Source organism: Battus philenor, unplaced genomic scaffold (genome assembly GCF_028537555.1).
Source record: "Battus philenor isolate CCGP_79_NKW_IND1 unplaced genomic scaffold, ilBatPhil1.0.hap1 SCAF_7, whole genome shotgun sequence".
NCBI classification, from domain to species: domain Eukaryota; kingdom Metazoa; phylum Arthropoda; class Insecta; order Lepidoptera; family Papilionidae; genus Battus; species Battus philenor.
Genome location: NW_027181737.1, coordinates 4,336,786 through 4,408,874, shown reverse-complemented (window position 1 = coordinate 4,408,874; position 72,089 = coordinate 4,336,786). Strand labels below are relative to the sequence as shown.

At 33.7% G+C, this 72,089-nt stretch overlaps 4 protein-coding genes across 4 annotated transcripts in view; 2 read left to right on the top strand and 2 right to left on the bottom strand.

Moving 5' to 3' along the window:
- The window catches only part of LOC137931111 (dual specificity protein phosphatase 14-like), a 4,858-nt gene extending 286 nt beyond the window's left edge, over positions 1–4,572 (top strand). Inside the window, exons 2-4 of the mRNA XM_068774510.1 lie at positions 1,826–2,054; positions 3,286–3,422; positions 3,981–4,572. Coding sequence (XP_068630611.1) covers positions 1,826–2,054; positions 3,286–3,422; positions 3,981–4,170 — 556 coding nt within the window. The 3' untranslated portion in view covers positions 4,171–4,572. The remainder of the gene's footprint in view (positions 1–1,825; positions 2,055–3,285; positions 3,423–3,980) is intronic.
- A 20,925-nt stretch (positions 4,573–25,497) lies between these two features.
- Positions 25,498–30,695, top strand: LOC137931332 (UPF0728 protein C10orf53 homolog). Its single transcript, XM_068774802.1, has 3 exons — positions 25,498–25,588; positions 25,944–26,029; positions 30,420–30,695. The coding sequence occupies exons 1-3, from the start codon at positions 25,498–25,500 to the stop codon at positions 30,693–30,695; spliced, it is 453 nt and encodes a 150-aa protein (XP_068630903.1).
- Positions 30,696–32,550: 1,855 nt separating this feature from the next.
- Positions 32,551–53,364, bottom strand: Sec24AB (Protein transport protein Sec24AB). Its single transcript, XM_068774164.1, has 16 exons — positions 53,177–53,364; positions 51,576–53,007; positions 49,927–50,029; positions 48,884–49,010; positions 47,604–47,791; positions 46,212–46,365; positions 45,393–45,550; positions 43,860–43,933; positions 42,937–43,088; positions 42,552–42,705; positions 41,975–42,150; positions 41,613–41,723; positions 40,144–40,328; positions 37,940–38,148; positions 36,771–37,007; positions 32,551–35,794 (listed from the first exon to the last, which is right to left on the bottom strand). The coding sequence occupies exons 2-16, from the start codon at positions 52,994–52,996 to the stop codon at positions 35,683–35,685; spliced, it is 3,561 nt and encodes a 1,186-aa protein (XP_068630265.1). The 5' UTR covers positions 52,997–53,007; positions 53,177–53,364; the 3' UTR covers positions 32,551–35,682.
- A 5,581-nt stretch (positions 53,365–58,945) lies between these two features.
- The window catches only part of Lk6 (Lk6 kinase), a 20,395-nt gene continuing 7,251 nt past the window's right edge, over positions 58,946–72,089 (bottom strand). The window contains exons 2-7 of the mRNA XM_068774342.1: positions 68,831–69,019; positions 66,214–66,455; positions 63,571–63,840; positions 62,749–62,970; positions 61,793–61,992; positions 58,946–61,418 (exon numbers count right to left, since the gene is read on the bottom strand). Of these exons, the coding sequence (XP_068630443.1) occupies positions 61,112–61,418; positions 61,793–61,992; positions 62,749–62,970; positions 63,571–63,840; positions 66,214–66,455; positions 68,831–69,019 (1,430 nt within the window). The 3' untranslated portion in view covers positions 58,946–61,111. The remainder of the gene's footprint in view (positions 61,419–61,792; positions 61,993–62,748; positions 62,971–63,570; positions 63,841–66,213; positions 66,456–68,830; positions 69,020–72,089) is intronic.

Below are 72,089 nucleotides of genomic sequence, written 5' to 3'. Positions count from 1 at the left end.
CGATAAATATATTTTTACATTTTATTTTTAAGTTATATATATTAACTTTATGTTGTATTTTCACGTTAAAATGGTTAATGGCAAAAATGGAATACAATGTTATTTTTAACTTGAACTTTAAACTCTTTTTAACAAAGGGTGTTACAGTAAAATAATATTTTGTCGTAAAGGTACAGGAACTCAAAATGTAATTAAATAAAATTGCTTAAGAGCAAATCAATCATCATTTCAGCCATAGGACGTCCACAGCTGGACATAGATCTCCCCCGTAGTCTTCAATAGGACCAGTAATAATAAATTAATATAATATATTATTAAATTAATAAATCAAATAATTATTTTTAAAGAATTATTCTTATTTTTAGTTTAATACTGTAATAACCTGAAAAGAAAACATTCGTAAAATGTCCATTTAAAACGGTTCGAAACAATCAGCCTTTGTCCTTCTGCAAAATTAAACCGTCTATAATTATTTCGCTTGTTTATTTTGGTAACAAAGAATCCTTACAAAGCCAGAAAGCATTGCCAAATTTGTTGATATTGGGAAAACGGTATATATGCAAGTTCGCTAGGTCAGACGCCGCTGGAAGTCAGCCAGAGTGACACAACCGCGTGGAATGTCTTGTTTACGCGCCGACGTGTCGCTTGTTGTCAACAATATAGGCGGGAAAATGATGAAATACTTTTGCTGACGCCATATTTATCTTCACCTTATACATTAGTATACATTGTATTTTTAATAATTAAACCTAAATTTGTAATAGAAATAATATATTAGATAATTTTAACCTCGGATTTGTGATAGCAACATATTTCATATTAGTACAGAGTTAAATGGTCCAACCTTGCGTCCTAGACTTTGACATTGATGTGATTTTATGAATCGTTACATTAGATTCGTAAAATATATTTTAAGTTTTACATTGCTATTATATTTCTTTATGCTTGCTATATTTTTTTTTCATGTTATTATTTATACTACACTTCTGCTTTATTATTTTAGTTTTAAATTATGAATTGAATTAAAAATTTATTACCAGTAAAAAAATTATATATTTTCTTAAAAATTGTCCGACTTCCAATTCGAATAATTTAAAATAGTTATCAACATAATAATTAACAAACTGTCAATTTTAAACACTTCTTATGCTATTTATGATGGCGAACTTTAAGGCCAAAATCATTTTCTAACTCATTGACACCTATTAATATCGTTTAAAGCTCTCTGACAGTATTTATTATGACCTGAATCAAAAGGATTTATTATGAATTATGTCATAAATATTTACCTAAGGAAAATTACGTCTTAACAAAATCACAGTTGTTTAAGAAAATTATATAATTTGCATAAAAATTAAGTAATATACAATACTATAAAGTATTGATGTAGATCTATAATTACTATAAATAACCGCCAAAAATAAATATAAAAATCTTTTTACGTACATACATACTCATACGTGAAGCAAAATTTTGTTTTTTTTTTAATTTTTCACTTTAATTTTATTCTTTAAAAATTACCAACATATTTAATATTATTCAATAAAAACATAAAGCAATTTCAAAATCACAGGGCTATTTAATTTTATTGTAAGTTTAATGACAAGTGAATACAACATGCGTTAGGTTAACAAAAAAAATAGTTTATAAAATATTAATCAGATCAACAATAAATCTATTTACTTACAAACCTTTAACTAATTTAAAAGGTTAGTAGGTAATTGCTTTTATTTATTTATTAATATAACCAGATTGTTAAGCATCATCAATAGGTTCTAAGAATTTTTTTAAACCAGTTTTAATGAAAGATTTTTTTTCTAACCAGAGGATGTCCTCTCGGAGTGTCTCGAGTCACTGGCTCCTTATACGTATGTGGGGCGCACGCTCTCCCAGGCGCAGTGAAGGCGCTGCGGCCCGGACTCGTCGTCAACGCAGCCCCAGAACTGCCCCCGCCGCCTGAAGACTGCGCCCCCAGACAATTCGTACCAATTCTCGACACACCCAATTCCGATATGCACCCTTTCATGGAGAGGATTGCCGACCTTATTAACGAAGTAAGTTTAGAACAAGAAACAGACATTTCTTTAATAACTATTACATAATGCTACAGCATCAAAATCCTTCAGTGTCTTAAAACGAAAATTTAGGATGTATCATACCAGTATTTACAGTAAAAAAACGAGGTCTCTCACTCTCAATCTCATTCGAAAGCTAATAGTCGCTCAACGGACCATTAAAAAGAGCAATGCCCGGGATTTCTCTACGAAATCAATTAACGAAAGAAAGTAACCGGCATAGCCCAGCGGATTAGCAAGTTTGAGTAGCACTAGACAGGCAACGTAGCGCGAAGTACAAATGGCCACTGAGGCCTTATGGTTCTTGAGTAGAGACAACGGAATGGAAAGTGTTGCGCGGGAAGTCCGCACACAAGGTGGACCTTGTCACGATAGTTGGAAGAGGCCAGATATAGATCGCTTCCTACCGATACTATTGGAAAGGATCCTTATAACCAGTAGAAGCAGAGGTGAAATGATGATGATAGTAATAATTTGTACAGCCTATTCGTATTAGGAATGCAATGATCATCGTCCATCGGCCCAGCCATGATGCCATTCGAATCGTTTCTAAACCAAACCGTTCTCTACGCGAATGGGACATAGGTTGTCAGTGCCATAAATATACGTTGAGCTTTTAACAAAATATATTTTTTATTAAATAAATAAAAATATTATTTATTTTTTTAAAATTATAACATTAAGACGAAACACCACCTGCAAGTTTAAAGTATTGCTTTAATTTAGCGAATGTTTTCGAAAAGTTACGGAAGGCCCCGCTCGTGAGATAAAATGGAATTACAAAATAAAAAAGAACTTCGTAGTAGCCACTCAATGTCACCCCTCTTCGATATGAATTTTCATGGGAACATTTCTCGTACGACCTCCGTGCTGGCTTCAGATGTGCGGCAAGCGCCACGTCCTGTTGACACCAAGTGTTAAAAACTATAGTGTTGTATTCATTGAGCTCCTTAAGCTTTGCTTGCAAGAACTTATTTAAAAAACAAAAGAGAACTTTGTCAAACCAACATTTATTAGTTCATATTTTACTACAATATCAACATTTATTTGAAATAAATAGATATTTTAAATTACCCGTTTTAATACTAAGATTTAGCTGATTTTCAAGTAATTATACTGTAATTTAGTCTATGTTTACTTTTCATCGTGATCTCGACATGTTGTCGATCCATGATACTCTGTAGCAACTTATTACTTTTTTATCCCCCAGGTGGTCAATAAAGGGGAAGTTGTATTGGTTCACTGCGTGGCTGGGGTGTCCAGGTCTGTAACCCTCTGCCTGGCATACCTGGTCAAATGGGAGAGGATGAGTCTCAGAGACGCCTACCACCATCTCAAACTGAGAAGGTAAAATTTTATTGATTAATAGTAGTGTATTAATTAATAATTATTTTTATTTATCTACAAATAAAACAATAGACTGCAGTCAAACTACTCCAGTTCATTGTTCTTTAAAGTTAAACATTTAAAATGAAGTTCTATAACCATTGATGATTTTTAAATTTATTTTAAATATTTTTTTAACTTGATGACTTACGGCACTGAAATACAGTCTCTGACACTGGATCTTATTGGCAAGCTATGTTCGCGATATCTCTTCGACATCAAAATCAGCAAATCAGCAAAGAATGGAACCTTACTGATTGCCAACTAGAAGTAGCAGTGGGCAGACTACTTAGCGCGCAGAACTAACACCAAGTTAGTTCAGTCAATTAAGGTTCTGGATTGGAAACTTAATTGAATTACATCTGTATCTATTGCCATAACTGTCACATAGATCATGATCTACATAGGTTTTGAGGTCTATGCATTTCTATGGGTAAAATGAATTATATATAATAACATACATATACATTGACCACAAAAAAATTCAACGCAACAGATCACAGAAAGCATTCTTTACAGACCACAAATACGACCGAACACTGGTTTCTTCAAGCAGCTGATAAAATTCGAGGAGCGTCTGTTCGGCGAGGCGTCAGTGAAAATGGTTTACTGTGAAGCCATCGATAAGGAAATCCCAGATGTATACGAACCGGACTATAGAGGCATGATGTGGTTCCGGCAGCGATTCGGACCTATTGAAAATAGTTGAGTCTTGCGCATTTAGCTCTTACGATATTTCGCTTAACGGTATTTATATCAATTAATTAGTTATAACGAATGAATATGCTATTATGCTATAAATAGCTTTTTAAACGCCGAAATTAGTGTGATGTTTAGATTTGAGCGATCATATTTTTTAGAAGGTAAATTCGTTAATTTAGTAAGTAAACAAATATTTTTAAAATTCATTCTAAACCCTTCACTAAATTTTTATTAAACTGATTTCGGCTATTTAAAAAATAATCTCATTCATTACTATATACCTTGATAATATTGTACTACGTACATGGGATGCGAGATTTTGTTGTACTAAATTATTGTTATGCCAAAACTTGGTTGAATTAAAATGGCGCACATGTAAAAAGTGAATTAATAAAAAAAACAGTAAATACTTCACAGTTAAATAATAATAAATAATGCATAAAACAATATATTATGAAAACACATTATTTTACTTTTTTAAGCAAATGTTAATAATTATTTATATTTTTTTTGTTTTTTTTTTACTGCTACCACATAACTATGCGCCTATTCAGTTCAACCAGATATTAAATATTTTAAAAGACTGATGTATGGATGTTTTAGATAAGAAAATTTAATAGACTTTACACACGAATTCCGATTTTCTAAACCGCAAATTACATTTTCATATTATACTTCACCGTATTCGTTTCAACTTAAAATTTGCTAAATATATTAGTATCCAAGTACAAAAGTAATTTATCGATATTTAAATCAAAAATAAAGTAATTAAAAACTTTTTATTCAATAAGTACAATTTTTAAAACATTATTAAAAAAGTGCAATTTATTTTACGAATGTATGCTATGTAAACAATTTGTTTAGATATAATTATACTTTTTTATGTTTAGATATAAACATTGTGATAATCTATTAAGATGTAATCGATTTTGTATCTAGTTATAAGTGTATACGATTTTATATGTATGTATAATAAAGGGACCAAAATAAATATATAATAAATGAATATTTATTTTTTATTTTTACAGAAATATAAACATTTGAATACGTCCGCGCATTTATATGAACACGTATGAATACTATTGCAAATTTACGAATACCTAATTAAAATACACAAAAACATTCAACGTTAAAGATATTTCAAATTAAATAAATATAACTTATCTTAATTCTTCTTAATCTTTTCTGGCTTTTTTCGTTTTTTTTTATTTTTACAAAAAAAAACTAAAAAATACTGTTATTAAAAAAATAATAAATGCCTTCTATATAAGTAAGAAAAGGACCAATATTTAGCCACTTCCGCACCTGTATAAGTGGCTAAATATTGGTCCTTTTCTTACTTAGGATGGACTTCCGCAAGGTAACTGCTGATTCCATTAAATGCCTTCTATTTAACAACATAAATATTTATAATACAGTTTAATTATCTAAACGTAATTGATTTAATTGAGATAGGATTTCCTCTCGGTGTGTCTCTATTACATACGAATATATACGCTAGTACGAATGATCGCATAGACTCAAACAGTCGCGTGTACGTGGAAGCTTCGATGAAGTTATAAAAATGTACAGGATACGTGTTACCTAATTGCGTTAAAACTATGTAATGACTAATGCTGCCGAAGTTGTTGGCCCCGTGGCATTGAGCGCGTCGTACCGAAATAGTCGTACCTCTGTTTAGACTGCCACGTAGTACCGGGCGGAGCGGGGGCGAAAAAATAGTTTGCAGCTCATTTTGTTTTATAATAGGGGCACGGATTACGTGACATAAGTCAGGTATACAATTCAAACTCGTTTCATTCGTAATAAGATTCTTGTAATGTTATTATGCAAACTTCCTTTTCAAGAGATTACGCTGCCGAATTCTCAATATTCAAGAAGTACCCAAAAATTCAACAAGCCAGGGAAGGAGCTATGATCCAAATTTCTCTACGAAATCCAATGAACATATTTGTAGTCAAATGAAAATATTTGTAGTCAAATGAAAGTAACCGAGACAACCCAGCGGATGGGCAAATTGAAGTGACAATTGGCAGTCCACACTGAACGACCGCTAGTGCCAGGGGCCAACAAGCGCAGCGCAGGATGTCCATCCAAAGGTCGTTCGTTACCAATTGGTCTTACCGGAAATCTGAGGGTGAGCCTTATGTTCAGCTCAGTGGAGATTGACGGATAACAAATATCTTACGGATTTTTTTAACGAAATTAATTCTCTCGTGGTATCTTCCTTCGCCAATTATGAGCAGAAACAACGTTATATAATTCACACGAAATGTACGGTCTGACAAATACCAAACCCATAATTTGCGGAGGTAAATTACAACCTTTGCCTTTATGCTGTCACTATTATTATTATTATATTACTATTATTATTATTATATTACTATTATTATTATTATATTACATTATATATTACATAGTGAAAGTAAAAATAAATTATAATTTAATTGACTTCTAATAATCGGAGTTTGGAATTACACGACACTTAAAAATGAAAACCGGTAACAACGAGACCGAATTATAATTTGTGTCGTTATTAGATAAAGTATCAATAATGCAACTCACAAGTTAAAAGTTCAAAAAGAAAAAGTAATAGAATTTACTTGATCTACTCAAGTAATGTGACTATTAACTTTTATTTTAAAAAGTAATGAGAAAGCTTCAAATAAATCTATAAAAATATTTTATGTTTCCCGCTCCGCTAGTATCCTGCGCTGTAATATCAGAGAGCGTACAGAGCTGACAATGCGCGCCTACTTCCTGGATGAAATGAGATCAAAGCCCGTAATAGTCTCCGCGGAATATTTTGCGAACCGACAATGAAATGACTGTCGTCTTTCACAAATTTAATAAAGATTTTGTCACAAATTATAAAATAAATTTTACGATAAGTTATCATATTCTCTTTGTACTCGTTTACTATTGATGGAACAGAGGTGATCATTGGAATTGCAGAGCCCTTTCCAAACTTCTTCACCATCTTTACCTTACCGAGACATACGCGCTCATTCAGAGGTGATTAGAGACTGTTTCATCATCATCACTTCAATTAAATTGCGCTCACCAATCCGCATTCCAAGTGTGGCGATAACCGGCGCATACCCCCTGATGACATCCAAAAATACCAGGCCTTCAATGTGGTCAAAGAATTTTAAACTTTGTTCATGAGCTATTGCCAATAGAGAAATTAGTGACTTAACGGGAAAAGTGGAACTTCTTTGCCAATTAATATCGTAAATAATTTTTTTTTATAACTTGCTCAAATTACAGGAACATCTGTTCAGTAGATTTCCGCTAACGTGAACAATAAAACGTCTTGTTACGGAAATAGACAGACAGATATTAAGTTATATTTAAAAACATACTCTTATAAATGTTCCAGTTTCCGAAGATATTTACTTAAATTCGCTTATGAGCAGTTTTAATGTTTTTGTTTAAATTAACTTCAAATTTACTTTAGTCGGAATTCTTTTATACTCGATCGGCCATTGTGCGATACATTATTTATCTATTTTTAAACACGGTTTAATGATACTAATAAGAAGATAAATGATCACTATGAAATAAACAAATTATTGCTATATTTCTTTCTTTTTCATGTCAACCTTTATTGCAACTTTTGCACATAGATATAATGGTAATTTGGGGAAAGCTTTTACTGGATCTGATGATCCGATGTATCTACATACATTGAAGAGTCCTCTAGAAATTAAAGTTGTCGTAAAAAGTAAAAAGTCATCTGAGTATATCAAATCTATAGCTGTGAAGCATTGCTTAATCTTAAATTTAGATAAATTTACTGATGATGAAATAGTCTGAAAATGTTAACTATGTTTGAAAAAACACATTTTGCTAATTATACGTAACGACGTACGAAAAACTTCGTACGTCGTATAATTAGCAAAATGTGTTCATGTTCCACACGTAGCTATTTCAGAGTGTTTTCACCTGATCGCAGGGATAGGTAGTCTGCCTAACAATGGTCTTGGTCTCTTGCCAGCCACCACGATCTTCAAATATGAGTGACATGCGAAAACATAGAATTAATTTCAGCTTACAATGAACAATGCTATGTGCTTTGAATCGATAATTTCCTTTGCCGCAAAGAACATAAGGTTTTAAATACAATTACAATTTCTTGCGGAGCAATTAAAAGTTTTGCCAAAACACCTGATGGCCGCAATGGTTTGTTGGCAAAAACAACTGCCAAGTTCAATGCTATCGCTAATTACAGCGCCCACGCGAACCTGCTTAGAGTAGTGACTTTTCTTACAATTTTCATTGAAAACAAGTTATGTAACGAAAGTGGGAAAAATTCAGATGATTTTTTTTTAAATAGTGATGAAATGTAAAATGATTGAAGATTAAATCGTTGATAAACATAAAATCATGTTTACTAAGGCCTTTGCCTTTACGAACTGTCAAATATCTTAATAACTACGAAAACTGGATTTGAAGATATGAATTAGAAACAAATCAAAATTATTTAAGGTACTGAAGCAGTGGTAGCAAAGCGGTATAAGACTGTGACTTGCGATCGTAGGCCGCGAGTTCGTTTTCCACCGTGCAATCTTACATAATTTACATACTGTGCATTAATTATATGGAGTTGCCACTGCTCACAAACAAGAATCTACAGGATAGGCTGCAACGTCCTCTGCATACCATAATACCACACTACTATCGTGAACTCGACTGCCAAGAGTGGCTATTATGGTATGTCCCCCATAAATATCTTTGCAGGAGGCCTATACCTTACAGTGGGCATCTATGGACAGAAGCGATGACGACGACAAATACTAAAACGTTTTTTGGTAAATGATGACGATTTCATAACGCAGAAGGCAGCATCTTACCCGTCATATTGAAAATCTCTGGTGAAGATCTACGTCCTGCAGTGAACGTCTGAAATAATGATGATGATAGTTAACCACATAACCTAGATTATAACGTTTCAAATTTATCCTGGATTCTCAAAATATCAAAGTGCTTTTTTATCATAAGGCATTAAACCAAGTCTCTGATCTCTTCAACTTTTTTCTTACAATACCTATATATTACAATAGAATAAATGTTCATATCGAAAGCAAGAAAATTATTTCTAATTAAATATTACTAGTAATAGTTCACGATGTCAAATGTCGCTAAATTTTTTACCAATTTGCGAAAGTATCAATAAGTTTCTATGTATGTAATGTACATTTATATGATCCTGGGCAGGAACAAAATGCTTTATCGACCGCAATAATATGGAGTAGATAAGGATAGTATTGCGAACGGTCTAGTGAACATCTTGTAATTTTTTTAAATTTAAAACAAATCCAAATTACTGAATATATTTTACTTCTGGTAGGTACTCTTTATTTTTCACTTTGGGTCATTCGTAATGATCACTAGTCTACTAAATATAAAAATGACAGAATTTCGTAAAAACTAGAATCAAATCGAGTTCCTTTATTATGTCATCTATCAATGTAAAATACGCTAATGTACATGTCTCTACGGCAAGATTTCCAACGCACCTTGGTTTTAGAAATGCCGACAATAAACTCAGTAGAGTTATTTTTCAATTAGTTTATTTTTCGAGTTCTTTTTTATTGTAATATTTTTAAGGTTACACGGAAATATATTTAGCAAATAGAAACCTCTCTGATATCGCATTATAATTTTGTCTACACCTCGTAAAATATTCACTATGCATCCATATAAATGTAGAATGTGGTATATATCATCTCAAAAATGATAAACAAGGCACATCGGTGCAGCATTTGGACTGTCCCCAAGGATTTGGCCTTGTTTCGCATCATTTATTATGATCTAATGAGACGCAAAACATTCTATAAATATCTCAAATCGGTTGTATATTTTTACATACACACGCTCTAATATGATTGACGATTCAACGTGCTAACTACTTAAACAAAGGCATACAATATCTTATTTGCTATTTTTGTATTAAATTCTCTGTTTCTAATCAACATTAAAACACTAGATGATATTCCTTCATTAAAATATATCAACTGGGACCTACTAATAAAGGAGGAGGAGTACTCCTGTAAGGTATAATCAAAGGGTCCCTACAAACCTCACAGCACTCTCTACAATAGTGCTTTCAAAACAAAATATACTGTCAAATTAAAAGGAATGAAAAATAAATTATTACGGTTATTGTGTGACTTTTTTCTTTTTAAGTGCATGTTTTTCATTTAAATTTTTTGGTACGTCAAATATACATATAAGATATTTATGCTAATTTTAAAATTACAGCCTATGTCAAATGTTTTCAATTTCTTCATACGTATTTTATAATAAAATATTGACATCGAAAATTTTATTTTGTATATTGAAACTACATTTATCCCGTGCCGAGCACTAGATAATACTGGAGAATATGATAAACGATCGTAGGTCGTGGGTTCGATTTCCGTGAAACAATCTGTATATAACTTACACTTTGTGCATTAATTATATATGATTACCACTGCGTACAAGCAAGTTTCCAGAGGATGGGCAGCAGCACCCTCTCCGTAATATAGTTCCACATTGCGTTCTCCAACCTGCCTACCAAGTGTGGTGGGTATGCTACTTCCCCCATATATATCTTTAGGCCTATGCCTTTCGGTGAGCATCTATAAGCTAAAACGACGCCGACGACTAAATTTATGTTTGGTATATATAGAATTAAAATGTTATTTTTCTCAGAAAAAGATTAATGCGAATATTTTACTTCGCATTTAGACGTTCTCCGTTTGACCTCAAACGCTTAGGAAAAACGCGACGTAAATTGATTCGAATTATGATTTTGCTCCAATTTTTTTGAACAGTTTTATTTATGTACTAACAAAATATTTGAAGTTTCACATACGACATGATCTATATTTTTTAAACATTTCAAAGTTAAATTTATCAGAAAAAGATGACCTCACCTATCCTTATATAAAATTGCCAAATAATTCATTTTTTTACAGTAACAAAGACCGTTTACTAAAAACATAAGACGAAATAAATAAGTTAAAACATAAAATTACAAACACACGAATGCAACTGTGTTGGCGGGTAGATTTCTACCTGTGAATGATCACACGCGTTGTCTGCACTGACGCAAGGATTATTTGCTTAACGTCGTGTTCGACATGTTAGAACTGTTGCTCTAAGCAAATCCTGCTTGTTTAAAATATACCAGTTCTGGATATCCTGTCTGTTATCCTTGTTTGTTGAGTTCGTAAATATATTTCTGAAATCGCTACGTTTATCTGACAGAAGTTTAATTTATTTGCATCTGTTTTACTTATTATCTTTATGTATTTAAATTTCAGATAATCTCTGGAATATTTTATCCAAAATTCGGACTAACATACAACTCGATTTCATTCCACTCGTTTTAAAAAAAACGCATTTTGATTTATTTAATATACGTTTATTACTTAATTATTATCAATGTAAACTAGTATAATTATCATCAAAATGCGTTTATGGTAAACCCTACTAAGAAAGAAACATTAAATGGGTTCCATGTGACTCATGACACAGGATGGTTATAAAACTTTTAAAGGGGTGAATGTACAGATCATTTGCTTTTAATTATAGAATGTAAAAATAATTTCAATTAAATAATGTAATGATCATACAGTAAGAAAAAGCGTTTTCAAAATTCGAATTATCACATATTAAAATTAATTGTTGTTTACTATCTGTCACTGCAGACTTTGCACTGCTAGAAGTTATTGGAATGTTGCAGTCCAGTAGACTTGCAGAGCGATCGGTTTATTCAAGGTGATTAAACATAAGTGTAAAAGCTATAAAATAAAATATTTATTCGAGCTATTTATTGACCACTTTAAACCTCTTACACCTATAACCTTACAGCAACTACCTTGTATTTAAAAGATAAAATGTGTAATTATCTTCTAATAGATTTAAATAATCTGTATTTGAAATATTATTGGTAAATTACGTAAGTTTTCAAACTTAGCCGACTTAAAGCGTATTGCAAAAGTGATCAATCAAAACAGTCGTGTACGAGTACATGTATTTCTGAAGCAATCAACATTCCGCGTTGCATTGCATCTATTTATAAGATCAATCTTAGCACTTATTTGAATCATGCCGGCTGTCGTGGAGATAGTCCCGCGTGCTTTCGAGTATGAACCTGCCAGAATTATATTTATATCGGTCGTTTTAATATGCATTCCGGTGCTCCACGAGATGTCTAGTTATTTTTGACCACATCAAAATTTCCGTGAAATTTACATAATCATTACATCAATTGCGTTTAATTTTTAAATCGTTTACAGTTATTTTCAATTTATTATATACCTCAATCGCCAATGCAAATGCTTTTTTTACCTGTCGTTCCCTCTATAGTCGGGATAAGGATTTCATTTGTATTTTTTCATTCATTTATCTTTATTTTTCATTCTTCTTTCTGTACTTCTTCTGTACTTCTTAAGCTCTCTAATTATTCTACTGTCTCTCCAAACGTTGTCTTTTATTATTATTAACATTGCCTAACACCCCTGATCTCTATTCCCAAGACACCTCGGTTTGTTTCACATCTTATTATCACAGTACATTATCACTGGACTTATTTTCTAGTTTAATGTATTTCTCTTATATATTTATTGTACTTACATCTATCAAAAAACAGCAGGTATATATAGATTTTAGTAAAAATAATAACAAGTTAGGTCGTTGGAATTCGCTAGATGCAGGCCGGTTCCAAAATATCTAAAATATCAGTAAAAAGTTTGTGTTATAATCATTAAAAATATACGGTAAATCTTGTTGGATGTTGGTTCAAAAAACGACGCATCGGCGACCCAGGTGAAATCGTCGCCTAAATCGCCGAAGTGTATTTAGTAATACGCAAAGAACCGTATTTAATTACCAAAATTATGTAACTTATGTCGGCAAATATCACATCACTGTTTTAAAACAAACCACTGAAGCTATTTCTTTGACAAATTTATTTCTTACATATTTTTAAAATTATTTCAAATTGTCATGACAACTAATAAAATGATCCATTTTTTTCAAGCATCTTTAAGATAGTAAAACGTGATAAAGCATAAAGCGAAGGTTAAAATGCGGTTGCTTAATGAAATCATCACATCAATAGTACTTTATTATTTTATATATACATAGTACATTGACATATATACATACTAAATGCTCGCGCTGACAATCATCCGAAGGTTATGTATTGTATGCGATCGATGTCGCTAAAAACCTGGCTAGTATTGTCAATTTACCGATTCGCATTATTCTCCATGTCGAGCGTAGGCGATAATTTTGTAATATTTTTAATACCTATTGATCCCAATGTTTGTCAATATCTTATAATAATAGTTGAAGTTATATTTGCCTAAAACTTTGTACATAACAAGTTAGTTCTTCACTAATTTTTGTTAGTTATTAATTAGGTGGCTGGCAATAATCTTCCTTGCCATATATCTAAAACTGCGAAACTATTTGTTTTATATTCAGCGAAATGTCCATCATATATAAACATGTTATACAGGTACAGGTATGTTGGCAAGCTGCCGAGATGACACATCGGGCTCGTCCGATCGACATCGCCCACTGAAATGTTAATGGTCATGTTGAAACCGTAGCGTTTTTATGTTGGAATGCGGTGTTGTAGCAAATATTTGTACTAAATAAACTCCGACGGTTAAACGCCCCGTGCGCGATGTAGTCGCGTCACACACGATCTAGTCGTGCCCGATGTAGTCATGGTGTTTATTTTCTAGCCACCCATGCATCTATTCCTCAAGGGTCAATGATCGCATAAATTTTCTGTGATAGTGAAACTTTGCCAATATTTACGGTATATTTGCAAAGCAGATTTTTCTGTAAATAATTCACTGTCGTTGGTTAAAGTAGAGTTATAACTCTTTTGTAAAATAAATCATTCTATATTCTTTCACTTTATTTTCAGTCATAAATCAGTAAGCTGACTATTCATGTAGCTGTGTACATCGATGGTCCAGAATGCTACCCCTACCCCTACCCCATACGACGAACACCGGTGCGTTTCATATAAAATCCATTAGGTCTCTCAAACATTAAAGATTGTCTACAGAAGAATTTTTAAAAAAACCACATGTGAAATGATTTCCTCGATTTCTACTGTAAATAAGCACTACATCAATTCAATACAATATGCCATATTTGTCTGGAGAATAATGTGAATGTTATAAAACGCTAATTTGTACCGCTAAGCTTTTAGCCATTTTAATTGGCCGTTGTTTTCAAAGTTTTATTAATTGATAAACAGTGTCGTACGAACCAAAGATATAACAAAAGATATACAGCTTCAAGAGGTATAGTTCATCACAAATGCTTGATTTCTCATCAATTTTGCATTTCTAGATCCGATTTCATTAAATTGAAACAAATTTGCTACTAACAATTTAGACTGAATGTGTAAATGCGTCAACAGGTTAACAGATTTACTCGCCTCACTATCACAATGAGAGACACAGTTGTAAGTAAAAATAAAAGACCGTCCGAATGTTTTGGATGCCACAAAACATGCAGGAGTTACGCAATGTCGCGTATTTTAGTTGGACAAATAATAGACAAAAAGTTTATAGACGCATTCCGCCACCGACGGATGCTGGCGACCCACTTCGCTCCGCACGGCAGGTATGTGCACACTGACGCATTCCGGTGCACAGATAAAACAAGGAATTGTATTGCCAGAAAACATAAAACAAATAACAAAAGTAATGCGTATTCAAAACTTACTGTTTTGTTTTTAGTAAATATTAAAACTAGAATAATCGATCTTATACAGGTGATTGGTTGAAGGTGTAAAATTTTTAACGATTTTACACTTTTTTTTAAATTATCAGTCTAAAATATGTTACATTATTTTTAACACATGTATATAACTTCTGGCAGTACGCAATACGTCTGTAAGGACAGGTCGTTAGCCGTAACTAATTTAAATATATTGTAATCCGAATTTTAAAAACGATTTTTCGTAGTGTATTGTTATTAGGTTATTTATTATTTCTGAAACCATTGATTATAAGCTATTATACATTAATTTGCAACAAATAATTTATACTATTAACTATCTAAAGCTTTCACACCTTTATTAATAATTAAAGTAAAGCAGAGGTATAGAGGCGAAGGACTTGACAATGGCCCAAAAATAGTGAAGAAAAAGCTAACAGAGAAACCAAAATATCTTTCGACCTTATCAAAGCAATATGCAAAATTCATTAATCTGTACTGGCCATAAAAGATTCTTTATGGCCACGCTGTTCGAGAGACTCCTATTGGAGTCTCTCGAGCCTTGGGTTGCTTAAACATTTATTCACATTCGTGGCTTGACGGATCACAGGCCGCACAATGTATTAATGATAGGAAGCGTGTATTCAAGCAGAAAATTATTCACCTACAATAGAGATAACTTATAAAACGTTTCCCAAAATGATTAATAAGAAACGGATCATAACTTATCAAATCATGTTTTTTTTTTCTTAAGAGCACTTTAAATAAGAAGCGTAAAGCTATCGAGAGATATATAAGCGACATCAACATTACATTATTTGTTCCTTCTGGAGCCATTGCTTTTTGGATAGTGTGTATTATTTACGACAGCAAATGAGCTAAAATATCACAGTTTTACATCTTTTACGCATATAACCAGTCACCTTGTATATAAGTAAAAGTAGATATAATTTTGTCATGTGTTCACTCTTTCCGCGTAAAATTCCTGACGCCACGTGACTTAGCCCGATCAGTGTTAGAATCAAATTAAATTCACGTGCAACTTGGCACGAGAAGGTCAATTCGTCCATTGTACACGAGTCTGAACAATTTGTTCCGCTCTATTAATAAAAAGTACGTAAAGATGTGTTAATTGTGCATATAATATGTGTAATACGTATGTATACGGAAATTTATTATCGGTGTAAAAGCTTTAAAGGAGTAAATACACAGTTCATTAATGTACGGTACGTCTAATTTAAAAAAACCACGATTTAAAAATTCGCATTAGATAAACGATGTAAACTTTCCCCGCTAGCTTCGTATTTCCAGAAGTTTTAGACCTATCGCGTTTCAAAACAAAAAGTCAAATGCTTGCATTATTGTTCCTTTTAACAAGTTAATTAGAAAACAAAAACAAAAAATGCAAAATCCAAACGTTGCCTTCAAATAGAAAAAAGAAATCAATGTAATATATTTCCGAGTAAACACTTTATACAGGGTGATTGAACATAGGTGTAAGCACTTCAAAGCTTTTTGCTGACTAATGAGCTATACTCTCTCCCCCTTTGAAGACACTGACAACGGAGCACCCGATTATTATAAAGTGCACAAAATACAATACTTAGGTCGGATTATATCCAACATTTATTTTCGCTTAAAAAAATAAAGTCAATGAAATGAATAAATCCCTTTGATGATAGACCTCAGTACTTAAAGGGACTCTGGGAATTCTTACAACATCGATGACCATATATATGACATATGACAAGTTCGACGGCTACATAATCAAGTCATCAATCACATAAAAAAGGGTTTAGTAAAGGCTTCTGCACTCAACCACCTGTAACTTTTTTTTAATATCAAACAGAGGCCATGTGTCAAAAACCATCGACTGAGCTGGCTTGATATATCTACCACTTAACCGTTTAGCTTGGATTCATATGGATAAGAACAAAGTTCCCTTGCCTCTTGTAAAAGGCAACTAAAAGAGATGACCGGTTCGCGGACGTCTAGGGTGGAAGATTCATTGTCCAATTATTCGGAATCCGAGGAGTGCAAAAACGAGAAGAGGTTTCATTTTGCAGCGTCACAGAGTATGCCGTTAGAGATTTAATTTTTCCCTAGATATGCCTTGATACGGTACTGAGAAGAATTTGTCCGTTGCGTGGAAAATCCTCTCCTCCTTTTCCTCCAAAGATGTTCCTCTAAAGATGAGCAAGACGACCACTCAGATGGTTACGTGGAATCCTTCATAACCTTTTCCTTCACCCAGAGATCAAGATATCTTATATCTATGACGAAAATTTCAGAATTTTTTGTTTTACAATCCACCTCTAATGAACAATGTTCACAAAGATTGATGCGTCAATTTGTAATTTAAACTTGGCGGGGCCGTGTTCTATAAACTAAAGTGCATTTAAATGTGTTTGCTTATTTTGGCTGAAGACTGTATCTCATAATCAGTGCGATAGGTGCAACACATGTGTTCTATCTATTCGTTATATCTTTTGATGTCACATTTAGATGAATTTCGCGTAACAGCTGTTGATTGCAGTTATTACATACATATAATTTTGTCACATATATATGTTAATTTATAATTATTCGTACTCATTATATATCTCATGGATAGAAAACTTCTGGTGATAATGTCAATAGGCGTTATCACTTTAATTTTATTTTAGGAGAATTCATTAAATTTTAGGAGAAAACGATTTTTCAATTGAAAAATCAACAAATTTATATTTCAATCGAGAAATGAAGTCATTGGAATCATATTATGATCACACATTTTCTTTGGATTGGTTTTAAATTGTCGGGCGGGGATTGCAGCCTTTAAAACCATAAACAAGTCACTATTGCAGAATAGATTACAATCAATCAAATTTCAAAACAACGCGAAATCATTATCCAATTTTATGATGGTAACGAAACTTGCATTTTATATTTTAATAAAGGGTTTAGCACTACCTTATTACGGGCAACGATTTCATCACTTTATGTAATATAGTTCTTTTCACACTTTTTTATTAAAAAAAATGTTATGTTTTTTCCTTTCTTGAAAGTTTATATTGACCTTATAAAATATACTCTTTTATTTACATGATTACATCTTTCATTTATGATTCTATAACGCAGGAATGTAATATTTTTGCGTCTGTATGTCAAATATCTGTTTCTGTTACTTTTGCGCGGGAATTCATGACAAGTTGGCGCCGTCGTACGTAAACATTCTTGTGCTGTTATGAAAAATATACGGTAATGAAAGAGTTATGCAGACATTAACGGCCTCCTTTGCCTGATTTCGAAGTCATTTGGAGGAGAGTGTTTGAAGTTTTGGTATAAAGCTCGCCTTATTTACGTTGTTAATTTATGGGACTGACGGTGCATTTACGAGGCAAACGAAACTCCTGTGCATTTTTTATCTTTACAACGCTTATTAATCCTCTTCAACGATAACTAATATTACATTATGTAGTTAGTATCAAATAATTAATAATACAGGATGATTGTTTATAGGTGTTAAAGCTTTAACCCTTAAATGCATGACTTTTATTTATATTTTAAATATACATATGTCTTATAATGATAAGTACAATACAATGCAGGAAAAAATAGAAAAAATATATAAAATATATACATATAATATTTAAGTACTTATTAAAAAAACCTTGTGTTGCAGATACAACACTATGCATTTACTGCAACTTATGGCGTTTCGGTAGTATGTTGCAGTTTTTCATCATTATGTATTTAAGGGTTAAGGGTCATTTAATAATAATAAGGGGAATATACAGCTTCTTTGCTATCGATGAATGTAGGGTGGTACACTATATTCCATAATAAAGATAATAAAGTGAAAAAAAAAGTCTTATATTATTAACTATCTGTACCTGCAGACTTACTATATAAAAATAAAAGAAAATTAATTTAAGAAACTTATTTCAGAATAATCTATATACAATGCTATTGCTGACAAATGAGCTATACATCCACCCCTTTAATGCTTTCAGGCCTGTATAATAACACCCTGTATTCAAAATGCTACACTGTTACATTCGTAAGTACAACCGTGAAAGTTAATAGTCTTTGTTTCGTGTTACGAAATCTTCATCTTTACAGCTTTCGAAAACAGCCATAAATAGCAAGGTAAAGTTAAGTTTCAATAAACTGTTACCTAAAATATTAAAGACAAAAACAAGTTGTAGTGCATGGGTCGTGACATCAAATAAAGAAACGGACAAAACATAAAATCATTACATAATGATAGAGTAATTTAAAAAATCAATCAACGTTTTTCTATTTTTTTTTAAATTTAGTAATGAAACTATTGTTTACTTTATAGCTAGTAAAATGGTATATTCTTCAATTAAAACGCAAGGGTGGTTTGCCAAGATTTTAAACATCAGATACAGTAGTTTTAATTAGCTATAAAAATGTCAAAAATAGATAAAAATAAAATGAAATCATGTTAAGCATTACATAAACATATCGTGATATTAAAATTAAACGTAACATTATCGTTAACGCTGTAAAGCTTTCGTCAACTGTATTTCAGCCACAATACTGTCATTGTAAAAAGAGAATTATGGAGCACAAAAATTCGCACATATATTTTTTAAAAAAGACACTCAAAAGAACTCTGATAATAATCGAGATGGTAGAATATAACTTGTTTATATATAAACGGCTCATAACTCAGGTGTCAGCGACTTCCGCCACTTCTCCTTGAGTTTAAACTTGTAAGGACAATTACACACAGCCAACAATACTGCATAATAATATAAATACAGTACGTATTAGATATACCGGCGCAAATTTTGAGTAAATTATACATGGTGATTGGTTACAGATATGAAAGCTTTAAAGGAGTCAAAAGCCTTCACACCTATTTTCAATCACTCTGTATAAATTGAACATTGTTAAAAAAAAATATTATTTCCATTGAAATTCGTCAGGTCAATAATTTCATGCAGTACAAAAGTCTGTAAGGACAGATAGTTAATTATAATTAATTTTTACATGTTATAATACTTATTTTGAAATCGCTTTTTCTTACCATATTATGATTACACTATTTGTTATTCTTGATACCATTGCTTTTTTAATAGAACGTACTATTGATTTCAAATGATCTATGGGCCACTGCATAAAAATTTGCCTTTAAAAATTTCAAAAGCCATAACCAATCATCCTGTATTGCTATTAATCACTTATATACCCATTAGTTGAGTATGAACGCAGCCTAACCTCATCATGTGTAAGCTACCGGCCAACGCGACGTATTTCCACACATTTATTTTAAATCTCTGTTAAATCCACGTAGAAAATTCATTTTATTTTCTCTATAACAATATCGTCATTTACGACGCTTGTTCCTGGAAATAATTCAATTACTGAAATCACCACTTACGAATACGAACGACATTGCTATAACTTTTTGTGATCTATGTTATATGTCTTTTAATTAGATTTTATTCAGTTTAGATGTGTTTCGTAAAATATTTTCTTTTTCTTCTTTACAGCCAATAGAGGTCCAGTAGGCATAGGCATAGGACGCCAAAGATCTCCGCGGTGACCGATCTTGCGCTGACTGCATCCAGCGCCCCCCCCCCTCGACCTTCAGTATGTCAGTCCCCGGAGTAGGGAGCCTTTCCAAGCCGTCTTTACTTTTTCATAGTCGCCACTCAAGAATCTTTCGGCTCCAACGCGCATCGGTTGCACGACATGCCCCTCCCACTGCCTTCAGACTAGCGATTCTTCGAGCTATGTCGGTAATCTTGGCTCTTCTGCGAATCGCTTCATTTCTGATTCGGTCTCTAGAAATAAATTAACTAGCTGCGCCCTTGATTTCGTTCGCGTAGAACTAGAAAAAAGTAGTCTAAGTTACTCTTTAGCGCATCATTTACCTGCGAGTATAAGTTCCGTCAAAATCCGGCCAGCCATTTCAAAGATTAGCCGGAACAAAAAGACAGACAACAATTTGAATAAAATATAATTTTGGTATATGCACCGTATATATTCTCGTACATGTAGTAAAAAGCGGTTAATTTAGCATTATAAACATACACTTCAAATTCATTTATTTCTATAGATAAATATTTTGTTACATCATTTTTTAATGTTGAATAGAACAGGGAGACACATAAATATTCGTTTCTCAACTAACACAATCAAACTCGGAGCAATCTTCTGGTTCCGATATTGCTTTTGGTTCTACAGATTAAAGGCTCAATTCATCATCACCACAATTTTAGTCACATTTTACTGCTGAGATAGGCTTTTCCCATTCATTTCAAATAGGACCGATTGGAAGCCGCATGCATCTATCGTCTTCAGACGAATTTAACAAAGTCATATGTACACTTTTGGCTCACTTAAGGTAACTTATTTAAAATGAACTTAATGATTATTTAAATAATGACTATGTTACTAATGATAAGATCAGGTAGCCTGGACTCACTTGCCTCAAGACACTCAGACCTCGATTCTACACACTTTAAACGTATGTTTACATTAAAGTGACCACAACAAAGAGCTGTCTGTTTGTTTTTTTACTTGCGGAAAAGTGAAAGACACTACATAACTTTCGCCGGGAAATAACTTGCGCTACTACGCTGCTACGAATGTTACTCGCGCAATGAAACCTTCTTATAAATCTAGAGCTTTGTTTAAAATCTTTGCACCGTTCTACAAAAAGCAGTGAGTACTTTTGCTCTACCGTCAACTATACTTGTAATTGTATTTGACGTCATCAACTACCTACTCCAGTAAGGGAAATTCAAGTGACGCACCCTCTCGAAACCGAGACATGACTTCCTCTAGTATATTGAGACAATAATTGCTTAGAATCAATTTAAACAGGCCGCAACCATAGCATACCGAACTTACTAGCTAAAAAGCTAAGCTAAGCTATTGATTCTAGTATCATCATGTAGATTTTCTTCCGTTTTTTCTTGTTGTACTCCAATAATATCGATTGATCTATGGTAAGGTTTTCTAAAATCGGAATACTGACCATGTCTCGAAGGACATTACAAGCAAGGACCCCTCCATGATGCATTCTCTTAAGGAATGTAAAAGCTGGATGACATCCTAGTCCGGTGAAATTGCATTTCATGCCCGTATCGATGGAATCCTCGAGCTTATTTATTGTAAAAAGTTTTATATTAAATTCCTGAGGGAATCTTTATTTAAAAAAAAAACTTCAACTTGAAAGCATTCAATAATCATTTTATTATTCTGATTTCCGGCTGTCCGCAAAATGTTAGTAACAGTAGATCTGTTTACAATGATATAGTAAAATCTAATATAAATATGGACATTCCGAAATATACAATAATCTATAAAAACTAAATTTGGTCGGAAATAATTTTATGAAAAATAAATTATTATATCACCAAAACCGCTGCACCACGCTTTAGGTAAGAACGGAGAGATCGGGGCAGAGGAAAAAACAGCATATACCCTGCAGCCGCGAAAGCTGGCAACGGACTGACGGAATTAAGCGGCCGATACTCCCTCTCGTCTCGCTGCCCGCATACCTAAGGCGCGGTACAACGGTTTCTGTAGCACTAAACCTATAACAGGTCTTACTTTGACATTTTGCATCGCAGGGGTATTTACATGTTCAAATAATGTTTTTTTCCCAAAATTTTAATTGGGCTAACTGATTAAACAGTTTCAAAATATATTATAATTTATTCTTTCTATAAATAATATAAATCTACATTTATGTAAACAAATACGAGTTATAAGAGGTGAGTGACCAGAAAGAATTTCAAACCTGAAAAGCTTTAACAGCTGATGCTAATGGCCCGACGCACTAACAGGAATTTGAAAAATTCACGAGGCCGTCATATACTTTCTTACTCTGATTTTAATGGACCTTTGATAAATGGGTAGGATTTGTAAATGTATAGAACTAATATATCCTGTCAAGAGATGGAATTCATGAAAATATACGTACGCGGAGAAAATAATGTCTTCGTATTACATATTACAAATAAACTTATTTTTTAAATATTAAAAATACATTTCACCTGTGCAACTGAAGGCCTTTGAACCAAAAAAGTTCCCGAATAGTTCAGGAATCGGTGGACGCGGGGTAATTAAGACTAGTTGGACTGAATAGGTAATCAAAGTCCTTGGAAATTACTAGATGCGGGCGTCGCCAGGCCGATCACCGTGGCATCAGCCGACACCATGTAAATGTCATTAAGAGTATATACTGTCTATATATTGAAAAGTATTATTTCTCGCTTACAGCGACATCTGTCGCATTTTTCCTAATTACAATTTTCAACTGACAGACCGACTCAACTATATTTATGTTGCTCTTCTCTTCAGTACTTGATGCAAACTAATAAATTTTTTCAGCACTTGAAATCATAAAACCCTCATAAAATTCGTAATAAATTTTCTTCTACAAATATAATTAATAGGAATCACAAACATGCTATGTACGTTCTGAACCTTGATCCAAATGAAACTATTCGAGCACTAAACACGTGAATTAAAATTAAACACGACTTGAAAATAAAACGCGGAATGTTGTGAGGTAACGCCGCCGGGCAGACGTCTCGTGCCAATTCGCTATCACCGCCGCTTTATGTACAAATTTATCTTGAATCAAATAGCTTAGAAGTGATTCATGTGCTCAGAGTACTATATATCTAGAGTATGCATTCTATTTTTTTCCTTACACGGAAACTTTAAAATAGCCTCTCACGTTTGTTTTGATTTTAAGATATTTTTATTTCATTGTGCATTACTACAGTATTACTGAGGACTATAATATTTAAGTAGAAAGAACGAAAGTGAAATCATAATAATTATTGCAAACTTAGTTAATATAAAGCCCATTGTTAACCCATTAGTCCCGACCACACTTGAAGCTAAGATGGAATAATCGTATTGTTAACAGATGACAGATTACAATAATTTTTTTTACTTGGTTTACACGGCTGCCAAAGTGGTATTAGCAGATTTCGCGGATGCGAGGGAGCAAGGCGCAGAGGGCACTTATCCTTAATTCTGTTTTAAGATAGTGAAACTCCTGGAACGGTGGTAACCCAATATCTATATCTATACTGCTATAGAACTGCGATATCAGGTCGCGAGTTAGATTTCTGAGATCCAATCTTATATAATTGACACTTTGTGCATTAATTATATAGGATTGCAACTGCTCACAAACAAGTTTACAAAGGATGGGTAGCAGCGTCGTTTGCGTAACATAATATCACAATGCGTTCGTTAATCCACTTGTCAAGCGTGGCGATTATGGTAAATCCCCCATAGATATCTTTGGGGAAGGTCTATTGACCTTGCAATGGGTGTTTATGGCTTAAGACGACGAAGATCGGGGGCTCCCGGGAGAGCCTTGACTTAGACCGTTAGATACTCCAATTTAACCAGATTGGTAATTCGCCGAGTTCTTAGATCGCTACGGCGGACGCTATATGGAATAACATTTCTCCGGGGCGACGAGGGAACCTCAGCTTAGTCTGTTCCTCGTATATAAAATCCGTTTAGCATTCCAACATAGGCACGCGTGATTGTTGAACTTCGAATGGGTATTATCTGTCTGAAACATTTTTTTTAAATAACCGCCTTTATTGAAGGCCTCTCGTTCCCCCGCCTTGTGTGGGGCCGGGACTTTACAAGTTCGGGTAAAATGAGTATTTCAACTTTTATTCTGCATTCTCTTTTGTCCTTCACATTATCTTTTGTTCATTCCTTTTACGCTTCACATGGCTGAAACAGATTTTGAGTAATACCTAAAATGCCTGTTGTACTTTCCTTTAAACTACCACAATATCATTTGATTTAATTTAGGATAGAACGCCTCAAACATTTTCCACGGTTCTCTACTCCTAAAACAGTATTCATATGTTAATTCTCAGTTCGTCTAAATTTATTTCTTATAACCTAAAATCGTGACGTGGCGTGACTTATTTTTTTTTTTAGTTGTCGACAGTTGTACATTTTTATAGGCTACCGTACTGAGCGTATAATCTTGATAAGTGCTCCAAATGCACGTGCAGTTTATATTAGGATATTTATCACTTTATTTAGAACGCTTTCAAGTTGCGTTTTGTTAGTGCTTTTCATTAGCTTCTAATGTTTGGTGCGCCTATAACACGGGTTATTTATATACTCCTAATGCACATTAAGAAAGAAGATATCTGTTCACAAGTTTTTGGAAAATCGAAAGTTTTAAATTTTTAATATATATTAATGACTATTCTACAATTTGTAATTAATTTTTCTTCAATCAGTAACTATATATCCAGCCGTGTTTGTGCTTTTAAAGTATCATGTCTCAATTTTAATTAATTAACCTTTTTTAATTTTTCCTTAGCTCCAATATTTATTTTATTTAGAATAGCCATATAACATTTCTTCCGCTTATACCAAAATATAAAATAACCACTTTTTTAATCTACTTTACAAAACTATATTATTAGTCTGTGAATTAATTTATAAATATATTATTTATCTTCGTCAATGAACTGTCAAACGTTTATGATTTTTTTAAATATTTAAATTTTATTTATATATAAATTTTGGATACGTTTAATTTAATTTTATATTTATTTACATGTCATTTCAATATGTTAGAATATACTATGGGCCTTATGAGGCATTTCATACAGTTTCCCACAAGCCGCAAAAATTGAAAGGTCTTAGAGGTTTGTACCAACTGCATTTTCACTTTTCACATCGATGTATGTTTAGATAATTCATCGTGAATCGAAGTTTACTATTGATTATTTCTGATTTTTGAAAAACCTACTAAGAAGCTTTTAGCTCGAATAGAGATGATAATAAATATATACACATATATTTAATAACATAAAAGGAATTCTAAAAAAAACTTTTAAATATTATAGCGTAGGCTTATTAACCAAATGACTCCTAAGTAGAGCGTGGGTCCCACTCTGAGAGATTTCGTAAAATTAAGTGACGAAACCGGCCACTGAAAAATTTTTTTTTACTTGCGTAACGAAAATGTACTGGAATTTTTACTAGTTTTATTCGTCATAGAGCGCCTGCACAAACTTGGCTATCGCATCGACCTGGTACCTGTCGAACATATCAACTATTGCATGCTGGAGATGTGCGGTCATGAGGTATTTTAAATTATTAATTATTATTCATCTTTCTTTTGAGATTTTGCTTAAGATATTTTGATTTTTCATTTCCTTTTCTCAAAGAAAACCTTTATAGAAATAACTTAACAAGTATATTGTGGTCTGATAGATGGGTGGTAACATCGCTTATTAAACCTGTTTCTGTTATTATAGATTTACATATTTCATTTGTTACATACACAATAAAGACTACAAAATTTTATTTAGTTGTGGCCATTATTTTTTATCAAGGCTACGATATCCTGGCCTCCCGATTTATGATGAGCCAATGACAAATCTAGACGAGATTTTTTTTATTACTTTCACAATATCCGCTATATTACATACAAAACATGTCACTAAAACCTACTGATCACAAATATAATCAGTTTTCACCGCTAATATTATTTAGCATTAAAGAACCATAGATGGAGAAAGAGGCCCTTTATGTCCTCTACCCCAAACGAAATAAAAGAATGTGGCGTGATTTACTCTACGACTTTTCCATAGGGAACGCAATTACAGAATGCTTTGTATTGGCAGAATTACATGAATATTTACATCTAAAATTAGGATAATATCATTTTTACAATTCACGACGCGACGTAGTCTTCAATTACGAGAGACCAAAACATGCAGACCTGTAAATATTTAGATTTGCATCTAGAATGAAAAAGAAAAAAATAATTAAATTGGTTGAATTCGCCACTTCCGCACATGCAGTGGTAGTCGTGCAACAAAGCGCACTGCCCGCCAGCCCTCTGATAAAAGCGCATGCGGCAAACAATGCGAATGACACAATTGCCACCGCCAAATCACTCAACACGTGTTTCACCCCTTCACGGAGCATCTTCAGGAGTTATGTTACACCGTTATTGGGAATTGCTATCAATTATAGCATGGTACACTTTGTTCAAAAATTAATGGTTGTAGTAATAATAAATAGCGTAATGCTAATATAGTTAGAAAAAGGCTTGCAAATCGAAAAAATTTAATTTAATTGTAACATATTTCGGAGTGGTTACTTTATACATGGTGATTTGAAATAGGTGTAAAACGAGCTATATATTCACCTCTTTAGAGGTGAGACTGAGTCTAGAGAGCTTTAACACCTATAAACAATCACTGTATAGTCTGTAAATGTTTAAAAATAATGCGCGAGTATTTGTTTTTACTGTATGAAATTTAATAGCTCTCAAATTGAAGACGAGCGTTATAAATTCTCATCCCATAATATGGCAAAAATATTTTAGCGAAAATCCTCTTTATATAACAAAAGCTGCCCTTTCTGTTATTTTTACCATTACCACCTAAAGATTGTTTGGTAGAATTCACTTTGAGCGATAAGACCGTCTTTTGTTCCATCACTGCATAAAATTTATGATTTTCATTTGTCACCATTTTTTAAATATTTTACTTTCCTTCTCATCGTATACATTTATTTATTTACTTTATGGGAGATAAACAGTAACAAAAGGCAGTAAAAAAATACAAACTTAGAAATATAAAATTTGTTACATTTGTTACCTTATAACTATCTGACTAAGAACATTTAATCAATCAAAGTCAAACAATAACAAAACAAAGAAAAACAATACCAAACAGGGATCCAAAATCCAGCGCATTCTGCAGAACAGGCCGTAATAATTACGAGCCACAACAAGCCGTCACGTTCCAATGAGGTTTAAATTGTATTGTGTATATTCAATTATTTCGAATGAAATTGTCTTTTAAAATATACAAGAGAGTACGAGAATATATCAATATCACTAATATATGAATTGAGGAGGTCAGACATCCTGTATAAGGGTGCACGTTTATCGGTATTTTTCTTAGCAGTTGATAAAAAGAAGAGAGATCTAGATCGCGTTCTTGCTGCAGGAATTCGAAAATTTACCTCGGACAACAGATCCGAACAGTTAACATGGCCAGCACAAATATTTTTAAGTGAGTGGCGTCCATTAGAGAAAGTCGATCCTTCAATGATAATATACGATATATGTGTTTAACAATTTTTTGTAAGAATCCCGGGGGAAATGCATTTGATAGCTCAGAATACGAAGGAATTTTTTTTTGTACATTTCAATTTTACATTCGTAGACTGCATACAGTGAATTCCAAATGGGGGATAGATACTCTAAGTGAGATCTTACCAGAGAATGATAAAGAAAGATAAAAGTGTCTCTGCGCTTAAAGGATTTTGTTATAGGTGTTATAAAACCTAGCATGCGGTAAGATTTATTAATAACTTCGTCAATGTGTCGGTCGAGAGTAAGTGCTGGGTCCAGATACAGTGCCAAATCCCGTATGGTGTTATCAGAAGCGAGATAGTTACCACCTATGTGAAAATCGGCCGGTATTACATTAACCTTTCTAGTATAAATTATGTGTTTACATTTATTACAAGCTAGGAATAATTTATTAGTTTTACAGTATGCATCCAGTCTCCCTAAATCATCCTGTATTAAATTTAATTCATTCAAACAGGTGACCTTGGAGTATAACTTAAGGTCATCCGCATATAATAGAAATTTGCAATTGATAAAACAAGACGATATATCATTAATAAATAAGATGAATAGTAAGGGACCAATTATTGATCCTTAAAGAACGCCAGATGTAATTGGAACAAGGGAGGAAACATAGCCATTAAACACGACGGATTGAGCACGATTTTCTAAATAAGAGGCAAACAAAAAGATTGTCTTTAATTCCATTGTAAGAAATTTTCCTCAGTAGGGGGACTTACTGCAAGTGATCAACTTTATCGAAGGCCTTTTTGAAATCTGTATAAATAGCTTCTATTTGTGCTTGTTTGTGTATTTTTTAAACAGGAAATTGGTAAAAACGAGAAGATTTGTTAAAGTGGATCTACCGCGCACAAAACCATGCTGTTTTTGAATTAAGGTGCTTTCCAAGGCTGAATAGAGTGATGTACAAGTTTTTCTAATATTTTAGGGATAGCGGAAGGAATTTAAATTGGTCGGTAATTCTCTATATTATTTTTCGGACCCGACTTATGTATCGGAGAAGTGAAAGCTCTTTTTCCATCGCATTGGAAACACCCCGGTTGCTAAGCGTTTATTGAAAATAATGGTGAGTGGAATACATATGGTGTCGTGCGTTTGCTTAAGGAAAACCGGCTTGATTCCGTCGGGCCCAGCACCTTTGCTGGCATCGATATTTCTGAGAGCTGCGCAAACCTCCGACTGTGTAACGCGAAAGTCAAGCAGATTTATACACGAAACGCTGTCATCTGGGAGTTGTCCCATAGAATACGCTCCATAAGGCAGCGCGTCAAATACGGACCCACGACTTGTGCAAATTTAAATAATTTGGTTTTAGTTCCTGAACTATTTACACCTCATAAGGATGTCATTTTAAATCTAATTTCAAAAATAAACGGGATAATCCTAATTCATGCAACCGTTAGCGGGTAGATAAACCCAGTGGTGTACCAAGAACTTTTGCCGCCCGGGGCGATCTCCAGTTTGCCGCCCCTTCTATTATAAGTCAATCAAATAGTGGTTTTTTATAAATTAATACACATAAATAAATTATTAACTACTAATTATAAGTTAAATATTTAAGTTAAAATTATTTGTAATTTCTTGTTCTATTGGCAATATTGCAAGATTTTGTGGTCTTAATTGACTCATTGTAGAACGAAGATAATTTTTTATCAACTTCAATTATGAGAAGCTTCTTTCGCAACTACCGACACTGATTGAAATTGTTAAAAAAATTCTTAACAAAATTACAATGTTGGGAACAGAATTTTAATTTATTATTCAAGAAAGAAAATAAATATGAAATGAATATGTTGCTTTTTACAACTATAAGTAAATATAAAAAATGCCGCCCCTAGGTAAGTGCCGCCCGGTGCGGACCGCACCCACCGCCCCCCCTTAGGTACGCCACTGGATAAACCTGGAAAGCGTTGATAAGAAAGCTACACGTTCTCTTAGCTTCTAAAAGTCAGTAGACTGACGGTTTGCTTCACTAAATGTGAAGTTAGAGTGTGGATACCATCTTTTCGGACCTCTTCACTTTTTTTTATTAAAGTAGTATTCGAAAACTGACTCGAGTCATGTTAATTGTTTACAATGTGAAATCAGCATCTCACAGTAATGAGCTAATTGTTTTTAAAAAAGATCGTTTCACACAAAATTCATTGCGACAAAAATTCCTAGAAATGATCTAGTGACGAACCCCTCCCTTCGTCCTGCGCGGCTTCTATTTGCTTAGGGTTTGAGATTTCAAAGTTAACTAGTTCTTGGCCCACCTTGCATATAGATAGATATCACGTAAATAGTATTTTTGTAACAATGTGTAATAAAAAAAATATTAAATTAATATGTCGATGTGACGTAAACAATTGTATTATTAGGTTTTCAGATGCAACATCCAGAACCTTCTATTCAACACCCCGGCGGAATTAGATCCTGTTTGTCAACGAGCAGTCAACGCAGTGATTGACGCGTCTACGAGGTTCCTGAGGGCGAGGAATTACCTCTGGTTCTGGGCGCTAATCGATTCCGGACTGTTCCGGAGAAGCGAGTTCGCGCCCAAAGACCATTGGCCTTTCGAAGTCGATAAAGATAGCTTTGACACTTGGATGGAATGCATTATATGCTGTGGAAGTTTGTATAGAAAATTAAATTGATTTAAACCAGTTTTATATTATATGTCGTTTATACATATATATGTAATTTTAATAATAAACTCTTTACGGTTGTAATGTGAATTCATCATTATCATCAATCAAAATATGTGTCTTCATTACAACGCGGTCACGTGAACTATTAATTACATGATTTACTTCCACCTTTTTCAGAAAAAAGTAGCCGAATATAGACATGTCTTTATATTTACAATTGTTGATCGCCAAGAATCGCATTTGTTCCCTTTACTAGCTCATGAAAGTGTTATTGCAAGAGTTTTAATAACTCCAAGGAATCTACTTTATCATTATTTCGTCACCCCCGCCGAATAAACCCGTAATCGCAAAAATCTAATTTTACAGGAGGAACAAGAAACCGAATTTCTTTAATAACTTTAATTATATACAACCTATATGGGTAATTTGTATACCAAATCAAAGCAATTTTTTCTGCATCCATGTATTTCATTTCTGTTTATATATTCTGGAAATTATCTGGAATTAAATTTGAACGCTTTTGAGAGTGGTCCTTTTCGATATCATTCTAACGAAATTTAATATTAGCCGTCATCAGTAAGGTTGCAATGCGATATTATTCATGTGTACATTTCTGCCAACTCTTTCATCGCAATAGTTTTAGTTTTTTTTAACATGGACATAGTTTGTGATCGATTATTTAAAATATATTATGGCCATAAGACTTTACCGTAAATATATTCTTAAAAAAGTACAAAAGTACCCAGTAATTTCCCTTACTGGAAACTTATCGAACATTTTTCCCGCGAATATCGTATTCGCTCTTACTATTCTACTTACGAGAATTTCGTGGACTTCATTTTGAGAAAAATCTTAAAAAAAAATTACAAGCCCTACGTGTAGATGCCGAATTTGTCGGAACCGGAATAAGCCAAGCCAACCAAATAGCATAATACGGGTTTATTCGGTATATTCATAGGCCTCCTAAATAATTTCAAATAGAAACGGTTGGAAGTGGCCTACATTCAGCATCTCCTGAAATTAACAAAATCGAATGTCCACCTTGTTGGTGGACGTCCTGCGCTGGGTATACCAGTTCGTGGTTTCTACAGAACCTTATATCCCAAGCGGTGTCACTGCCGCCATGTCGGTCATCTGCTCGGCTATGTCGGTACTTTCGTTCGTCGCACAGATCTCGTTCCTGCTTTCTTTTTTTCATTTCATTCAAGCTCATTAGGCATAGCTCTCTATTTGGCATAATTGTCACATTAAGAAGTGAGAGACAAAATTGAATACGCCAAGGTTGTGTGGAATTAATTTCAGATTTATATTTCATAGATAAGGCTTTTTCTGAAATATTTTTGAAAAATCCTGAGCTCATTGTGCTATTTTGAGCGACTGTGAGGCCGAAAATTGATATGTTAAATATATACAAATATAATTGTTAGTACATTTGTGTCGATTGTTCTAGACGAGACCACAGCACACGTTTTAGGGGACGCCCGCTCTCTAACCGCGAGCAGCGTGGATGAACCGTGGTCGAATCCGGATCTTGGTTCGCTTTTGGTCCACGCTACCGTCCAAATCACCATACACCCAACATCAATACTACACAGCTTTAAAAAGCGAAAAAGCGTAAAGCGAAAAAGGGTAAAGCGATTTACTGCGTGCAAACGACTTCGTGCAACTGGAAAGCGTCCATCTTTGTTTGTTTTAAAGTAATTAAATTTACGGTTCCTTCCACTCCGTGAACTCAGTTCCGATGCAGCTGCAGCCAAGCCGAGAATAAGTAAGTCTAGACGAAAGAAATAAAAAGGTTAGAATAAGTAAGTCTAGACGAGAGTGAAGAAAAGGTTTTATACTTGTGTGAAGAGAAACAACATTGATTTTGTATTAATTATATTGAAACAAGTTACAGGGCTGGATAATAAGTTCAGTCTGCTAACAGTTACAATATGTGAACTTGGAGCGAAAGAAAAACATTCAACGGTTATAAACCCTTAACGCTACTAACCACTTAGAGATACCTATCTACTCCGTTAAATATATAGATGTTTTTCTTTGACTCCGAGCGCAGAAACAATTTTATCATTTACGTGTAATTATATCATTCACATTTCAATGACATCAACATGAAAATTATTCTTGAATTCTTCGGGCAACACCGATAGTCGCACGTAACTTACATTCTATATATCATTTGTATACATATGTTTGATAGTGTTACAAACTTTTTGCAATGCATGTCAGCATGGCAACACTATACGACAATGTCGCCGCTAAATACGCAACATTCCGAAATATCTGTACAAAATTTAAAACAATGCTCTAGTTCAATGACTGTATAGCATGTGATGATATAAATAAACATTGAAATAAGTTAATGGTATGAAATGTAAAATTCATAATTTTTTGGTGAATATTCCCCATAAGGCGATAGAAAACGTTCCTTCATAAGCTTTGTCTAAAATTAATGCGTTAAAGAAAAAAATAAAGGAAAGCCAATTTTTTTAATCCATTAAGTTTAGTGAGGAACGAATGGACTAGATGGGTGCTATCAAAGATTCTCAGAGCATTGTTTTTTTAAGAAACGTACAAGAATAAACATTACAAATAATCATATTAAATTTACAATACCGGGTAAACATAAATACATTCGATTTAAATTAATTTAATTATAGATACACCTAATACCGAGTCACAATAAAATAATTATTGCATTTGTATAGACTAAAAATCTTCACGACACGTCCCCAGACCAACAAAAACCAATTCGGCCCTAATTGATTTACAACTTAAACATAATTTTTATTTGAATAATATCTTTAAATACAAATAATAAAAAGAAGAAAAATAATAGATGAACTAAACTAAGGGACTAATATGTAGTTACTCCTGCTATGCAGCAGTAGTCCCGCCAGCCCGCTGATAAATGCGCGTGCGGTAAACAATGTGAAACACACAACTACCACCGTTAATCTAGTCTACACGACTACTGCTGCATAGCGGAAGTAGCTACATATTAGTCCCTTTCTTAGTTAGGATGGACTTCCGCGAGGTAACGCCTGAATCTATTAGAGAAGAACTAAAAACAAAAAACCGAAAAAAATTTACACCGGCACAACGTGTTCGACATCTTTCTATATATTTACTTTTAACTGTATTCCCCAGACAGTTAAAAGAAAAATGAACAACTAATTGATCAGTTATAATGTAAGAATACGTTTACATAGGTGGCAAAATATTTCAGATTATAACGGTATGATTCCGTCACCTAAAAAGAAAAATATATTTAAAATTTTATTGTTACGAGGAACTCAAAAACTCACAGTGAATAACGAAACAATTTTGAGAATATATGAGAAATATTACTATGCACTAAAAAGTAGCTGCTTGTAAATGCTTTTTTATTTCTCTGAAACCTTAAAAGGCAATTGCGGTTGAAAGAGTGCTCACTCTGAACTCTCTCCAGTATTAATTATAGCATCATAGCTGTGGTTTTAACAAATTATTGTAATTCCACTAATTGGCAACAAATTCGGATGAGATACCCTCTAGATTGTTCTAGGGTCCAATAAGTTCCCGGTTAAATAAGCGAGAAAACAGTGTAACGTATTCCTTCTCATGGTTATGGTTTCGCTGTTACATTAAACTTGTATGAAATGTATGACTTTTAGGGTATATAAAGTATCTTAGATTGCGATCGTTTATAAAATTTTAAATTTCGAAGCCACGAGAATAGAATAGACTGCGACAAAAGTTACCGTCGCAACAAACAACTCGAGTTAAATGTATCACATTGATATTTTGTGCGCGCTTGTACCGGAATCAATTATATTGTCGAATTAAATCACTTTTCTTTGGAATTATACTCCGTATGAATTTCAGGGATACACATTCGTAGAGAAAACGTTTAGGATCGCTTCAGTACTTTGTAGTACGCAAAACTCAGTCTCTTTATTACTTGATTTTTTTTAATATTTACTTTTACATTATGATCTAACTTTTTATTTTTTTTTATATTAATTTCTAGAGGAATTATAGTTTATATTTTAAGTTATTTTAGTTAAATATATTAATTTGAATAAAAATCATGGGCTTTGTTCGTAGATGCAAATAATTAAGACTGTAATTGGGTAAAAAGGTGTAACTAAAATGAATTAATATCCGATTTCAGTTATTTAAATGAAGAAATAATTTTATTTAATGGTATTTCTAAGCAAAAAAAATCGTCGCAAAGAACAAACAAAAAAAATCGATCTGCCCCTGCAATGCCATTCTGTTATTTTTGTTAATATAAGTATTTATATGCCATAACCATATTACATGAAACGGAATTTCAAACATCTTGTCGTCTAGTTTAGGCTCCAAATGTTTTCTTTTATATGTCAGTAACTCTGTTACGTTTGTATCTACATTGTTAATGCATAAATAACAAAATATTTCATATCTATCATAATCATTTTTATTATAATCTCCATTTCTCTATGTATAATTTATGGTTAATCGGCGTCCAAATAAACTTAACTTTGATTCAAAACGTAAATGTGTAAAATAAAATTTTCAAATAAAAATAGTTTTACAGAAATCAAATACCTGTATTGTAAAACTAGCTTGTTGATAACCTCAGTCATTTATGTCTAGCCTGTATCCGCTTTATATGCTGATTAATGATTTACTTTAGAAAAACTTATCGGAAACAAAATCATTATATAATAATAATGATATATTTATTTAGAGACGCATATGAGACTACCAAAAATCATAAAACGAATGCTAAACAACAAAGACATTTATTGATATCGACCAATCTGATTTAATTCATTCTAAGCAATTTACAATGAAGCCGTTCATCGCCGCAGCTAACGTACTGTGGAACAATCTAGTAGTCTGAATCGAGGGCAGTGTCGCGGTAAACTATATCACTGTGTTCGTATCCCGGAGAACGCTAGCACATTAACAAGTGTCCAGCTACGGGGCGGATACGTGATGTAACTCACAAGTCACTCCCGACTCATTTCACTTGGTTCTTCACGTGCTGCAAGAACTCGTAGTAGGAGAAAGCGGACTCGACGCGGTCGTCCACCAATCGCTCGGTGAATAGCTGCCGAGACGGCGAGTTGTCCCTACAAAATGAATTAGTTTGCATATGCTCAAAATAAAAAAAAATGCTTGTTCCAAACAGGCCTACTTACAGCGCTCATGAAAATTCTGATAATTATTTTTATATACACTCTAAAACCGCGTACGGAAGGCAGATAAGCGCAGACACAAAACGGCAAAAAAACTAGACGCTTACAAAAACCAAAAAACTATTTTTTTGTATTAAAATTTGTACTATATCTCATGAGCAGATGGAAGCGGAGACAATTGTACCCAAGAATCTTTGTCATATAATCAATTATGATTATATGTTTAAATGTGTTTAATTGGTGTATATAATTTTAAAGTATACATTATAATTTTTAATCTCTTTATATATATTTATAATTTACTCATGTCATCTCCTTTTGAGACAACTGTAGAGTCGCGTTTAATAAAAATGATGCATATCAAAATTGCAAGTTGAAATGCAGTCAGGTTCTTTATTAAAATTTTTACTTTTCGATTAGGATACTGGGAATCAAAAGCACTTGACTACCACTGCCAAAATGGCAAGGATATAATTATTTTGTTCAGGCCCAAGAATTTCAGTCGCAGAAGTTCCCGGGCACACTTTCAATATAGCTGGTTCCACTAGACCTCCTGTTGTTATATTACTACCATATTCCCAATACTCATATCAATATCATCAATACAAAAAAAACAATTAGATAAAAGTATGAATATTTGCGTCGCTGACTTTAAGATATTATCTGCCTACAATAATAGGTGAAGTCAAAACAGATTAATTTTCGTGGATACCGCTTACGAATCGTCGTATCTCACGTGGACCTGATGGGCAACCACATGGACCAGTTTTAGAACTCAAGAACTAGCGTTTCATTTTTCAAGAAGTCATTTCAGCTTAGCTCTTTTGTAAAACATCAATAAAATTTTGGTGACTTGAAACAATTATTATAAGCGTTATGAGTGATGTATAAAAATATATTAAATAGTAACCTCAACACTAGTATATTTGAAGGATAGGGTTTGTCCTCGTTGAGTTTGTCTATAAATGTATGCAAGAGTTGACTGGCAGGCGTGTCACGGCGCGGCAGGCTGCGCGCCTCGTCCGGCAGCTGAGTGAATGCGGCCACCCCAAACACCTCCGACAACCAGGCCGGGCTCACGTTGCAGCATATATAGAAGATCATCGTTTCGCCATCATCCAAGAGGTAAGCGCCGTTTGAATTTAATCTAAGCCACAAAAAATACTTTTATTATATATTTGAATGTTATACACTACAACATAAATAATAAATCATGGATTTGAGGGCTCAAATAAGTTGATTATGTTTTAGATTCACTATGAATATTTTGACTACAAAACTGAATCCAAAAGGTTCTCTTCGAGTTGTGACCAAAACAGGTAGGCGTGGCGAAGCTAGGCCACCCACTATCTGGGCCGACTAAATAGTGATGGTTGTAGGTAGTAGTGTAGTAGTAGTACTGGTTGCAGACAAGTCTCTGGCGGAGGCCTTGAGAGTTCAGCAGTGGGCGTCTACTGCCTGACAATTAACATTTACATTTCTTTGGTCTACATTTTAAATATTTCTTTTAGTCTGAAATCTTTTATAAAAATGTTCATATGCCTCCAAATGTGTATTATTATTTGGTTCACTCGTAATTAAATTACGACAACTAACCGATTACATCGATCTCATACTTTATTCTTATGTCTACATTTACTTAAGTAAAAATATTTTTTTGGTGTGAATGTTTTCCTAAAATTGTAAAATAAAGTAAAACGATGCTACAACCTCCCCAACGCAACATTGATAGTGCTTTCTCTTAATTTATTATCATATCTTTATTTATTACGGTATTTTTCTATGAAACTATTGATTTTTAGAGCTATATATTGACCTATTTAAAGCTTTTACCCTGTACACTGTCAAAACAAATTATATGAAAATTAAAAAAAAATCTAAATTTTCGCCCATGATGGTAACCAATCAAATTAAGTTTTCCACTTGTTAGAGCAGGAAGTGTAATAGTATTTCTTTGAGGAATCATGTAAAATCTTAAAACAGACACTGTTCCACTATATTGGACGAGAATTTGTTAGAACAATTATTTGTTATATGATCAGTTACTATACTATATGGCATGAGGAAAAAAGGTGATACCGTTCAGCAGTGAGATGCAAGCGCGGTGGGTCCGGGGCGGGGTCGTCGTCTTCGTCCTCGAGGCGCGGCGCGTACTCGTCCAGCGCGTGCACGGCGTACATCTCGGGGTACACGGCGCGCAGCAGCTGAGACAGCGGCAGCGTCTTCATATCGCACATGTCCGCCACGCGCTCGTCTAGCCGCGTCGAGGTGCCCGTGCGAAACGCTTTCTGCACAACATTAACAACAATACACACATTTTATTTTCATTTTTAAATTCTCCAATATATCGAGAGGAATGTTGCAGCGCTTTTTTGTATCGTGAGTTATGCCTCTTACTGGCTAAAACCCACCAGTCCACTCTTATTTAATTTTTAAGTTCTGTAAAAAAATGTTTATACAAAATATTTACAAATTTTGAGTATTGTTATAGTACAAAATGTACAACTATGTATATTTTAAGTGTAAGGTAACAAAGCATATTAAAAATTTAGATATCAAATGTATGATGAAATATAAATTTACACTGCTACATTTGTATATACTTTTCAAAAAAAGATATTTAATTTTGAAAAAAAAAAACTCCAATTTATGATCAGATGGCATTAAGTTCATAATACTTGTGCAGTATAGGTAATTGTTCATCTAAGTTAGTACGGGCATAGTCACAAATAACATATAATAACTTTTTTAGACCAAGCGCCTCTCGAACCGGCCACTTAGACAGCAATGTACTCCATATAAAACCGAGGATCAATTTTTCTATAAATCTCAATACGCCAGTCTCCTATTTTTCTAGTGTCTTTACAAATATAAATATCTAGAGCCACACCTGTGTTTCCAGTGTTGGTTTAAAATGCAGAATTGTGAACGGTTAAATATAAGGAACGAAATAATAAACATGCCTTGGGAATGTGATACTAAAAAAGATTGTTGCAGATTTATCCAGAACAGTGGATCAATATTCATCATCCAGGTTGCAAAATGATATAAGAAAATATAGTTTGCTTAGACAAACATTTACTATATAGGAAGGTCAAGGTGTCCTCTAGGTCTACAGAATCATTCTTTAAAATGACACTAAAGGTTTTCAAAAATAGGTTACTTTTGGAACTGCAGCTATTTCTTTGCATGTTTTCCTTTAATTGGGCATTGTTATTGCAGAATTAGGGTCTCTGCTCTTGAGATGTCCCCATAGAAGATCGCAAGGCAACAAATCTGGACTTAAATATTTAATGGAATCAGGCGTTACCTCGCGAAAGTCTATCCTAAGTAAGAAAAGGACCAATATTTAGCCACTTCCGCACATACAGTGGTAGTCGTGCAATAAAATGCACCGCCTGCCAGCCCGCTGATAAATGCGTATGCGGCAAACAATGCGAATCACACAACCGCCACCGCCAAATTACTCAACACGTGTTTCACCCCTCCACGGGGCATCTTCAGGAGTTATATTATGGAGTGGAGTTATGTTACACCGATTAGTGTCGGTCGGTAGTGTCGGTGTTACACTACCGCCCGACACGCATTGTTTGCCGCATACGCATTTATCAGCGGGCTGGCGGGGGGTGCATTTTATTAAACGACTACCACTGCATGTGCGGAAGTGGCTAAATATTGGTCCTTTTCTTACTTAAATCTGGACTTCATGGTGTTCACTTAATATTATCTCAAAATGACTTTTTTTGTGAACATTTCTAGTACAATCCTTATGCTGGCATTAGATGTGTGAAAAGCGGCTATATATAGTCTGACATTGCGGATGATGTGTTTATTAAAAAATAAAAGTTAACGTTATTACTTTCCACACTGTATATTTTCGGTGTATTAGGCAATAAAATTTCGTCTTCAAAGTTAACAACTCCTTCATGAGTGTGAATACATACGACAAAGTTCTAGAACATATCTTAGATCTTCCTAAGTTTTAATTCGAAAATTAAAAGTATAGTATTAAATAAATCATATAGCATTCAGGAGTTTTTGGTTGATTGAAGTGTGTGGAGCTTGGTTTGTTGACCTATTTGCATGATTTCATTTAAAAAGAACAACTGGGTTTCTGATCGGCTCTTTTCGACAGATTGTCATTCTAATAAGCAGCATGTAAATATAAATTTAAATTTGTATGATGACAATTTGAGAATGACTATGGGATGGCACCCATGGTAGCGATTATGGTAGTCCGATAGCCAAGGGCATAGAACTAAGAAAAAGAAGAAGAAAATCACCCTCTTAAGCAGTGCGAGCAGGTAAAGCGGCAGCAGGCGCAGAGAGGCGGGCGCGTGCAGCGCGCTGCTGACGCTGCCGGCGGGCAGGTTCTGCGCCAGCCGGTGCGCCGACAGCGCGTCCACTGCCACGTTCATCAGCGCCTCGCGCGCCTCCGACATCGACGCCGACGCACACCGGTCCACCGCTGCAAACAATATTAAAGTGTTCAAATACACAATATCTTTATTAAACTAGACATTTACTTGCGCTTTTGAATCGTCGATTATTTCAGCATTAAAACTACCTCCCGCTCGGAATGATGATATGCAAAATAGTGCCGGCCACAAACACAACAGTTCTTTTTAGAATTAAAAATAATAATATTCCAAACATTTCGATCTCTTGAATTGTGAAAATGAAAAAACTCTTGAATGCTTTAATTAGATATATTCAATAATATACTTTTAATTTTAGATTTAAATCTAAGAAAAGGAAAGTCTAAGGTATCTTATGAAATTTTATTATATCATTAGTTATTTTATATTATTAGTTTTTATTATATTATAGTACACTGAGACATGTTAGAATTGAATCGAAATTTAGGTGTAACATGTTTATTATTATTTCTTGTATTTATCATGTGGCTGTCATAAATCTCTCACATGTATATACACGTGTGCATGCATGCACTTGTGCGTTTACCTGAGTGTATACGTGAATGCATGTGTCATTGTACAGGGTGATTGATTATAGGTAAAAGATAAAAAAAAATTGGAACTTTTAACAGGAGTCTTATTGAACGTCAACTTATTAATAATTTTTATTTTTTGACGCTACTCTGCTTCCAAAAGGGTTGTTAAAAAAGATTAAAGATTTATGTATATACTCTTACACATATACTATAAATGAAAACAAAATGTTCAAGCGACGTCATTGCCAAATATTCTTATCAGTCTGTATATTATAGTAAAATTATTTAAAGTGGTTTTTAAATTTGGTTCAATGGTTTTTGATGAGGTTAAAAATGGTGTAAAAGCTTCAAAGGAATGAATGTATAGCTCATTTGTCAAAAGGTATGAAGCATTTACACATATTTCTAATCATCCTATATGAAATGATCATTCTTCTGGAAGTACAATCTGCAGGTATAGATAGTAAATAATAATTAATTTTGTTATGTTGTAATCCGAATTTTGAAAACGCTTTTTCTTACAATATTATCATGTTATAAATTATTCGAGTCAAAGACTAAATAATCTTTATAATAAACACTATCACACCGACCACAAATTCCTAAATTTAAACCTTCATTATATTTATTTAATATAACCTATATTTTTAAATACCTAAATTAAAACCTTTTACAAATCTGAAACTTATTAAAAAAATGAGAATCTTGGAGTTTCATTTATTACAATTTGACATATAAAATCAAATGGACATTTGTAGAAATTAGTAGAAAGAGACTACTGTTAATATTATGGCTTACCCATTTTACTCAAGAGGCCTATGATACATTGCTGGTCTGCAGAGTGCAATACATCAGTCAAGTTGCTCGCTGTAGGCAACGCGAGCGTATGAACACGTATTCTTCTTTCTCCTGGAAATTACAAAAAGTAATATAAGCTACCAGATGCAAAGAACTCCAGATAAACATCCTTTCTTTATTTTATATTAATTTTTAAATGTATTTCGAAACCGGACCTTAGTTGGCATAGCGCTATTCTGCATTGTGGTACCCCATTTAAGTGTCACTTGATTTAGAGTATTTTAAAAAAATATATAGAAGCTTTATGTGATATTTGTTAATAAATGTGTTGTCATGATTTTACGACTGTGTTATATACTTGCCTTTACTACTCGTGTAGAGTAAGGCGGCCTGGAAACAGACTTGTTGAAGATCCGTGAGCGACTCCTCTATCGTGAGTTGCATACCGAAGCCGGCGTCGGGCGACACGTTGGGCAGGGACAGTAGGTCGGTCGAGCGCACGAAGAAATTACCGTGGAACGTGTGGATCGTTATACCCCTGGGAAAGAACAGAATTATAACTTTAAATTAGTTGAAAAAAATTATGTTCTCATATTCAGAATATATAAATTGTATATGGTTCCCTTACAAATATTGGCAGTATACAACTAGCAGTTCAACACCCACTTTAAGATGTAATGTATGAATATTGTGAAATCAGTTCTTACCTATACCAAATTTCAAGTCTCTGAGCCTTACAGTTCATATATAATACACACAGGGTATATAAAATGAACTACCATAACTTACACTTTATCTCTTTGTATGCCAACAATTAGAATTTTAAAGCATTTAATAACTAAGACAAAAAAGGAATAATTTAATCTTTTTGTCCATACTAAAGCCAGTAGACGTAGCGTTGTTAGGCCCCTTACTAGGAAGCTGGTCGACATAACATACCTGGTGCATCTGACGCGCATGACAGCTTCAAAGCCGATTTTCCTTGTGAGGTAGCGCGTGAGCATCCTGGTGAGCTGATCGGCTTGCCAAGCGCGCGCTGCCCGGAACAATGGGATGTGGTACACTGTACCCGCGCTGAACTTGCTCATGCCACCTGACGGATCAAGAACACAACGATATAAGTACAATGAAACAAAAAGCAGATATTACTATATTAAGAAATTGAATTAGATGAGGAATTGCATTTTTCGCCTTAAATAATCTTTTTTTATCTTAAAATAGTTATTAGTAATCTAGAAAAAATATTTTTCACAACCTTGTATGGAGAAGATATAATACCAAAACCGAAATAGTATTTATATTAATGTATTGTAAAAGCACTCACTAAGCGTGGCGATGTCGCAATACTGCGAGCTGAGTAAGAACAGGTCGACCGCCACTTGCGCGCCGCTGCAGTCCAGAGCCAAACGCTTGTAGAAGTCACTGGCGGGATTTAAATGGGCCACCTCTTTCGAGGAACGTGTGTTAGGGTCTTCCCTGGAATGAAAATAGAATAATTAAACCAAAATATTTTTCAGCAGATGAAATTCGAAAATGAAACAGGGGCCGAAAGTTTGCGACTGGGGTGGACCCCCACTAGGTGGACCAACAACATAGTTAAAGGCACAGAAAGTTGCTGGTTGCAGGCAATATGAGACCGATTCTCGTGGCCTTCTTTGTAAGAGGCCTATGCCTTACAGTGGGTGATTCACTAAGAATTTTTTATGTACAAGCCCTAAACAAGGTATTTAAAGTTAGTCTATTTCAGAGTGTAGTGAAATAAGTCCAGAAAAACTGATCAAAGTTAGCCATATATGAGAGCAACAAGAGAAATTAAGCATAAGTTACAACATTGTTAGTTAAACTAGCATTAAGTTATCATTATTTCAGCAGTAGGACCTCCACTGCTGGACTTATACGACAAAAAAAAGGCTTGAAATTTAAATTATTTTTTAATTTTTAACGCCAAGCTAAAATTAGAGTAATGTTAGTAGTTTCTTTTCTATTTTAATAAATGTCAACTTGATATTATGTACGCCAATCAATTAAGCGATAAGAACTTTTTTTAACTTTTTTATAAAAATAAACATAAAAAACATTAAAAAATTACAATGTTTTAATTATAAAAAGTTGCAAATGATTTGTACAAAAAATCTGTACGCTACCACGTCATAACCGGTATCTTGTGTTTTTATGACCCGTTCCATGTCCTAAATTCAATGTATAGGCCCGTTCATATAATGAGTTATGTAATGGTTTAACATTTACCTGGATGTGAGCGCTCCAGGTCCAATGTTCGGGAGGCACGTCTGGAACACCGTGACGCGTCCGCCTGTAGGTGCCTGTAATTGATATTAAAATAAATATAATAGCTTGTACTCTCATGGTCACTGACTTTAACAATTAAATAATATTAATATTTAAAATGTCAATATTATCTGTATTTTTGTTTAAATATTGGAATTTTTTTACTTTAATTATGAAATATATTACATAAATGTTTTGCGTATATCGTATTATATTTTTTCAGTCAACTTGGAGACATCTAATGTAACCTATCGTTGTATACGGATGCCTTTCATTGTATACGATAATATTACCGAAATTGCTGTACCACACACATTGCCGTACCACTGCCTTTTTTCTTCGGAGCCATCTCGCCGTCCTTTTTAAAGGCACGGTGCAGCGGTTTCAGTAACACTAGTTTGACAAACATTGTACTATCAAAATTGACTAATCGCAATAAAATAGAAAAATAAATAAAATGCTTTTCAGATTATAGTATGTTAATACGGTACATCAACAATAGTAAATGAATATAAAATTTGTTTACATGCCAAATTTTTTAAAATCGATAAACAAAAAAATTATATTAATCTGTTTATTAGTGAATTCTTTAATGTTCCAATGTACCTTCCATAGTTTTATAAAAAAATACGAACCAAATCACAGATTACACAGAAGCAATAAAAAATTAAAGCACAAGCTATATTAAAATGAGCCAAGAACAAAACCATTTAGGATTTTCTTTTAGACCACAATAGCCTTGCCAATGATCTATGTAAGTGTATCCTTAGCTGTTTATCGGTAAAAAATGAAATAAGCTATTCATTTCTATTAGTATAACGCGGTTTGAACGTTGGTCTGGAAATGTCAATTACACAATAGCTTACAATACCCGTCCATAAATATTGTACATCGACCTTTGGAAAGAGACAACTGTACATAGTAAACACTAATTATGTAATACACTGATAGTAAAATGTAAGTAATTGAGAATTAGAATTATTATTATTATGATTATTACAATGTCTCATTTTAACAATAGGTATAATGATGTTTATTATGTATAGTTGTAAATTTCCTAAATAATATAATTCGTAAACATTATGTGAACATGTTTTTTTTATTTTATTTTACCCCAACCTAAGGTCACCACTCATAGAAAAATTGGTGTATTTTACACAATGAATAAAAATAACTATCAAATGAAGCAAATAATACTTGTTTTAACAGCTCCTAATAGATACTAAACTGTTTGTATTTCTTGCGACAGAGATAACGCTCTACGAAACCGATATTAGCAGATTGTCTCTTTTCAAAAGTCCATGTGCAATATTTATCTCCCCGGGTACTATACTTCTCGTTAAAAAATCAGAAAAAATTTCAGATATTTTTTGAAACTTTTATATTTATAAAATAAAAAAAACCTAAGTGAAGAACCTATGATATAAAAATCCTTTAACATGTTTATAAAATATTAGTTTAAATGAGGTTTTATAAAGGTGCGTTTACACTAACCATAAGTTTATAAGCCGCCTGTAACGCAGCGCCTAAAGCTGAGACCGGAACACCCGGGGTAGAGTACCTCTGGGGCAATACTCTCAGAAGCTCCTTGATCATGTCGCGGCACTCGCCCAGATTCACCAACAGAGATTCCGGCGAAGGCAGAAACACGTCTGGAATGAGATTGCCATAAGAATAAACCAGTTGAATTACTTATTACAATTGGTATTTACAGTGATACTTAAGTCTTATATCGCAACTATAAGACATGTATGACTACAATGTTTCGATAAAACACTGGTTAAAGTAAAAACTGAACAATCTCGGAGGGCAAGATTCCTTAAGAAACATATTTAATAGAAATTTATATATACAAATGGTTGCATCACAATATATCTGTAATAATATTCTCTATATTCACAAACAGCGACCACTATTCTTTTAAAACAAGAAAGAAAAATTAACTTGTAACACCAAGTTTTTATTTAAAATAAAAATTCAATTCAACCTTTTTGGCACAAGATAATAAGACTTTGTAATAAAATCCCTGAAGGATTTTTTAATTTACCTCATTTAAAAATTAAGGCATGTGTTCAGATAAGTTTCATCAATAAAGCATATAAGTTTGGGATTAATGTCCTGGTTCATGTAACAAATAGATCTATAACATTAAAGAAAACTGGGACCAATGATAATTTGTATCAATACATATTTAAATGTACATTATATCAATCTTAACTTTTTAAAAGTGTTTAGTAAAGCTTTTAAAAGAATAAATATTTGATTCGTTGTTTGTTTCAATGACTTTATGCAAGCAGCGGACAGTGTACTGACCTTCAATATCGAGCACCGTGAGTTCCTTGGGTCGCGTGAGACCGTCCGCCATGAGATAGTAGTGCACGTGTGCGTCGTAACAGATGAAGCCGACCTGCGTGCGCGCATCTCCCGGCAGCTCGCCCAGCTTCTCCCTCAGGGTATCGCACACTACCTGCGCGCCAATACCGTTTAAACTTATACAAAAACATGGCATAAACACAATATCGATCCATATAGATGAATAGACGGTATATAAAAATGGAAGATGAATGTCGATATAGAATACGGAAGGAAGAAGTTGAAGGAAGATATTTGCTGACCCTTCAATGCATGGGTACCATTCATTTGGAGGGAAAATATATAGGGATTTGAGGTACATTCCGTACGTAAGAGTAAGTGTACGAGATAGAAAGGAAGATATACAAGAATGAGAGATACGAGGACAAAAGACACAAGGGTACATGAGGATGGATGAACATATGGATTGGAGATACATAAGAATAGAAGATTTAACGTATGAGATATATAACAATGGCAGGAGTTAGAAGAGGAAGAGAAAAGGGTGTGGGCGTCGGAGTTACATCAATTAATTCCCCAATATTCTTTCTTCCATCTAATTACAAGACACACGGATTCACGACATCCGCACACAGTTGAAATCACTTCAGTCTGCACTAAGCCTTTTGATATTACTTTCTAATGCAAACCGCCAAGGTATAGAACAATCTACCGATGTCGTTGTTTCCATCTATATATAACTTTACTCAAGGCAAGAGTAAATAGATTTCTTCTTGGTAAACATGTAGCATTGGAGACCTCGTCATGACTGAACATCAGGCGAGGCAGAGGTCAAATGCTTTGCCTTCAGTCGATATAAAAAAAATAGACAACCATGGGAGGTACATGAGAATGGAAAAGAAAATAAGAGGACTGCTCATGGTGTAAAGCATTACGAGAATCTTATATAAAGTAGTGGATAAATGTAATGTAAGGCTACCAATAGTTGCAAACTATGTTATTAACTATATCAATATAAGCATAGCAATTATTCATTTCACATTCATTGATATTATGCTTTGTAAAATGAAAATACAAAGGGAATTAAAATGTTCATTATTTCATTTTTAACATACACAGTTGTAAATAAATATAACACTTTAAAAGCAGATTAACCAATGATAATTTTTTTATAAAAAAATTCCAAAAAAGTTTAAATCCAAAACTGCGTTTTCTAAAACTTTGTTGTAAAAAAAATAATCAAACCATATGAAATTAAATAATAAAATCTCAACAGCCAATAGAAAAAAAATCATACTGAATGGCAAAAGTTAACAACATGTGTACATAAAAAAACATTTTTATTTTTTTTATTTATATCATCATAATAATGTTTATGTTGCCTATTATTACCTGAAGGTAGCCCGAGTCACGTGCGATCTGCGACACATCGAAGAGAAAGAGATAGACGGCGGGCTGCGGCGGTCGCAGCATGTACTCGCCGGGCGCTATGAACTCGATGGTGGCTGACTTGATCTCAGGCCTTCGAGTCGGCTCGCCATAGGACTTGCTCACCGGGTCATACTGGAACTCCTCAGGCACTGCATATTCAAAATATTATTATATTAAACACAAAAGTACATCTCACGCCGTGACTGCAACCACTTTTAGCTGCCGTTCACTAATGACATCAAGTAGACATGGACGATAAGAATGGCATGGTTGCGTTATGAAAAAGTTCAAATTCGGAGTGCTTTGTTTTAATAACATTTACATACTCTTTCACAAGTAAATTCAAAACTGTAATCATATATTCCTAATACGTCATACTGGGTTTGAATTTGGAATAAAAAATCGTAAATTTGGAATAAAAAATGTACAAAATGCAAGTAATTTTATATTAATAGTTTGTTATTTAAAAAGCAATAATAAAATTATTGCAGTATACTGTAGCAAGTATTGAATGTACAGACCAATCAAGATGTACATAAACAATCAAGAGCACTATAGAAAAAGAGACAATAAGGCTAATAAACAATAAAATATTTAAAAGTTATAAGATCAGTTATAATACTGTGAAGAATTTTACACATTAAAACATTAGGTTATTAGTTTTTAACTTATTTATTGTTATATGAATAACAGTTTATTATTAAGACAAATAATTAGGTTGATTATGGTATATTAGTTGGGACAGTCAGAGGCTACCAGGTATTTATTATTGTAAAATATCAGAAAATTACTCAAAACATCAAAACTTTGCAAGTAGAAGCAATAGGCAAATTTAAATTTTTACTTATGGTAGGTTTAGATTGCAACGTACCAAATGATTACCTATTGGAACTCCCAAAACTATCTGACTACTGAACAAATATCTTGTTATAAATATCTAAGTAACATATGTAATCATTATTGTATCTTATTTCAGTAATAAAATGGGGTATAATGTTGGAAATGCATTATAAATTGTTATAAAATATCCTACACTTGATTTGTTTTTTTGCTTTATTTTTTGACAACCCTAACAAGGTCATATGTCCACCAGATGAGTGGAAACCCTATGCTGCAACCATCACTACTGCATATCTTGAGAGCACACCCTAAATAACAGCTTTTGTAAAATGATGTGCATACGGCTCTTATAGACTCTTGCACTCTAGCATATAAGTAATAATTGGCTAAGATATACTCACAATCGTTAACCCGGTAGCAAAGATTACATTTCCATCGCTTTGCATCCACAAAGTATACAAATGGATTTATGTAGGTGCGGCAAGCGCGGCAACGTACTATGGTAGTACACTGGATCACAGGCAAATGCTAGAAGAAAACAAAAATATGTATTCATAAGAATTACATAGCAAAGAAAATTATATATCTTTTAGATTAACCCATTGAGTACTATAACTAACAATTCTAACTCTTAGGTTCAATGACCGACAGTCCTGCACTTAGAGGAGTGATTACACTATCAATTGTACTTGCAAAGGACAAAACAACACATACATATACATATATCTCTCAAACATTAAAATGACTAAGTAATTTGTTAGTAAAAATAATATGTAATACATAACATGCCTAACCTATGTATATCCAATACAAAAACTATATAAATATACTGTAGATCGCAACTTGAGTTTGGATTCAGATGACCTGAGAAGAACAGCTGAAAGATACTTAGCATGACTATGTAATATTTTTTTGATAATAGAAGATAACATATTCAATAAACATTGAAATAGACTGGAAGCGAAGAAATTATTCTTAAAGTGTTGCTCTGTTCTATGAAATAATTTATAGAGTAGGGTTACCCCGTGACGCAAAAACATTCTTTGACAGTCGGCCTTTAGACCATCCACAAGAAAATTAAAATGTCTATCTAAAACTAGACACTGTTTTGCTATATTGAGTTTGTAAAAATCTTGTACTTGAACAATATTTTGGCATTTCTTACATAAAATATTTCATTTAATATGGAGAAGTAGGTTAAAACATGCCAGATGTGTTTAACAATAGGTAATGTTGATGATAAAGTAACCTTAATGTACTTCTAATCACTCCACTACATTCTTTTCTAATGAAAAACCAAGTTATTATCTGATAGATTCCTAGTGAAATTACTACTAAGAAAAGAGGTGAAAATAACCTAAACTTTATCTAATAGGATTTTGTTTTTTATAATTATAATAAATGCATCATATATCATTGATGATATGTAATTTGCTTTACTTACATTAAGATCCTTAAATGGATGAATGAGAATACCCAAAGGAAGTCTGCACTTTTGTAATAATGAATTTGTTTCTGGTATACGGTTTACAGTACATCGGAAAATTCTGTGAAAACAATGAATACATAAATAGTATCTAAAACCAATGCAACGAGACATACAGTATTAAGTAAAAAATATTAATACTATATGAAGATAAGGAATATAATTTTTTTTATAAATCTGGATTTTTATAAATCATTGTCTCTTCATGTTAATAATGAAAGTCAAGGGTATTGTAAATAAATTCAAGTCTTTTTTCTTAGGAACAACTTTTTAACACACTCAAGATTTGATTAAAATAAATAAAGAATTACTTATTTATAGGCATTGACCTTCACTTAAGATGTCCTTTCCAACCATGAATAATAAAATGATTAAAGCACTTGTATTTAACAGGTTCAACCTGTTAAAATTTTAATATAATTTGAGTAGCATAATAAAACCTCAGAAGTCATTTAATTATTTTAAGCGTACATCAGGTATCTCTTAAAATATCCACGCCAACAGTTTTCAAAACATGCATTCGAAAATCTTTTTCATGGGCAAATAAGCTAAGGATGCTTTATTTTCCCATTTATATCATTAGGTATTTTAAAATAATTTAGATAGTATAATAACCTATCCGTGTAGTGAACACAGAAAAACATTATTTACATAATTTTATAATTATTTAAAACAGTAATTGCATATCAGATTATATATAACAATTGATAATAATTGATCAAAACCTTGGTGATAAAAATGTATAACAACGTATGAAATATTAGTTACCATCTAAACAAATATCACTGTTACGCAACTGCACAGAAAAATGTTACAAATAATTTAATGGATAAAATTTTTTAACTTTAATCGTCATGAGGCACACACAATTTGTAACTTTTTGTAGATTATCAATTTAAAAAAAAAAGAAATTTATCTGTTTATTCTTTAAATAATAACAAATGAATGTAACAAATCATAACTTCTCAACAAAAAACTGTATACAGTAAACAAACTATAAATAATTTAACCTACTGAATTTTATTATATCAATATTAGACAAGAAAATTGTAATTATTCATAGAAAATCAGTAACAGGTATTTTTTTAGCTTCTACAAGTAATCATAAGTATCACAATAAATTGTTGGAAGGAATATGTACAATTAATGGACAACATAAGATTGTAATGCAGTGTAACTTGAAAGTTATTTGTAATAAAAAAACATGTATTTTGTAATTTGAATGTGTGTTCATAAAATATCATTACACCTTCCAATCCACATTGTGAGCAAATATGATCAGGTTTGTCATGTTTTCCGATGCTTTGAAACATCTTATCTAAAAGATTTTTACAGAGAAACTACACAGCAAATCTCCCAGATTTCCTCAGCAAAGAATAAGTTAGTTTATTCAAAATGTTTTACTTTACTATTAGTGATCTACCAGATCACCTCTGTCTTATATCAGTTTCACAAATGGTGTCCTTAAGTAATCTTTATATTTAAGAAATTAAAATAATTAATATTCTTCTAAATTTTTAATCCAGAATTGATCAAACTTCTTATATGTTAACTTATCTGCAGCCAAAATATATTTAATTATAAAAAAGTCAAAAAGTTTCACTTACTCAGGACTACAATTTGGCGCTTCAGCAAATTGAGGACCAAGCTTTATCTCTGGTGGTTCTTCAGGGTATTCAGGAAGTATATGTCGGCACTGAAGGAGATCTATCATTTGGTGGCCCCATAACTGGTCAAAGCCTTGTTTAGTCACACTCAACTGACCCATTTGCTGGGTTACTCCTTGTGTACTATAAGGAGCCTGATAATGCCTGCCAACTCCTTGTGGTGGCATTGGTGATGTTTGATGGTTGGCATAACTGCTTGAAGGCATTTGAGGGTACCTATTTTGTATGTTAGATTTAGGTGGTCCGGATAAAGGCCCCATGGGTGGTCCAATGTTAGTATTCCCTGACTGACTCATGGGAGGTAAACTTTGATGCCCAGTCTGTGGTGGCATTTGTCTTAAAGGTAAACTTGATGGTCCACTGTTTTTGTTTGGTGGCTCAGATAAACCCACTGAGCCTGGCCCTAAAGGACCATTATTCTGTTGGCCTGGATATTGTTGATTTTGTAGCTGTGGTCCCATTGGTGGTTTCATTGCCCCACTCTGTGATTGAGATGTTGGACCAGGAATAAAACCTGGTATTTGCCCCATATTTCTTGGTGGACCTGTACTTTGTCCAGGGATGTTCGCCATTGGTCCATTAATTCCCATTGGTCTTGGGTTTCCCATTTGGCTCATAGCTTGCCCAGTAGGAGGAGCGCTCATTGTTGGACCAATTATAATGGGACTATTTCTTGGATGGCTAGGGTATGCTACACTTTGTTGACTAGTTAAAGACACAGGTGGTAAATATGAAGGAGGGAAACCTGATGATCCCGTGGTTGAATTTACTGGTCCAAATGAATTAGTTAAAATCACAGGTTGTCTGATAAGAACAGGATTATAGGAGCTTGTTGATGACACATTTGGATTTGATGGCTGATTCATTAATGGTACATGAGCAGGTGGGCCATTCATTAATGGCTGATGAAAGTTGTTAGATGAAACAAGAGGTGGAGCATTGTCATTTATTTGATGTTGTTGCTGATATTTAGGATGATATGGTGAAGAATTAGGGTTGTTAATAGAATTAACGTTAGTTGAAGTTGAAGGAATGTTATGGAACATGTTTTGACGTGGATTTGATATAGTTGGCTTAAGTGGTGGTCTTAATGGTGATGAATTAAGTGTGGATATCGGTTGAGTGTTCATTCCTGCTTGAATGAAAGCAGGCGAACTACTCGTGCTTTGGTTTAGATGGTCAATATGTCCATAATTGGTAGGGCTAATAAATCCTGGCAAGGGACTATTTGAGTTTGCATCTTGTTTTATTATCGATTGCTGAGACGTGTTATACTGGCTGGAGTATGGTGGCCCTGGCTGCGCGGTTGTTGGTGGCGCTCCCGAGATATTGTTGAACGGACTTGGTTGTAAGTTTGACATGATTTGTCAATCTGAAACCGATAAATACAAGGCTTTGTTCAACAATACCACAAAAGACGTGCAATGCTAAGAGCTTGTCTTGTGTTTATTTTATGATAATATAAATCTTATCGACAAGGATTTTTAATTAATGCTAATTCACTGATGATGACAGAAGGACAAAACTTTAAAGTGACTTACCGCAGTCCAGACGGTATTACAACACGAAAAATTTATTTTGCACTATTAGTGAGTCTAAACCATTCTCACATATTACCCCGAATCGTGAAATTAACGTAATAAAATAACACGGTGATGGAAAATACGTCCCTGACTTACGTGGCCGAGCGATTAAAAGCGCCCTCTGTCGGAATATTTAATTGATTTTTGACTTGGCATGTCAAGTGTATGTCATTTATAAAGATAGTTACACTTTTAAATACGACAAGCAACAAATATTTATTGCATGTAAATACCGCATAAAAATTACGTGCACTACAACTAGCTATGTAATATTGGCTCTAAAGTTTTGTACCAGATAAAAAAATAAAAGTACTTTAAAATATTAAATATTACAAAAATAAGGGTACTTTATTTTTTTAATAACATAATATTACGTGTAAAGCATTCATATGGTAGTATTAAACGTCAAATTTACATAAATAAATTAGATCGGTGTTTAAAAATAAAGATATATCTTAGCGTCCATCCGCTATATTTAAATTAACATATTACGACTTTATTAGATTAGTAATTTTACAGGTTACAACGCCATTCAAAATGTGTGCACTACGGCATGATGCTACAAATATGCGCCTCGGTGTTACCGATTCAAACGTTTGTACAATGGGGCCTCCCAATTCTCTGATGCACTTATAATCGAAACCATTTCAAATAATTGTAGTGTGATTTTTGGGTGTTGTTCACTTCTCGGTCTGAAAAAATTAAAAATATATTCCTAATCACTACCTCGCATTAATGTGATTTTTTTAATGCATATTGCACAGTAGAATTTCTCGCGAACCGGTTTCAGTGCAAAAAATCCAGCTTATTTGTAAACAAAAACCATAAAAGTTTTAATACCTTTTTCCAATTACCATGTATAAAAATGACATAACTATAACTATAAAAATAAAACTAAAAATCAAAATTACAATAAATAGTGAAACATAATCGTGAAAGTGTTTCTTATTGTTTATAGGCAAAGTATTTGAGTTCTGTCTCGCCTCTATTCACTCTTGACTTGAAGACATCTAAGCGATAGTTGCTTTTAGTAAATAAGAGAAGATATTAAAATAGCTATAATTGTATAAAAATAAAGATGACAACAAATAGTTAAATTTAAATAAAATAGAAAAATTGTCTCAAAACTGTGATAATGTAACAAACTTTAGTTTAGGAACGAAGATGAGATAATGAAAAATGTAATGTCGAAAAAAATTCTATTGGAATACGACAGGCTACTGACTTCTATACAGTACAAAGTCTGCAGGGACAGATAATAAAAATTAATCATTTTAATGTATAGTAGTTCGAATTTTGAAGATGCTTCTTCTTACTATTTTATCACAACGGTATAAATTTTGAAATCATTGATTTTTAGTTTATATCATACATTAATTTGCAGCAATTTAACTATATATCAACTACTTTAAATATTCTACACCTACAACCATTCGCTCTGTATATTACAGAGTATGTATTTATTACTACAAAAGACTTGGCTCAGAATAAAATGTAACATGTTCTATTGTAAGAAAGAATCATTTAAGTTTACAACTGACATAATTATAAGTAGTTACTATAACTCAAAGGTTTCCAAACATTCTTTTAATAGAACACTTTTAAAATTTTGCTGGTTCCAGCAGACGTTCTGTAGCTATATTACTACCATATTATCAAAAGTCAACAAACAATATAAAGATTATAAGTAAAGTCTCGGCATGTACTTCTTAAAATATTATCTGCCTTCATTGGCAGGTGAAGTCAAGACTTCGTTTAAGGTATTCATTGTCGAGAACAGATAAATTTTCGTGGATCCCGCTTACAAATTGTGAACCGCTGTTTTTCGACACGACCACGTAAATTCTCGTTGAGTCTCCGGTAGACCTCCTGGACCATTTTTTGAAAACATTACTATAAATATATTACATTTACTGGATAATTTTAATACTTAAAAAATATATCAATTTATTTCATTAGTTTTTGATAACTATCTAAAGACGCGTTTATAAGCAATTGTCGTTTATCATTACAGTTGCTCTCTTGTGTTAATTGTTCATGACAACTGATATATTTAACATGAGATTTGACGTGTTCTTGTAATGATGCAACAATTACGAAAAAAATATCGAAAACCTAGCAAAAAAGAGGACGAAATAGTATTTTATTGTCAACCATGAAGACGTATTGCCGTTTTAGTTCATTAAAAAATAAATATATTACATTTATTTTCTTCGGCATATTTTCTTAAGAAACACTTGCTTGTAATGGATCTTTAAGAGTACTGATAGTATCTTACTGAAATAAAAACATTTTGGTTGTAGTATGGCTGTTACATACGGCACAATTTGATTGTTATACTACTGTTCCACGGGATTAGGAAGCTGCCGAGCTTTTAAATCGCTTACGCAGTCGCTCCATGGAGTAAATACACCCCAAGGACCTGCTCGAGGCGACCTCAGTTTCAGCTGTCGCTTGTCGATAATACCGGTTTAGCATTAGGGCCGGTTTCTATTCTCTGGCTAATGACAGTACTACTACAAAAATCGTTAGCGCTAGAAATGCGGAGAAAACTACTGCAATATTTCTTTCTATTATGATCAGGGCTTTACGTTGTCTTTGACTTATAATACGGCCTCGTTTCCGACATGAGTGGTTGGTTATTGAATGGTTGCGTAGTGTACGTGGCCTGTGTTAGTGTCGTCGCGTAGTCCGGAGACACGTGTACGGTGCGGTGCTTAAATGTAACGAATGTAGTATGCTTTGTAGGTGGCAGCACTTACATAGTGAGTTCGTGTGTTCAGCGGAAAGCCAAAGCAAAGAGTTTGAAGAGCTATGCCATCGTTGGCAATTTCAAATTGATATACGGATCTTCCACGGACGCGCCGTGGTTCGTTCGTAATGAAGACTTAAGGTTTAGATTTATTAACAATTGCTAAAGAGTCACTAATCCCGTCTATCTCTTTCAAATGCTAAAAGTGCTATAGAAAGAGAGCTGTATTAGCTGTGTGCGGATGACAAAGTAAAGATACCGTAACAATAAGGGTACTGTCACCGACTCGTAAAAAACTTTTAACTGTTCCTAAAGAACCTTTACCTTTTCACCGTTCCTGGAGGACCTTTATTGCACCGAGTTGGTGACAACCCAACATAAAATTTTATTTGAAAATCTAGCTTTTCTGGAAATAAATCTGCAGGTTTTGGTATAAATGTCACAAATCATCTAAACGACATATTAGACCTATTAAGATTTTGGACAATAAGACTTACTTACATTGCATGCTGAGAAAGAAAATATTCATGATATGGAGACACAGGGCCGGCTTATAGTGCAGGGTGTGTAACATATATGGGCGCCGCAGCGCTCTCTGAGACGGCTAAGACCATCGTCTTAGAATCTATCGTGGTTCGCCGTTTTGTTTTGCAACAGAGATGCGATACAGACATAAAAGCAATGAGTATTGTTATTCTGCCGTCATAAGAAGAAAAGCCGTAACTAATACCATACTGAAAGCTATACCTACTTATAAAATAGTTTGTTGGAATATGAAAAAACTTTCTAGTCCCGACGGTAAAGTTAATAGTTATAGCCCCCAGGGGGGGGGGAGGGTCAGGCCTATAGGGCGCCAGGGTTCGGCGCATATGTGACATTTGAAAATGCAAAGGGAGGGACTGTTAAAGTCGGAAGTTGCTTATTTTTGCAAAAATGTTCATTACATTCAGATTGATGCACAGGGCAAAATAAGAATCGGTTCCTATTTGCTCTTCATTTATATGCAGCTTCAAAGTTTCGGATGACTATTACTCATAGATTCTTTGAGACCGGGCACAGCAAAAATGAAGGCGACTCGATGCACGCGTGCATAGAACGTGTGAGCTAAAGAAAAATAATGTTCTCTACGTTCCAGAACAAGTTTATGCAGTTACGATGAACGTCGAGGCTAGTGGCGAGAAATATAATGTCGTGGTGATGGATCAGTCTGATTTAGTAAATATAAAACTGCTCATTGAGGGACGCAACTGGGTTCACGACTCAGAAATAAAATATCGTGGTCCAATATAATGGAAGTAAGTACGATTTTGAAGATATGGATTTAAACATTCGTGAACAGTAAGCCAGAACTGCAAAACCTGAATGAGGAGCCCGGATACGACGTGGACGCTGAAGAGGAATACGTACTCAAGGAGGACGATCACCTTTCGAGAATGCCACACTCGCTGCAGAAACTCCAATGGTTACCGAGTCGCAAGGATCTTACGACCAACAGTTTCCTATACCTAAGGCATTACACGCAGACCTGTTAAGTCTCTGTAAGTCATGATATCCCACGCCATTATCATGATTTTTATTATTATTTTTATCATCATTTTTAGTATGTGAAACTGAAGATGTAGAAGCAGGTCCCAGTTCTCAAAATTTAGCAGAAGATACACCATTTCTTTCTGAAGGTTCTCTTATGTTACGTTTTTGTGAAAATTATTTTAGTATTTTTTCTATTTGATTGCGTACTTTTATAATTATTAAAAAGGATTGCTGATGTATAAATTAAGAATATAGGTATATTTATGACAGTTTAAGATCGTAAAAACAATAAATAGAAATATGTTAATAACTATAGGTGTACCTATTAAATTTTGATGACCTTAAAATCTCTTTGACTGTGGATGTATTTTAATTGAGAATTTCGTTAATAGACTGAGAACCTGTTAATTGCAGGAAATTGTTTTTATTTTTGCTCCTTAATATTTATTTACTCAAGGTAAGTAAATTTTAAATTGTGTCGCACTAATTAGTGAGGTTGATCTAAAAGTACGACATAGCAGTATTTTTGAAGAATGGAGTTCCAAAAACTCTTTCTCATTGCTTGTCCACGTTTTTTCGGAACCTCTGTGTAAAATTTCAGCTTTTTTTTGGACAATGGTTGATGAGTTATCCAGCATCTCTTTATACATAAATATCTAAGTTACACCATTTTAAATCCTTCTTGGAAGACTAAAACTAAAAAAAAGTGGCAACTATTTAAACAAGTATTTTTAAGTAAATTTTGGCATTCAGATTAGTAAACCAAGATTATATTACATTTTTACTTATCCTGGATTACCTGATAATTAGGTTATCTGTCTCTTTATTCAAGTAATAATCCAGATTTTAATAAAAACTCGAATATAATATATATATACAGGATTGACCAGTACATTTTGTCTGAAGCTAAATAAATTTATGCAATATGATATTACTGTATTAACCATAAATCCTTTAAAGCGTAAAACGTCGCAATATACTGTTGCGGATCGGTAAGTTTTATATGTTTTATTTATTATATAAATAAAACTGAGTTGGACTCAGCGGAAACAATTTTCAATGCACAGAGGCAGTATGGTTTTTAAGTTTCTTTAACATTTTTTAATTTATAGACAAACATTTTTATCAATAGAAAATAAACGAAGCCGTTTGATATAAAAACCTTTTTGCTATACTCTGTAGTAGTTAAGAAGTTATTTATTTCACTAAATCTTTTTCCTTTAAAATTGCATTTTTGCGAATGCGGTTTTGTTCCAGGCACCCATTGAAATACTCTGCTGGTTTATGTAAATCAAAACAAAATTCATACCATTTCAATAGAATTATTTGTCACACAGGATAAATTTCCCATGATCAGCTCATAGCGATCAAGGACCATGAAAGCTGCCATTGCTAGAATAAACAGATTACCATAAAAAAGATAAGGGTAGTATAAGAAAACAAACTTTTTTAAATTCAAACATTTGTATTTAATGACAGTTTAAATCAATGATTTAGTCAAAAAACAATTTTAACAAAGTACTGCGTAGGTTTAGAATCGATTGGACATAGCCACCGGGTCACAAAATATTAATAAAATTTATATAATTCAAAATGAAAACTATAAAATTTGTGAAAATAGAAACTATAACGACCTAACAAAGGTGGCGACCGCGCGAATCTCTCCAATCAGTTCTACGCACGTTCACATGCTAGCAGGTCTACACTTAACGTTACCTCAACACTCCATTCTTTCGGCAATATAAAAGTATTCAAACTGATCACAATTTTATGGCAGCTCCATGGAACAACCATGCAACATTTCACCAACACGATTCAAGATATATGACATTTCATACAATTCAGTTCACAATTCTTTCGAAATTAAGCATTGTTGATTCAAAAGTAAATTTCTGTATAAACAATCAAAAGTATCACGCCCCTTACTCTAACACGCAGACTTGCGTGTTTACATTATAAATAGTTATTACATCTTATAACATAATTTGTCTGCCGCCAAACAGATTTAGTTCGAGGGCGCCAATGATATTATATACTTGACAGATGAGATCATATCATCTTGTCTAAGATGATGAGCGATTTGGTATTGCACATGCTAGTCTATCACGAAATCTAGTTTAGCGACGCGCTGTTCTGGGCGTATCACTTACCATCAGGTGAACGGCCAGCTCGTTTTATCACTTTAGTACAAAAAAAATTACAAAATTCTGACAATGTATGATTGACTATATGAATGTATTGAAAAAAGTGAAAATTTTGCAAGGTACATAAACAGAATCAAATGTTAGTGTGTAGTCACGAGCAGCACGCGGAGTGACGTGCGGTGTTCGATTCCTAAACACCGCTAACAACTTGAACATATTTGGCCAAAATGTCACATATTGCCCTCGACTTACAAAACTTAGCTCAATCACTCTTAATTAATGAGATGTGGTTTTCCATTGTTGGTAAAATGCAAAAAAAACAATCACATAACAGACTAGTATTCCGAACACGCTATCGAAAGTAACAAAAATTTATTTCACATTTTTTTTTATTGCAAAGGATAGGCCACGAACGGAAGTCGATCACACAATAAGCTCATTCCAAACAGAGGATTTCATAAATCCATGGGAAAACAAAAAAATAATTATAATAATCTGTTATCGAATATATATTGTAGTTCAGCACTCTGTTCATTTAATACGATTTTATCGACCAACGGTCTTTCGGCGGGCATCCGCCGCAACAAACTCACAAATACTCTACATTTTGATAAAAACTATTCAGTCGTTTTTATTTATCAATAAAAATATATCTTTAAAAGGCTCAAATTAAACTGTTACAGCTCAAGTACTGTTCACAGTAATTGCATCGGATGTGTATCACTGGAGGAAAATGTTCCGTTGGCACAGCGCAACAGCAGTTTGACACGACGTCTTACTGTTGCCGCTACGGGAAGGTTTGCTTGCGGTCGCTCGAAACAACGGCATCGCGTCACTATCTCTAAACACATTCTTTTTTTTATATATTTTTTAACTAAACTCACACAACACTTTATTTAAAAAAAAACAACTTGAAAAGTATAATTCTCAATTGTTAATTAAATGTTATTACATAGAAAACAAGTGGAGTGTGAAATTAGCATTTTATTTCTCAGCGATATTTAGTCGTTGCGAGCGACGTCGGCCAGAGATTTTCCAACGCGGTGGGACGAACCTTGTACTGTGGCGCTCGATGGAATGTGACGAGTCACTAATAAACACACGCTCGTTTGTCCGTTCGTCGCCTGCATCGTTGCGTGTTTTGGGTTTTTAGTTATGACGTCACGGGGGAGGCCAAAAAGCACTACCGCACAATATTGACTGAGGCAAATCGGCGGGTGTCTAATGCACCATACTAACAAACTCATCAAGTCCTCGGATCTGCGACCAGACACTTTCAAGCATTAAGCCGACCGAACAGCTTACAGCTAAAGTATATCTACATACAATATACTACTCTTTACAAGGTTCACTTGAAACCAATCCGCTCACAAACTAGGTAATTAAACTGTCTTTCAATACAGAGTTTCACTTGTTTCTTAGTATATAGCATGGTCGTGGAGGGAAGAATGAGAATGTATCACGGGGTTAATGCACTTGTACAGACTTTTCGGTTGGTTGTTGCAGGCGACGTCTTAGTAGCTGGGACTCTGTGGGCGGGGAGAGCCCCAGCGGTGGGTTGCACTCATCGACGCACATCCTTTGTAAAACCACGCCAGCGCGTTCCAGCTCATCCTCAATGATGTCTGGGCTCGGATGACAAGACTTGCTGGAACGCAGTGCGGCAGTGGGACGCTCCATGTAAGAGTAGTTCATGGAGAAGTGCTGCTGGATGACTCTGTTCACTGCCATGGCTGACTCCGCGAAGTTGGACAGGTTGCGTGCCGACATGTTACTGTAGAATTTAATTACAAATATAAATTAATGTACAAATTTATATTATAACTAGCTGCATGTTTGGCGAAAAAAATTTTAGTTATACTGTTCATGCTTTTAGAACTTCCAATAGACACTTGCATTTATGTTGATATGCATAAATAGTGGTATCATTGCCAGTAATAATTTTATAAACAATTATAATTGGTTTAATTTTATCTGCAGATGATCAGAAATAAATGGTCGTTAAAGAGGTGAATGTATAGCTAAATTTATTGCAAATGAGCTTTACTTTAACCCTTTCTAAGGATTTAAGGCTTTTTCCCATCAGACAGTACATGTTTTATTTAAGATTTATCACTTACAATATGGGAGCAATATTTAGGTACTCACCGCTGCATATTGCGCGGAGTTTTCAGCGGCGGAGCAGAAGCGCAGTCGGTGGGGTCCGCGCGACGCAGCCACGGATGCTGCAACACTTTCTCGGCACTGAGCCGGTTGGAAGCCTCGCGGACTAGAAGCTGCCCGATTAACTCCTTCGCTTCCCACGATATGTTTGCCCACTCTTCTTCGGGGAATGAATAGCGGCCCTCCTGTGTAAGAATGAATATTATATGTAAAAACGCTAAAAAAAATAAAAGACCTAACATAATGAATATGATGTTGATTTGGTATTAACATCATTATCACGTTAGCCATCAGCAATTTTCTAATTCCTGATGATTGTTGTCTCCAACATGTTATGATGATGACAACCTGATACTACTCGCCTACTTTACAAAAGAAATATTTTTGAAATGAAATTATGGTTTCAAATCAGACTTGTTTACCCAAGAGAATCAATTAGTATATACCAAAAATAAACCAAATAGTATATACTTAACACTTATTTAAAAGTTTTAATTTTGAATTTTGCTATAATATTAAGACATATTTGCACTAAGCAACATATTTGGTAATTCAAAGAGAGTCAAAATGTGAAATACATAAACTTTGAGGGGAAAAATTCAGAAACTTGTGCAATAACAAATGATATACAAGAGAGTAATGAATTAAATTACAGATCATTAGTTATATAAATATGATTTAGAAAGCTAGACAAAAATAATAGTATTTCATTATGTTCCGAATATAAATTTGGACCAGCTATTGCTCTTATGTAAAGCTTTTGTTCATACTAGGAGACCACACCTAGAGAGGGATGGTATAAATTGATTCCATTGGATGAAGAAATTATGAAGAGTTTTTAATTTTCTATACCGGTTAAGTGTTGTGATACTAGCTGTTGATAAAAATCCTAAGTAGGGCAAAAATTCAGATGGTATCATGCATGTATGTATAGTATGTACCTGAATTGTAGTGAAGAGCAACTCTTGGCACGCGCGGCAGTTCTCTCCACGCTCCCAGCCACAGTCGTTGCCGCAGTCGGCGCGGAAGGGCGGATACCCACACAGCAGTATGTACGCGATCACGCCGAGGGACCACAAGTCACACCGCTTGTCGTAGTGCGTGGCCGCGGAGCCGGCGAACAGCGATACTACTTCGGGCGCCATGAACTCTGCGCTGCCCACCTGCAAATTGTTTAAATTTATAAAATAACAAATCATATTCAATATATTATGTGAAGAACAAATATTTAATTATTTATAAGACTTCCACTACATTTATTGTCATATTTTTTCCAATATTCATTTGCACTTATTAGCATTACCAGACTGAGTAAGTCAAGCTGTCCGAAGGAAAGATAAATGTTGTTTTATTAATGATTTAAAATAAAACCAAACTTCGTTTAAAATTATCTAGCCTTTACTTGAATGATCCCATTTAAGAGATGTGCACCTATATACTGATTGATCACAATATGAGACACAGAGATCAGCTATGAACGGACTTCCGAAATCTCACCCCGCAGGGGGTATTGAGAGGATGTTCATAAAAAAAATACGAAAAATCAAACTGAAACAAAACTGAACTTTTAAATATCAAACTATAGCTTTATGTGTAAAACTTGGCTATAACATATATCTTTTTTTGGAATATGATAATTACCAAGAATGTTTTTGATTTGACAGCTGGTAAACAATGGCCTATCTTCGGAGGAGGCCTATACGTTTCAATGAGCGTATATGTCTATCGGTGATGTGATTGATGAAGCACATAAATTGACTTACAGGCGTCATAAGTTGCGGCGTGGCGAGTGGACTGGCGAGGCTGGAAGTGAAGCTGATCCCGCTGCCCAAATCGAAGTCGCAGATCTTGACTGGGCACAGCCTGTCCATGTAGACGCACAGGATATTCTCGGGCTTGAGGTCGCGGTGAGCCACGCCCTTGCCGTGCAGGAAGTGCAGAGCGTTGGCAATCTCGCGGACGATCTCGGCCGCCTGCGGCTCAGAAAAGTAATGATGCTCCTGTATGCGCGACAGGAGTTGCCCTCCATTAATCTGCAACAAAGATAGTGTGCTCTAAAAATCTTTTTCATGTAAAGTGCAATTAAAATTAAAATGTCTTCCGACAATCTTGACAAGACGCTGCATGTAGGCCAATGTCCAGCTGTGTACATGTGGCATGTGAAATGACGATGATGATATTTGAATAAAATTATAGAAATAATTGGTAAGTACATATATTACTGCGGTATACAATAATTTAACTGATATTCATAATAGTTATGGCAATATTGCTTTTATACAACAAAATTCATGTCAGTCCGATATATTATTGCATAATTTTTTTCTTCAGTTAATGGGTATATTAAAATATCTAATTCATCGGTATTTAATGCCGATTTTATGATATACATTTAAACCTTTCTCTCAGCTATATAAAATTCATAACTTCATAGTATGCAACTATATGCGCTTTTATAATAAACTTTCTTGTAGAAATAACACGAAATAAACTTTAAAACTCTGTCAAACAATAATTAATACAAAAAACTAATCATACTACAAAATCAATTGGACCATCTAATGTAAAGGAAGTTTGCTATTGGCTCTTCTAAAAAAAAAAAGTTACGAACTTTCATAGCTTTAAGTTGGGATTCTATGACAGGGAAGCGCCAATGATACTAACTGCAGTCAAATAGAATCTTCTAGTGTTTTTCTCTTGAAGTACATAAATCACATTAAGTTAATCAAAAGAGAAAAAAATAATTGAGTAAATAAGATTTTTTATTTAATTTTAGAAACAGAGTACAGAAATATGATTAAAGGTAAGTATAGAGTTAACACTCGTAATAGCACGTCTATATAAAGGATACTCGATGGAAAAATTTTGAAAATATTTCCTTAATATCATCACCTTGACCGTTGTCATAATAGCAACGCCCCCTCAACGACACAAGCAATGTGTACGGACATTTGTTTACATCACAATGAGGTAAATCGACGGAACATTCCCCAAACAAAGAGGCATTAATATATGCCATGTACATGTGTAACGTACAGTGAAAACATATTAAGTGAATCATCAATATTTATTTTAGAATGTAAATAAAGCCATTTAACACGATACCTACACAAAGTAAAAAACATAGCATTTATTAACACTTTATTTCATTAAGTCTTAATAGGGTTAAAATCGTTAATAAAATAAAGTTTCAAGTTTTTTAGGAATTTCAAATTTAGAACAATTACTTTTTTTTTTTAATTTGGAGGTACATTTAATTAAATTAGGTGTTGGTAGTCTAAGTAAAAAAAAAAACGATTACACTTTCCATCATTTTTTAATAGCAGACAACTCTTTGAATTAATTTTAGTTAAGGCATGATTTTTATGAGTGTTCATAAAATTCATGCCTTTTTGAACCATTTTGAGTACATATTTCTCAATGATTTACTAGCTAATCAGAAGTATGAAAATGTTAAATAATTATGATATTATAATTTAAATTATAATTATGTTTCATATTATAGTTATTATAGATAAAAACAAAAATAGAAAATGTTTCATTTGTATTATGAAATGCTGATAAATGCTGTATTGCTTAATAAATAAATGATTATATTTGTTTATCAATTTGCAATAACAGTTTATTAACAATTAGTCATGATTGCATATGCAATGGAATTTTTATTAATTAAACAATGTGTTTTTAGTAGCACTTGTTTCAATGTTGTGAAATATAAAGAAAAAAATTTATGAGTAGAAATAACATGTCATGGATTTTATGTATAAAGCAATGATTAATTCACTGTGAAACTTCTGTAATTGCTAATAAAGCTCAACTATTATATATAAGTTCTTAGAGAGTAAAATAATGACTATTTTCAACCAAATAAATGTTGATATATTTATTAACCTTTAGACGTTATTTTCATAAGAAGCACAAATTAATATAATTTAATTTACTTTGGAGACAGTTTCCGTAAAAAAATTCTCATTATATTTACTTAAAACAATTAACAAATCCGGCAAGTGTCTGAGTATATGCATGCATAAAATTCAGAAAGATATCTTTAAACTTTACATGTCTTAGTTTTAAAATTAAATTTTTTAGTTGATGGAAATACATGGAATTTGGTTTATTGATTCTTTCTTATGGCTGATACATCGAACGTTGTTAAATTTTATTTAAAAAGTTCAACTATTGACCTTCTGGGCTCTTCTCAGCAGACCTACATTCCGAGCCCGTGGAAAGCTTACTACTTATATAGTTAAATTAATTGACGATTCAAAAGAGTGTGTTCATGCTTACTTGAATATAAATATTTCTAAATTTGAATTACTGTTCAACACTGGTCATTGCAACAAGTTGCAAAAATAAGAAGTTGTATTTGATCATAGAACCCAAGTAGAAAAGATTGTTTAACTAACCTTTTCAAAGACAAGATAAAACTTGTCGGTGTCCTCAAAAAATTCAATGAGCTGGATTATGTTAGGGTGTCCCTGGCAGTAGTGGAAGGTCTCCACCTCGCGGAACACCCTCGCCCGGGCGTGTCCCGGCACCTTGTCTATGATCTTCACCGCAAACTCCCGCCCCGTGTAGATATTCACACAGGCTTGGACCGACGCGTACGCGCCCTCTCCCAGCACCTCGCCTGTCAGCTTGTACAGGTCTGTTGGGTTAAAATAAAATATATTACAGACTGATGACTTTATATTTCTATTTAATGCACGAGTAAACAAGCTTTTTTTACAAAAGACCTATCCAAATTTTAATATTTTTGGACGAGCCATAACCATAATTAGTATGAGTATTTAAAATTGTGCTCATAATATAAACATTACCATAAAAATTCTGTAATATAAAAACCTTAAATGACCCTTACAATTTTTAAAGCGGGTCGCGCGGGTTGTTCACCCCTGATATAATGTCTTAATAATAAAATATATATAAACGACACGATGAGATGCAAAACCCTTAGTAGCAGAACCTCCGGGCTTGAAGACATTTAAATGAGTGCAAGATGTCTCATAAATCGCAAAAGAAACCACAAAAATACAAGTCTTTTTATTTATCAATCACTCTATTTACCTAATATATATATGCATGGTAGCGTCCTCTTGAAAATTTTTTTACCTTTACATTATTATTATTGTTTGAAAGCCATTCAGAAACAATATGGTTTACAAATATTACCGTTAGTTGTTTATTATTAAAATTTATGACAAGCCTTTCATTTACCCTTGAGCAATCGATGGCGCTTTGAGTATTGCGCCCTTGTTTCTGTGAGAATAATTATAATATGGGCTCACACGTATAGTAGAAAAGCTTATTGTGAATGACGGAGGGTACGATGCTCTCGAAAAGGGTCGGATTAATATTTAATAATGTGTAACTAGCGTATGATGAATTGGTACTACTACTTCGCTTGCTCGGTAATTAAGTTTCTAACTTTAAGAGTCCCATTCATCGTCATCATTTCATAGAATGTCCACTTCTGGACTTCTGCCTCTTCCATAGATTTCGAATAAGACCGATTGGAAGCGTCCTGCATCCAGTATTTTCCGACGATCTTAACAAGGATATTTATCGTCCTTATAGATGGACGTCCTCTTACGCTTGCTGATCAGTGGTCTCCACTCTAAAGCCCTCTCCGTAACTCGATGCTATCACTATGAAGTCTCGAAGTTATTAATGCAACATTACGCTTTACAAGCTATTAAATAGATTCGAATAAGTATAACGGTTGTGTTATTGGCTGTCAATAACATCAATAGAAAATTCTGGAACGTTTACCGATACAAAGAAAACGGTCAATTAGAACAATAGTGTTACGTATTGCTTATTTAACTGTTGAATGTTGGACGAACAAAACATTGTAACAGAGGCCCTCGTGGTTACTAATTACTCATTACGTCTTTGTTGTAGGATTACCATACGTAACGTTTACCAACAATTGTCATTCTCTAACACGTTTGATGCCGCCTTATTTAATTACGATAATGTAAAATATGTGTAGAACTGATTAGCAAGAAATTTAGTTTATGATTTTTTTTAATGACAAATACTGCGTGACAATAACCTTTAGCGCTTAACTCAAATCTCTTTATTTCTTTTTTACGAGAATCTCAGCACTGCCACTTAAATCCAATATGTAATTTGACAGTATTAGGAGGTTGCTCTATAGAGTGGGCGTAAAGGATTCCGAGAGGGAACCTCTTAAGCTGTTAATTGATATGCATTTAGTATTCCGATATGAAGTTGCTACGCTAAAGGTGCTAGTGGAGTGGCCGATACTCCCTCCCGTCTCGCCGCGTGCATACCTAAGGCGCGGTACAGCGGTTTCGGTAGCACCACAATACAAATGATCATTTGTTTTTAAACAATGTCCGTATAAAATTGTATAAAATAATAATAAATTTAACAGGTCAATGTAAAGTACGTTAAACCTTCAAACGATTATATAATACAAAAAGCACTGAATGTAAACAAACAATGACGAGACACGATGACTAATAGTTTGTCTGGAAACAGTCGGCAGACTGCGTTTGGAACCGGGTGGTGTGGGCGTCAGAGGATGACTTCATACATTGTTTATGCGGACACAACACTTTTACCTTAGGCAGTCGTATTAGGAAAATTTGTCTAAAATTTAGTGATGATTAGTCACTGTGACGTCGTTACAATAGCTGTATATAAATATACTTCATAAAATTAGTAACTATTGTGGGCAACCGTGTACGGTATATACACTACTGTCGTAATGTTCCTCATTTTTACTCTTGTAAGAAAATTCTAATACAGTGTGAAGGATTTTTAAATGATACTACGTTTTCAAATTGACAATTACCAACTGCAAGGTATTGCCTCCTCCAAAGATCGCTACTATGACCGGTTTTGGTTTTGAGGTGCCTGCATCCAGAGACCTCCCTCGACTTTTTCGATTATTTTATTTTATTTTAGATTTATTATACATTTTTCTTTTTAAAAAAGTATTCTGTTATTATGGAATACAGCTAGGTTATTAAAAATAAAATCGGTAAGTACCTTGGAAGCAGGAGGTGACGACGGAGCTGCCGGAGCGCTTCTTCCTGCGGCGCTTCCTGCGTGCCTCCTCCTTGCGACGCTGCAGCTCCTCGCTGTCGGCGATGGCGACCGGCGCCGACGGCTCTGCGCCTCGCGCGCCCTCGTCCGACTCGCGTTCGCTGCCCGACTGGCTGCTGCAGCGTCCGACTCCTGCACCACAACAACATCACACGTTTATTATCCCGGCCCAGACACAACTGTGAAAGTATCGCAAAAATAGACAAAAATATTCTAAAAATTCATTCGATAGGTTGTTTAATCTTTGCAATATTTTCTTTATAATTACATAAATATAAATAAGCTGCCACAGGCCTACATTGAGAGCCCAATGAATGCCTTCTCAAACGCCTTGTGGGTGGAATTTCATAAAATTCCGTTCTTACTCGATTGCTGAACTTTTCTCGATGAAAGGAATACTCTTACCAAACCAAGTCTCTAAACTCTATGGTTCTAGAGACACCATAATGAGTCAATACATGAGAGAAATATGTTATCTAGTGATGTAGTGTTAAGGTGGAAATTAGCGCTAATTATTGAGTTTTTGTCAATAAAGACAGAAGGTTTTATATCCAGAACTCAGCAAGTCCGCCAAACGGCCTAACAGTGTAACACGAAAAAAAAATAGATATTTATGATAATGATATCAATGGCAAAAGCTTATGTAGTTATTAGACGAAAATGGGCCATGATATTTTATACACAAGTTGCACTGATATGATTATTTATTGTCATTAAAAGGCCTTTGTCTTCGTGAGCACTTTGGATAAAAACAAAACAGATAAGACAAGACGAATTTCCGATACTCGTGGACACAATTGGAGCATTTTTTTAATGTGATAATGATGAGTCGAAAAATCGAGAATGTCAGTGGCTTTCAAAGATTATGTAAAATTAACTTATATTTCAAGTACGCTTTACGTATGTATTGCGCTATTTCAGAAAGTTCTAGCATTATTAGGAATGTTGAGTTTTATGTTTTTTTAGATCTTACATAGTGAACACTAGCATTACGAATGTGCGCGTTTTCATTGTCCGAGTTAAACGAATGAAAACATTAATAACTGTTGAAACTCATTGACCTTGTTTTCTTAATACACGTAATCATATTGTCACATATTATTTGTATCATAGATATGAATGAATCGTTTTCACTATCAATTTTTCGCACATTCAATCACAAGTTTATGAATATTCTTAGCACCTCCCTTTATCTTCTTGGAATTGCAACGTTCCCACTGCTGGGGCATAGCCTTGGTTTATCGTATATCACAATATCGATTCCCGCTGTCGATGATTCTCACTTTGCTTTACGTGCCAAGCCATTGTTTGATTTTGGCGTGATCGGCATATGTATCAAATGGAGTCATTTTGAAAAGCTTTGACAGACAGCCCTTTTATATTATTTAAATGTCAACAGAAGGCTGGCTTTATTAATTAAAAAGTTAATATATTTTTACTAATTCGAATATTATGTTTATTGGTACGGTCAATATAAATATACAAGTTTTTGTTTGTTTTTGGATTTTACTTCATTAAAATATAGTTTAATGTAATATAAAATTACCCTATATCTTTCGAAAATAATGCTAACTTGGTTTAGTAAGCGAATGTTTATTCTAGTATGTTTGACATGAGTAAAATTATTATGCTGTACAAATTTAAATTGTCTTTTGTGCTTGTGACAAATAAGTATTTTATTTTGTAACGAATCGATAGATAATCGAGGCAGCATTGGAACATGTCGCTATGAATACGATTGTGACGTGACGTGTGGCGTGAGTGCAGCTGAGTTGGCAAACAAAGCGGGGTCAACGACCGGCCGCGCCCACTGCGTACGCGCCCACGTATACGATCATTCCAACTCCAGCTCTTGGATTTTACCTACTTTTCATTAACTCTGTGTAAATCGGTATTATCTTCATTCATAAACAAGAAATTTTTATATAGGACGCCTGTTTTCGTATAGCATCTACCTTCTAGCTGTCTCTCGCTTTCTCTGCGTGGCTCGCTCTTCATTAAGTGTAATTTCATTAAATTCACTCTCGGTAATCACAAACTAAAAAATACTCTGGCAAGTTATATACTCGTAAGTTAATAGTTTATTTATATAATATAATTTCGTAAAATCTTTTGGGGTTTAATTTTGTTTACACTTTTTACATATCACCTATGTTAAAATTTAGAAGCAGTAACTGTAACAAGGAACAGAGTTGAGTTTATCTAGTCATTATTGCTTCCTTCACTTAATCGCTTTAAAATATTACCTACGTGTTCCACTCAGGGTGACGTCTTCCTTCACGTTGCTGTATTGAATGATTCGTTGTTCGAAGGCAATATCTGGCGAGTACGTGACTAATTTTACTACTGCACTACATGATTTATTATTAATCAACTTCATGCTTTATTATCACTGAGTAAAGATTAATCTGCTGTACAAATAAAATAATGAAGTACGCCCTATACAAGCTTGTCTCAGAATAATGAAACGTGCTTTGTATAGTCATGGTCAGTAGCATAATAATTTTAATAACGAGAATTACATAGTCTGTGTAGTATGTTTGTATAGGCTCTTTTCTTATTATAGATTAAACTGTCTATTCTAGTTCAATAGTAAACACCGGCAAGAGTAGACGTGTTACAAATTCATGATTATTTTTTTATAAATAATTATCATTCTGAATGTCACCCTAACACCAAAGTAAATTATTTTACTTTGCACTGGTGGCTTATGCGGCTAAGAGTAGAAGATTATATATATATATATATATATATATATATATATATATATATATATATATATATATATATATAGGTTAAGATCATAAATGTGCATAAAAATTGGGAAACTATTTAAATAATTAAAAACTAAATATTTTTATTTTTAAATTCTATCCCATACAGAAATGCGCAATTTACGATTACAACTGAACTTAAACCATAAAAAAACAAACCAAGAAAGTTGCCAGGCTTAAATACACCAAAGTGAGATTTTGCTTTTGTTCTTTACTTAGCTTTTACTGTATGTACATACATTAATTAGCTTTAATAGTTTAAAAGTAATAGAGATAAAGTAAAATAGCATGGCAGACAACGCGGAAATCATACAAGTTATTTTGATGCTATACAAGACAATGTATTCAGTCATATAATTGAACAACAGCTTCAACTAGAGCATTGTGCATTGCACTTCAAAAGCCACTTTCATATGAAGTAGGCATAG

Excerpts from the sequence above, each read along its gene's own strand:
- LOC137931332 (XM_068774802.1), top strand. The coding sequence starts at position 25,498 with ATGTCATTTCAATATGTTAGAATATACTATGGGCCTTATGAGGCATTT. Across the intron at positions 25,589-25,943 it reads AAAATTGAAAGGTCTTAGAG|AGCGCCTGCACAAACTTGGC; the intron begins GTTTGTACCAAC and ends TATTCGTCATAG. Across the intron at positions 26,030-30,419 it reads TGGAGATGTGCGGTCATGAG|GTTTTCAGATGCAACATCCA; the intron begins GTATTTTAAATT and ends TTGTATTATTAG.
- Sec24AB (XM_068774164.1), bottom strand. The coding sequence starts at position 52,996 with ATGTCAAACTTACAACCAAGTCCGTTCAACAATATCTCGGGAGCGCCA. Across the intron at positions 50,030-51,575 it reads GCGCCAAATTGTAGTCCTGA|AATTTTCCGATGTACTGTAA; the intron begins GTAAGTGAAACT and ends TTGTTTTCACAG. Across the intron at positions 42,151-42,551 it reads ATGCGCGTCAGATGCACCAG|GGGTATAACGATCCACACGT; the intron begins GTATGTTATGTC and ends GTTCTTTCCCAG.